This window comes from Rosa chinensis, chromosome 5, assembly GCF_002994745.2.
Source record: "Rosa chinensis cultivar Old Blush chromosome 5, RchiOBHm-V2, whole genome shotgun sequence".
NCBI lineage: Eukaryota > Viridiplantae > Streptophyta > Magnoliopsida > Rosales > Rosaceae > Rosa > Rosa chinensis.
The window spans coordinates 45,359,363-45,431,451 of NC_037092.1; the positions used below are offsets into that span (position 1 = coordinate 45,359,363).

Here is a 72,089-nt window from a genome sequence, read left to right on the forward strand (position 1 = left end):
AAAAACAAAAAAAACAAAAAACAAAAAACAAAAAAAAATTCGTTAGTTATTTTTCTTTCTTTTGGAGTCTTTAGTTCTTGTTTTCAGTTTTTGTTTTGTTTTTCGAGTCTTAGGTTGCTTTCAACTGTCTAGGATGAACTTAATCTCTGAAATTATAGATAAGAGAGGATCACAATATTGAGATGATGTTAAAATAATTCTTTGGTTAATTACGATATATATAAATCATATGAATGTGTAGTAGATGTGGTTTTTGTTGACCTTGGTACAGAATTATGAGCATGTTGATGATCAGTTTTGATTCATAATAACCCTTGTGAGAATTTGAGCCTATTTGCTATTCTTTGTGAGTGTTTATTGAAAAATATATTCTTACTTTCTTGGCGATGCTTAGTGATCTCATTATCTTTCTCTTTGATTGACTGCTTGCCACAGATTAAGTTTGACGGACCCTAGAGATTACTAGAACTTGCTCTTGTGCTGGTCGAAACTTTTATCAATACATGTCCCTGATTCTGGAAAGGATAAAGGCACCTAGGAAATTCCACCATAGCCAAAAATAGCCTGTGTCCATATTTGTGCCCGTCGTGGGACTCCTCTAGTTTAACCCCTTTGAGCCTACATTTAAACCTTTTTCTTTCATCACCCTCAAAATCCTAACCTTTGAACCTTAGTATAGTTATATCCCTACCCTTGTTCTAAGGATTTAGTGGAGCTAATTCATGAGACAGACATGATTTTGAAGGCACTACAAAAGAGATGATGAGAAAGAATAAGTGTGGGGGAAAGATTTGTCCATGAGAAAGAAGAAAAATATGTATGCCGAAAAAGAAAAACAAAAAGTATATGGCAATGAAAAAAAAAAAAAAAGTGTAAGTATTTATGGATTTTAGTCCCCCCAATGTGGATAAGGAGTTTGTTTTGAAGTGAAGACCTAAGTACGATGAATTTGGTCTTTGTCCTATTTCACATGTGTTCGAAGGAATGTTAAAATGAAGCAAGGGTCTAACACAATGACATCCGGCCCTTAATAAAGACACACATGAAGTTGAACGTTGCAAGATGCCTTAGTAGCTAAAAGAAGACGTCTCAATACTTCAATGAAAGCTCCACTAGGTTTTTAGAACACTTTGTGATTTTTCCTTACCCTTTCGTTTCTTTAAACCCCTAAACCTTGGCCTCATTACAACCTTAAAGTAAGACCTCTTTGATCCTTAAGATGGGCAGCCTTTGATCTGTGGAGATTGGTTACAAGAGTTGAGCATATAGTTCGGTTCGTCTGGCAAGTAGTTGGTATCCTTCATGAGATCGTAAAAAAAATATATATATATATATAAATTTCGACATAGCCTTTCTTTCTTTATATGTGAGCGTTTTGTTTGTCGAAAATATTATCATCTCTCACATATATTTGAGTGAAAAAGCTTTTAAGCATTAGCCTTGATTTGAGAGAAGAAAGAGTGGTAAATCCTGTGAGGTTTGAATCATACTTGTTGGATACATGCTGAGCTCCACCCACCACCATTGTCACATCCGTGTCTTACATGTTTATATGTGAAATATATATTTTAATTAACTCTCGAATTACTTATGATTGATTCTTGGTTGCGTGCTAATCTTGATGCTATGAAAGTAAGAGATTTTTGAGACAACAATTTTGAAGGCATAGTTTGTTTTGAGTCTTTTGAGTCTTTGTTTTATTTTCTTTGTTTTGATTTTGCTAAGGGACTAGCAAAAGCTAAGTGTGGGGAAATTTGATAGGAGCATAAATATGATAAATATAGTGTGAAATCCCTTACACTTTTCTTAGCTATTTCCTTTAAAAAGTCTGTTTTAACATTGTTTTTCTTTTAGGTAGTTTGTGGAGTGATTCAAGAGAAACAAGAGCTGAAAGGGAGCAACGAAGCCATGAAACATGAAGTATTGATGCAGAGGACTAAGTTTGATCAACCTTTTGGCCAGAAATTACAAGGGAAGATGACGGAAATCATTGTGCAAAACAGTTGCTGCAAAGCAGAAAACTGCAGTTTCAGAATCAGCTTTTTGGGAACGGTTTTGAGGAGTAATTCTTGCATCCTTCCAGATGCACCTTTGCATAAAGGGCCAGCTATCGTTGAAGAAATGATGTTATACTTCAACAAGAGCTAAATAACTGGTCAAAAGTGTCAACGAGACAGCAGGAAATCAAGCACAAACTAGGCTTCCCGATAAGGCAGAAACTGTCAGCTTTTCACGAAGCTTTTTGGGAGATCTTTTCCGGCGATTTTCTTGGAGTTCTTCCAGAAGCTTATTGATCATTCTAGATGATATGATGTGATAGAGTACGTGGGAGTCAAGAAACATCCAGAAACTCCGCAAAAAGAAGTCGTTCCTTGTCCAAGAAGGAAGCTTCAGAGACAGAAATTGAATCCTAGTCAAAACAGGGCATTTTGGCCGAGATTCTTCTTTGGACGGATTTCCAGGGCATTTTTGGGAGGTTATTGCTGCTGCAAATATGAAGGAGAGTCCTAGAATGATTCCTCAAGATTTTTAGAAGATTATTATGGCTTGGAAATCATTTAATTGTGCACCAATCAGAGTAATCCTCAAGCAACTAGGGGAGGTTTTCAAAGCAGAATTGGAAAAGGAATCTTGGGGGTGCTCCACATACACATAGGGCTTCTGCAAACGTTGAAAAAGACCACTCTACAGCGCCATCTTCTGCCAAAACCCTAGCACACAAAATCTTGAAATTCCGAAGTCCTCCAAGAGCAAAAACCGTGCACACCATCATCCATCTTCATCAAGCCTTGCCGTGTACCATCTTGAGGGGGGTTCTTGCGTTCAAGGCTTCCTAAAAGTGAATTCGTGGCTCTCATCTTCTGCCCTTTACGGTTTTTATTTTCTTGTAATTCAAACTTATATGTTTCTAATACTTAACCAACCACAGGAAATCTATATTTATGACTATCTGTTTTGTAAGTGGGTCTGCTAATTGATCTTGTGTACCTATCTTAATGATTTCAATCTCATCATCCCTTATGCTCTCCCTAACAGCAAAGTACTTCACGTCAATATTCTTGGAGGCTGTGGACCTTTTATTATTCTTGGCAAAGTATACTGCAGCTGCATTGTCGCAGTATAATTTTATAGGTCTCTCAATAGAATCTACTACTCCTATCTCTGTAATGAAGTTTCTGAGCCAAAGTGCTTGCCCTGTAGCTTCATGAATAGCAACATACTCGGCTTGCATAGTAGAAGTAGCAGTTAGAGATTGTTTCACACTTCTCCAAGATATTGCCCCTCCAGCCAACATAAAAATGTGTCCAGAGGTCGATTTAAGATCATCCACACAACCCTTATAATCTGAATCACTGTATCCAACTACTTCTAATTCTGTATCATCCATCTTTTTATAAACCAGCATGTGATCCTTTGTTTTCTGCAAATACCCCAAGACCTTTTTGCCTGCAGTCCAATGATCATTACTTGGATTGGACTGATATCTTGACAAAACTCCAACTGCAAAGGCTATATCAGGCCTAGTGCAGACCTGTGCATACATCAAACTGCCCACCAATCTAGCATAGGGTCTCTTATCCATCTCCTTTCTTTCAATTGCATTCCTAGGACACTGACCTGCATGTAATCTATCTCCTTTAGACATAGGTGAGTCTCCAGCTTTACATGTTTCCATAGAGAAACGTTTGAGGACCCTGTCTATATAATTTTTCTGAGACAATCCCAGTAATTTTCTGTTTCTATCCCTCTTTATTTCTATACCAAGGACAAACAATGCTTCTCCCATATCCTTCATATCAAAAATTTTCATCAGAAAATTCTTGGTATCTTTTAACAATCCTATATCGCTACTAGCCAACAAGATGTCATCCACATATAATATTAAGAAAATAAATTTACTCCCACTGACTTTCATATATATGCATTCATCTAGCCTGTTCTCAGTGAAGCCGTATGAAGTAATCACTGAATCGAATTTAATATACCATTGTCTGGAGGCTTGTTTTAAACCATAAATCGATTTTCTTAGCCTGCACACCTTTTCTTCATTGCCTTCTGACACAAACCCTTTAGGCTGTAACATATATATTTGCTCACTCAAGTCACCATTTAAAAACGCTGTTTTTACATCCATCTGATGTAACTCAAGGTCATAGTGAGCAACCCGAGCCATCATTATCCTAAATGCATCCTTAGTAGATACTGGAGAAAAGGTTTCAGTATAATCTATGCCTTCTTTTTGAGTGAATCCCTTAGCAACAAGCCTAGCTTTGAACCTCTCGACATTTCTCTGTGCATCCCTTTTAGTTTTAAATACCCACTTGCACCCAATAGGTTTGAAACCATTTGGTTTGTTAACTAGTTCCCAAACTCCATTGATATCCATTGATTGCAGTTCAGATTCCATTGCCTCTAACCATTTGTCTTTCTGCGGTGACTCTACAGCTTGAATATATGATTTAGGATCATCCTCCATTCCTAAATCAAACTCTGCTTCAGTGAGAAAAACAGTTGCGTAGTCATCAGGAATAGCAGACCTCCTAACTCTCTGTGACCTTCTTAACTCTATTACTGGTTCTTGCTGTAGCTCAGGTACTGGTCGTTCGGGCTGTACTACATCATTAACCTGTTGTGGTGCAAAATTCTGCGCCTCTATCGGTATCTGAGCATGATTATTACGCTCATTCAACTCTACAACCTCGTTACCTGGTGGTACAATAGCTTCTAGAACTGGTTCTTCATTTATTGCAGTAGACACATTATTTTCTGCTTCATCATACACAAACCACTCATTAATGTCACTTATAGTATTGCTGGCAGCTTCCAAATCCAACTCGTCCAAAACAACATCATCAGCATCATTCATCTCTCCCAAAAAGGTAGCTCTATTGGTCTCTAAAATCCTAGTATGATGATGTGGGCAATAAAATTTATATCCTTTAGACTTGGTCAAATATCCTACAAAGAAAACACTCGAGGTTCTAGGATCAAGCTTCCCTGCCTTAGGATTGTAAATTCTTGCCTCTGCCTTACATCCCCACACATGAAAGTGATTTAAACTAGGTTTTTTTCCGAACCACAATTCAAAAGGTGTTTTGTTATCCACTGATTTACTAGGAGTTCGATTGCAAATATAGTTAGCTGTACGCAGTGCTTCCCCACACAAAAATCTAGGAAGACCTGACTTACAAATCATACTTCTAACCATGTTAATTAACGTTCTATTCCTCCTCTCTGCAACTCCATTTTGTTCCGGTGTCCCTGGCGTGGTGTACTGAGCCTGAATACCACACTGTTGAAGATAAAGAGCAAAAGGTCCTAAATTCTATCCAGCCTCAGTGTGTCTACCATAAAACTCACCTCCCCTGTCTGATCTAACAACTTTAATTACTTTATTCAATTGCTTTTCTGCCTCAGCCTTAAATATTTTAAAGACTTCTAAAGCTTGAGATTTTTCAGAAATAAGAAATATGTGACAAAACCTTGAAAAATCATCGATAAAGGTAATAAAGTACTGATTTCCACAAAGAGTTTTATGAGGAAACGGACCACAAATGTCAGTGTGAATTAATTCCAGTAGTTCTTGGCTCCTAACTGACCCCTTTTTCCTAGATTTAGTTGTTTTACCCTTAAGGCACTCAATGCATATATCAAGATCAGTGAAATCTAATGAAGGGAGAATGTTTTCTTTCACAAGTGTTTTTAATCTTTCTTTAGAAATATGCCCCAGCCTTTTATGCCAAAGAAAAGCTGAGTTTTCATTATGTCTAGATCTTTTAACCCCTACAGTTTTCTCTGTTAAAAATACTTCAAGTGAATTTTTACAATTTAAATGCCAATAACCATCAACAAGAGATGCATTACCAATGAAATCAGAAAATTTGAAAAAATCCAATCCCTTATTATTTCCAACAAAAGAAAAACCATGTGTTTTGACAAAAAGAGATCCTGACACTAGATTTCTCTGCATAGAAGGTATGCAGTATACATTATTTAAATCTAAGGTAAAACCACTAGGAAAGACTAATCGAACTACTCCAATTGCTTTAACTGCTACCCTGTTGCCATTCCCCGAGCTAATCCTACCTTCATCCTTGTTTGGGATCCTCTTTCTTAGATATCCCTGCATAGATGTAATAACATGTATCGGTGAAGCGGTATCAAACCACCAAGAACTAGAGGACACACTGACAATATTATTTTCTAAATGAAAAACAGTTTTGGTTTTTAAATTATTACCTTTCTTTATAAGCCAGTCCTTAAAACCCTTGCAATCCTTTTTGACATGTCCAGGCTTTCGGCAGAAAAATATTTCACAGAACCATTCTTAAAGTTTTTAAAGTTGCTAGACCCCTGAGAAGTTCCCTGAGAAACTTTAGAAGATGAGGCACCTGATTGGTTTGATTTGCTGCTGAACTTTTTCTTAAAATGAGGCTTGCTGACAAAGTTGATTCCCATGCTCTTTCCCTTCTTAATTCTATCCTCTTCTTGAACACATATAGAAATTAATTCATTCATAGTCCACTTCTCCTTCTGTGTATTATAGTTAGACTGCATCTGACTATATTGTTGAGGCAGAGAATTCAAAAGCAAATGTACCAGGAAGGTTTCTTCTATGTTAAGATTAAGGGCCTTGAGTTTTGCTGCTACATCAATACCCTTCATTATATACTCTCTGACACTTCCAACTCCATCGAATTTCATGGTAATGAGGGTGTTCATCAGGTTTCCAATCTCAGCCTTATCTGACACCTTAAATTTCTCCTCTACATTTTTGAAATATTCCCCAGCATATTCAGACTCGGGTATACTGCCTCTCACAGCTTCTGTCATAAATTTCTTCAAGATTACTAGGGTTAATCTGTTGTGTTTGTGCCACTGATGGTACCTATCTTTCACATCCTTGCTGGTAGTAGGTGTTGGTTCAGCTGGTGGGTCTTCCTTAAGGACATGGTCATAATCTATCATGCCTAGATGCAGCTCTATGTCTTGCTTCCATCGCTTAAAATTTGATCCATTCAAGTTTTCAATTTGATGAAGTCCTAAAGGGAGGTTCATGGCTGTAGCAAAACATTAAAAGTTCCAGATTTAGTAATGAAAAATTATTAATTCGAATTATGGCATTAAACTGAAGTGCCCCCAAAATGCATAAGGTGTCTGCCTTACCTAGAGTGGCAAAGGACATATAGACACTAACTGAATCATATAACCAGAACATCAAAACAACTATAGGTTTATTAGATTATGTCAACACCTGGAGTGGCAAGAAGAACAACCTCTAACAACCACTGAATGCATTTCAATCTTCTGTTATATGCTAATATTGAACCTAAGAGATGTGAATGTTTAAACCTCCTAAAGGGAGCAAAGACACAGACAATTAGATTCAATATTACAAGGCGTTGATCCCATTACTTATGTTTAATTTAGGTTCTTTTCAAAAGATTGCTATTGACAATACAGTTGGTTAAAGAATTACGATCAAACTGGATCAAGAGAATATTTGAAGTTTTATGTGTCTTGAGTTTTGTTAGATCGTTTTCACAAGAAATTAAATATACTGAATATAGAGAAAAACATAAAACAGTGAGCATCTAATATTCATAGAAGAGGCAGAAGAACAATACTCAAAACACACTAACTTAATTAATAACAATAATCAATTATATGCGTCAACAATGCAAAGAAACATAAAGCATATTTGAATTGATAATTGTTTTCCTTTCAAATTTTGTTTTCAGCAGTACGAAAGCATACCCAGATACTATACATCCTTCTTGTCAATGAAGAGAGGCCAAGCCAAGACCTGTATTATAGCTTGTAGGATTCTTCAATCATGATCCCAATCTAGTTGTAAGAAGAATTTAGGCGGAAAAACTCATGATCGAGATCACCATCGAAGAACCCAGAATTTTGGGAATGAAATTTGGGGCTGACCGTTATGGGGATAACGGTTAGTTAGAACTGACGGCTGGTTTTACAAAAGCGGGTCTTAGGCTTGTCTCTGAATGGGTTTCAGGCTTCAGTAATGAAGCGAGGCCCAACCAAAATTCTAGACAAGAAATTTTTTTTTTTTTTAAACGATTTTGTTTTCAATTTTGGGTTCTTAATTGAGCACAATGGCTCTGATACTAATTGTAAGATGTAAAACAGATAGTCATAAATATACATTGTACTCAACTATAAGAACACACTCACATATGCAGCTCTATTGAATTAAGAATACAAACCTGGATAGGACATGTTTGATCTTCTCCTCTGAGCAATCTGATGAATGCAATCTCAGTAATGGGGCAGAGAACTTGAATGCTTGTGTGATTGCTAGAGCAGGGATCAAGGTCCATATATAGGCTTTAAGAATTAGGTGCCTCCCATAAAGGTTTCCTAATCCTATTACATCTAGGCCAACCTTTTCGTGTTCCATATGCAAATAGGTATACTTCATTAGCAAAGTAACCTTTAATTAGTACTGATATCAATAGGCAACAATCATGGAACCAATGAATACTAGGAATGTCTATTTGCTTATTCTGTAAGGTATGCAACTTAGTTGTTGTAGTTCCTAATGAATATTGATAAGTCCACATCAAGTGTAACGTCCCGAACCTAAATCCACGTGTTTACTAGTCATTTGGACGGTAAACGACCTTTACTTTCACTTTTACTTTCGGTTTAGTACTTTTAGTGGACCTAAAAGTTGACTTTTTGTTCGGGTCAAAATTTGAGAAAATGTTCTTCATGGAAGTTGTAGAGGACGTTAAACCGAGCGCGTGCATATGTGGTACGTAAAAATCGGACTTCGTATGCGAGAGTTATGGCCAAAATGTGAAGTTACTGTTCATGGTAAAATTTTGATAAAAATAGAAAGTTACCCCGGGTAGGTTTCCATTTCCGGAAACCCACCCTTCCTCTTTCTCTCTCCTCCCCCCCGAGCTCTCTCTTCTCCGGTTCGGCGATTTTTCTCCTCCCATCGATTTCCGGCGATTCCGGCCACCAACCGGCGTGCCACCGGTCACCAGAGGAGCGCCTCCTCCCTCCGAGCACCCTAGCAACCTTGGTTTTCCACGATTTGGCCGGAAAACCACGGATCGAAGCCAAAACCCCTCCGGCTGCAGTTTGGAACTTTTGCCGATTTCCGGCGATTCCGGCCACCTCCGGTCCCCATTTTTCCGTCGAAGGTTCGGTTTTCATCACTGATCATTTCCCCTATGGCCTTGTATCACGATTTGTTGTGTAGATGCCGAATCGACGAATTGAAATTCTAGGGTTCTTGAGGATTTCTGGGTTTATGTTCATCGATCGATTTCGGCCATTTTTAATTGTTATTTGGGAATGTTGTAGTTGAGAAGTTGAATCAGTGTGTTGAGAAGGTGCTACTGTCAAATTTTGGTGGCCATCGGAGATGGTGGCGGCGGCGCCGCCACTGTGGGCGGCGGTAGCGGCGGCTAGGGTAGTTTATAAATTTCAATTTTTAGCTAGTTAAATTCTATATTTATCTTAGAGCTTATATATGAAGTTTGGTGAATTTTGGAGGAGTTTGGAATTGTTTGTGAATTTTCGAAGTTTGGAGTTTTGTGGTGGAATTATGGGAAATCCGGCCGTTGGATTTCCCTCGTTTTCATTATGGAATATGTAAATTGAGGAATTGGAATTGTGGAAGAGATTTGGGTTGAATTTGAGAAGTATTGGAGATAGGGATTTTCGGATTTCGTTTAAGTTCGTAATTATTTTATCGGATTACCGTTTATGGAAATATAATTGTGTACAGGGCAATGTCGCGAGCTACGGATAGATGAAGGAACTCGTTTGCGTGGTTGCCCAATAGTACTGTGAGTGGACGTTTGTTTTAAATAAGTGATGCATGCATTTATTTATTAAAGCTTGTTCTATTTTATTAACATATTATTTTCCGAGCATATAAAGTGGATTGCAAATGATCTTATGGATTTGCTTTTAAATAATGATTCTCATGAATAATTATAATTTATACCGGTTGTGAGTTTCGGTTATCAAGTTGTTATGCTCGGATTCGAATTTATAATTGAGGTTGATTTTCGACGAATTATTTCCGAGGTGATTTCCGGAATTATGCTATTTATATTATATTCCTATTCGTGGATTTGAGATTTTTGGAAAGATTTTCGAAATGGGATTTCGATGGAATTATTTTCGTGTTTATTTATTTGATCATTGGTTTTGGCATTGGGAATGCCTCATTGACAACCTATTTATTTATTTAGCGTGTGGGACACGCTGTTAATTTATATGACTTTACGAGAATTTCCGGGTGCGGTTGGGAATCGTACCCGTGTTTTCCTTATTCGTGGGACATGGGGAAGCCTTAAGGATTTATGAGATTTTATTAGTTTTTACTCACCATACCTGGGTCGTTATATATATATATTATATTGCTAGCTAGCCTATTAGTACTCCTCCCTGCTTACTATGTGTTTGTGGGCGAGTAAGAGCAGAGCATGGGATGCTTCAGAGTGTGGGACACTCCGACCCGAGCCTAAGAGGCTCCCTTCTTTTGTATGGTGAAACTTTTTCCCCATATTTTATCGTTGCTTGACTAGCGGGGCTAGTCCGATTTTCACTGTAGCCAGCGGGGCTGGTCGTATTTTCTTGAGAAATGAGATTTCGGTTTTACGATATAGTTTTCGAATGTGGTGACTAGCGAGGCTAGTCAATTTATCGTTTTGGAATTCTTGGATTTAAAGCTAAATGTATTTTTTTTTTTTATTGTTGCATGCATCGGTTATTAAAGAGAATAAATGTGGGAAAGTATGAAATCCTTTTTCCTTTAAATTGGTTATTTTTGTCCACTCACGCTAACGTTTTTCGTCTACTTTCCCCTGGGCCTTTCGGTTTCTAATGCTCAGTTTGCAGGCGAATTAGTGGAGGTCGGGCGTACATGACATTTGAGGCATAGTTGACACTACTTCCGCAGTGTAGGATCGCTTGATCCTTTACCCTTCTTTTATATCCCTGTGTATAGTAGTTTTGCTCTGATTAACCTTTGGGATTAGTATTTTTGAGTTTAGTGTTTTGTGATAGTGGAGTTGTTGGTAATTGGGAGCAGGGTGGCTCCAGGAGTATAAGGTTGGTTTGCTTGAAGTGTTTTGTGTGTTTTACAGGTTTTTGGGTAGTCCATTTTAGAGATGACTCTGCCGAATTTTTGGTAGAGTTATCCCTAAGGTGGGCCCCACAGGACCACCTCGGATTTCAGGGTGTAATTCGGGGCGGGTCCTGTCAATTTGGTATCAGAGCATTAGGTTGTTAGGTTCTGTAGACTCGTTTCTATTCTGTTACCTTATATACTTGGTGTTGCCCAGTACCTCTCGAGTGATGGCCCGACTGCAGCGGTTCCCCATCGTGTGCTCTTCGGTGCTGTGGTATTCATCAAGTGTGTAAGGTACAAAGTTAGTTGGTTTTCTTCTGGTACTATGCCTCTTGTACGCCGACCTCCTAGGGTTTTCTTTGCGTATTTGATTGGTTAACTACCTTGCGCCTATCCCTGGTGATGGTAGAGTAAAACTACTCTACAGTTTCGAGTTGTGCTACGAAATGTGATTCGAGGAAAATGTTGTGGTTGTCGTTTCCTTGATGCCAACAAGGTTGTTGGGGCAGGGATTAAGGTGCGGAAACCAGAGTTCGAGTTGTATTTGAGTGTCTGAGACGAGCGACAATAGCTTTGGGCTGTCTCTGGATGATATGATTGCTTCGGAAATCAGAATTGTGGGTGGAAATGGACTTGGTAATAATGGTGGTTTTGACTTTGAACCAAGTTTCGGGAAAGATGTTTTGTGATGTGATTGGTTGTTAAGTAACATTTGAAATATTATTGGAAGTTTTTGGTGGTTCTTTGGGAACCTCAGTGTTGGAAACCATTTACAGAGAAAATTGAATAATTATTCTGGGTTGTTATGGCTAGAGTATTTGTTTTCAAGTGACTTTGGTCACTGATGATGGCAAGTGAGAAGTGATGACAGTAATTGAGAGATATAAGTAGGACGAGATTTTTAGGAATTGTCATTTTGGGTCGTTGACCTAACCAAGGGGTATGAGCATAGTTTTGCTCGAAATAAAAGAGATTGATTTTTGATATCATGACTTATAGTTTTGTCTATCTGAGTCTTGTATGGTAGCGAGTAGGGAGATTAACAAGAGTGGGTTTTTGCAGTTATGTGCTTGAAGTTCGAGAATCGGAAGAATGTTTAAGGTTTTATATTAGAGTTACGGTTTTGGTCGGTAAATAATTGGGAGAGTTGGAATCAACTCTTCGTATGTGGTATTATGCAAATGGATTCTTTTGTTTATCCATTTATGAGTGAAACGGTTGTACGTAAATCTGGGGAATAGTGATAGTGACATAGTTCGGTGTTGTTAGAAGTTCAAACAGAATTACTTTGTGATACGGAATCTGATTCGAGTTTTGAATCATGGAGCCTTGAAGGTTGAATTGTGATAGGCTCTTGGTGAAAGTTTTGCCTGACGGATGGGTTGTGATAAGATATTAGCGGTTGGTGGAATAACTTTAAGGAAATAAGTTTTCAGTTAGCTCCGGAAATATTTTAAGTCAAGGTTTGATCAGGACTCTTGTTATTTTGGGTGGAAGGTATTGTAGCATGTTTTTAAGTGACATACTTCAGTGATGATTATTTGAGCAAATTGGATCCTTATTGTGGTGGGACCGCGTTCGGATCCAGATATCGCTTGGTGTGCTACAAGATGTTGGACGGGTGTCCTATGAATTATATAAAGGAAAGATCTTGTGAATTGTGTTAGCTACCTTGGGGGATTGATTATTGCTTGAATCGATTATGTGTAAGGGATTTCTTTGGAGGAATTGAGCGAACTTTGCCACCCTGGTGACCTTTAATTGGAAATGTATAGGAAGTTGTTGGTATGAGTGAAATCCGGTCACCACTTATCTAAAGTTAAGACGACTTGAACAGGAAGTAGGAGTTGAATTGAAATAAATTGATTGGGCTTATGCTCTATCATGGGTTCAATATATATTTAAGTACTACTTGTTGAGCTACTATGATTGAGTTATGTTATTGGAATAATTCTTAGTGAGAAGATTTGGAAAGTTTTTGGTGCAATTTTGGTTAGCACAGGGAAGTCATATGAATTCTTGTTGTAGCTGAAATTTTATAAGTTAAGCGTCGATTGAGGAGTGGATTCGTGGTTATCTTATCCTCTTTTTGGTAAGGGCAATTGTTGTTTATCAGTTTTGGCCTTAAGTTAAATAAAAGGAGTTGGCTATATTCTAGTACTTGCAAGTTCAACGCGGTTTGACATAACTGATTTCCATTGATTCTTGTAACATCAGACAATGAACCTCTTCGATATCATATTTTCCTATCTTGGGAAGTAGACTCCGTTTCTGTGGTACACAAGTGCTATTTGTTTAATTAAGTGACTTTGTGAGTTTTTCTATTTGGGCACTTATTCGACTTTCTCTCCAGGTTGTTTTGAGCAAAAGAGTTTTTACGAATTTTTGCTTAGCAGTGGCTAAGAGTTATTGGTAATGCTTGAGGGCATATCTATACTTTAAAACTGTTGAGTCAACAAGGGATGCTATTTTATTTGAGTTTGATCGGAATTCCAATCAAGTATTGTTTTCGGTGGTGAGAATTATATTGGCATACAAAGTAGAATTATCATTTGTGGCGTAGAGGCCAGCGAGATTGACATGGATTCAACTAAATTTTTGACCTATGACTAAGAAGTGTAGCCTCAGCTAAGAACAACTTTGGTGTGATGTATCTCCTCTTAGATTTGAATATTTGGGCTGGAATTGAGCGAATATTTATGGATTTTGCTTTGCATCAGGTTTCGGAAGATGTAGTACATAATGTGAGCAGTTTCGATTTTAGACATTGGTAATTGGTAGACTCCTTGGAATGCATGTGATTTAGAAGAATTTTATCCCCACATTATAGTTATAAGAAGTTTTCGAGGGACAATGCTAATTTGCCCGTTTGAGAACTATAAGTGTGGCCAGCGGGATAACTATTAAATGAGTTTTCTTGTGACTGGGAATGTCATTTCAAGGCGTGATCAATGTTCCAGTCAGTTGTCTGAGTAGCAAAGAGGAAGTGTAGTAGTTCCATAACCTACCTGCTTAAGAACTTATGGGTTTGTCCGAGGCTACCCTTTGTTATGCTTGACAATTGTGGGACCTTTAAGTGAACGACATTCGATCATAAATTTTTTATATAAATAAATGGAATGAAGTGTTGTGATGTGTGGTAGTTAATAAATTACTTGTTTTGGACTTTTTGGGTTTCTGTAACCATGTTGTGATGTCTTAATCGTGTTGGCTCCCATTAACACCGGTGTAATTTGGAAAAGGTATTGTGTGTGGGGTCAATGACTTATAACAATGTTGTTGGTGAACGGTTTGGTTCTTCACCGTATGAGTTATATGCAAGATTATGAATACGTCTATTCCAGTCAAGTGGCTTGTGACGTCAATACCTCGTGCTATCTGAACTATAAGCATGTTTTGATTTGCTTGAGTAGTTGGAATTATAGGAAAATCTTTGGGGTTGTCAAAGTAGTTGACTTGTGCTTGTAAGAGAAAAATTTGACAAAGGATAAGTCGACAAGCTTCAAGGTTTTGGAAACATTGGATGAGATATTGTTTTGATTAGTCTTTTGGGAGACTATGAAAAGAAGTTCATTCTGGTTGTGGGTTATATCGTTATTTCCACATCTTGGCTTTCTTGACGGGCGAGACGATTATTCCTTATGCGGTATTCAAGATTACAGTGACTGGTCATATTTCTGCTTGAGGACTGTTCCTCTTTATATGTCGATTCCCTTATTTTATTTGGCCACCTCTTGGACTAGATCTAAAGTTAGTTTCTGCATGAGTTGAGCAGACTTGCATATCGATCGTGCGATATCATCCCCACTTTGTTAGGATCTGAGTACTACCTTCGTTGAGGATGTTGCATTGCAGATTAGTACATGTGTGCTACCTCTACTTTAACAGTATGAAATTTCGAGGACGAAATTGTTATAAGGAGGGGAGATTGTAACGTCCCGAACCTAAATCCACGTGTTTACTAGTCATTTGGACGGTAAACGACCTTTACTTTCACTTTTACTTTCGGTTTAGTACTTTTAGTGGCCCTAAAAGTTGACTTTTTGTTCGGGTCAAAATTTGAGAAAATGTTCTTCATGGAAGTTGTAGAGGACGTTAAACCGAGCGCGTGCATATGTGGTACGTAAAAATCGGACTTCGTATGCGAGAGTTATGGCCAAAAATGTGAAGTTACTGTTCATGGTAAAATTTTGATAAAAATAGAAAGTTACCCCGGGTAGGTTTCCATTTCCGGAAACCCACCCTTCCTCTTTCTCTCTCCTCCCCCCCCGAGCTCTCTCTTCTCCGGTTCGGCGATTTTTCTCCTCCCATCGATTTCCGGCGATTCCGGCCACCAACTGGCGTGCCACCGGTCACCAGAGGAGCGCCTCCTCCCTCCGAGCACCCTAGCAACCTTGGTTTTCCACGATTTGGCCGGAAAACCACGGATCGAAGCCAAAACCCCTCCGGCTGCAGTTTGGAACTTTTGCCGATTTCCGGCGATTCCGGCCACCTCCGGTCCCCATTTTTCCGTCGAAGGTTCGGTTTTCATCACTGATCATTTCCCCTATGGCCTTGTATCACGATTTGTTGTGTAGATGCCGAATCGACGAATTGAAATTCTAGGGTTCTTGAGGATTTCTGGGTTTATGTTCATCGATCGATTTCGGCCATTTTTAATTGTTATTTGGGAATGTTGTAGTTGAGAAGTTGAATCAGTGTGTTGAGAAGGTGCTACTGTCAAATTTTGGTGGCCATCGGAGATGGTGGCGGCGGCGCCGCCACTGTGGGCGGCGGTAGCGGCGGCTAGGGTAGTTTATAAATTTCAATTTTTAGCTAGTTAAATTCTATATTTATCTTAGAGCTTATATATGAAGTTTGGTGAATTTTGGAGGAGTTTGGAATTGTTTGTGAATTTTCGAAGTTTGGAGTTTTGTGGTGGAATTATGGGAAATCCGGCCGTTGGATTTCCCTCGTTTTCATTATGGAATATGTAAATTGAGGAATTGGAATTGTGGAAGAGATTTGGGTTGAATTTGAGAAGTATTGGAGATAGGGATTTTCGGATTTCGTTTAAGTTCGTAATTATTTTATCGGATTACCGTTTATGGAAATATAATTGTTTGCGTGGATAGTAGCTACGGATAGATGAAGGAACTCGTTTGCGTGGTTGCCCAATAGTACTGTGAGTGGACGTTTGTTTTAAATAAGTGATGCATGCATTTATTTATTAAAGCTTGTTCTATTTTATTAACATATTATTTTCCGAGCATATAAAGTGGATTGCAAATGATCTTATGGATTTGCTTTTAAATAATGATTCTCATGAATAATTATAATTTATACCGGTTGTGAGTTTCGGTTATCAAGTTGTTATGCTCGGATTCGAATTTATAATTGAGGTTGATTTTCGACGAATTATTTCCGAGGTGATTTCCGGAATTATGCTATTTATATTATATTCCTATTCGTGGATTTGAGATTTTTGGAAAGATTTTCGAAATGGGATTTCGATGGAATTATTTTCGTGTTTATTTATTTGATCATTGGTTTTGGCATTGGGAATGCCTCATTGACAACCTATTTATTTATTTAGCGTGTGGGACACGCTGTTAATTTATATGACTTTACGAGAATTTCCGGGTGCGGTTGGGAATCGTACCCGTGTTTTCCTTATTCGTGGGACATGGGGAAGCCTTAAGGATTTATGAGATTTTATTAGTTTTTACTCACCATACCTGGGTCGTTATATATATATATTATATTGCTAGCTAGCCTATTAGTACTCCTCCCTGCTTACTATGTGTTTGTGGGCGAGTAAGAGCAGAGCATGGGATGCTCCAGAGTGTGCGACACTCCGACCCGAGCCTAAGAGGCTCCCTTCTTTTGTATGGTGAAACTTCTTCCCCATATTTTATCGTTGCTTGACTAGCGGGGCTAGTCCGATTTTCACTGTAGCCAGCGGGGCTGGTCGTATTTTCTTGAGAAATGAGATTTCAGTTTTACGATATAGTTTTCGAATGTGGTGACTAGCGAGGCTAGTCAATTTATCGTTTTGGAATTCTTGGATTTAAAGCTAAATGTATTTTTTTTTTTTTATTGTTGCATGCATCGGTTATTAAAGAGAATAAATGTGGGAAAGTACACTACAAAAAAAAATTCAATTGGCTTCACCAATTTGCGACGGCGTAAAAATGCCGTCGCCAAAGCCTCCTCTTTCGCGACGGCAAAATAATTTCCGTCGCAATTGTGCGAAATATCTGCGACCGTAATAATTACCGTCGCCTCTGGTCTTTGGGAGCCACTGTTGGTCTACTTCAGCGAGAATAGCCGTAGCAAGATATTAAAAGTTTGCTACTGCAAAGTAGCTGCCGTCGTGTCTGGGTGGCTTTTATGTTATTCTCATACTTTGTATTCTTTTAACTTGTAAGGCTAACAACATCTGAATCTCTTGGAATCCCTCTTCTTTCTTTCACTGCTCTGCCCTCTTTCTTCTTTGAATTCATGACTCCGTCTCGATCCGATACCGATGAGTACTTCCAGATTTCCTTCTCTCTCTCCATCACCTCCTTCAGCTATTTTCCACTCTCGATCTGTCAAAATCGCGAAGAATGCAACGCGACCAAATGCGCCTATTTAGGTCAAATCCGGCGAGTTACCAGAAGATCTACCAACCAATCGTTCCTCGAAAGCGTCCTCTATAAAACCCAGCAAAAGTGTGAGAAAAAGGAAAAGGTTAGGGTTTTGATTTGATTGGGTTCGTTTAAGTTTCTGTTAATTTGATTGGGTTTTCATATTATGTGAACTTTCACATAATCTAATATCAAATTCTGGATAAGATAGGTTGGGTTTTTGTCTAAAGAGACCGAGAGAGAGTGGTGATTTCGAAACAGAGAGAGCGAGAAAGAGACCGAGAGAGAGAAAGAAACCGAGAGAGTGGTGATTTCATTTTGCTGCGAGGGGAAAGAAGATCTGTGTCGAATCTGTCTGCAAGATTTAGATCGGTGGAGAGAAAGCGTTTTGTATCGAAGGTATTGTTTCCCAGATTTGTATGTTTTTTTCGTTTTTGTTGGGGTTCATTCATGTTATTGACTCTGTGTTTCGGAAATTGGGTATTGAGTTTTATTGTGTTGGGTTTGATTAGCTTTTACGGTTAGGGTTACTGAATTGGGTTTTTTTTGGGTGATTGAATTTGATTATGTAATTTCAGAGTTTTGATTCTGAGTTTGTTCTGTTTATGCTTTGAAGAGTTGGCTAAGATTTAGTATCTGCCGAGGCCTTTAAGTATTGTAATAGCAATATAATTTTTTTTCCAAATGTGGTTCAGTGCTATGTTCAAATGGTAGAGGAAGAAGAGGAGTAATAGATATGAGTTTGGTTTGGAGAGTAGGGATTGCAGGTTCGGAAATTGTGTTTTTTGCTCTTGTGTTCTTCTTCTTTTAGTTTTGTTTGTGCTGGGGTTAGAGATATAGGTATTTGAGTGGAATGGTTTTATCAATTTTGGTAACTTAAGAACTTTTTATCAACTTTGGTGTTATATGACGATCATAATGAGAACGTATAGGGATGTGATGGTGGGATTATATATTTATATATATATATATATATTTGGTAATATGATATTATAAGCAGCGGCAGCATATTAATTGTTACTACTGTAAGAAGCAAAGATTTTCACTATCTGTAATCTACAGTGTCAAAACTTTTATTAGGAATGTGTTTCCAAAGAGGCAATCTTTGTCAAGTTTAGTCATGTTATTCATTCGAGTCACGTCTTCTAAGTTGAATTTGAGTTTAGGTTTTGGTTTCTCCAATTTTGGTTATAGTTTTGAGTTTAGGATCATGTTCTAGACTTTGCCTTTTGACTGATACAGATTGTGATCTTTTGAGTACTTTGTTTGTCCTGCACTTTGCAATTTTGATGGTTGATTGAAAAAATTAGAAGATAGAGATTTCTTAAGTTATGTTAGATTCTTATTTTTATTGGGTTATTTTTTTCTGAATTTCTCAGACATTAGATAGTGGCTTGCTTGATTTGACTAATTTTTATATGTCTTCTGTGATTTCATATGATTATACTACTTGATCTTATTGTATAAGAAGTGAATCCATTTTTCAGGTAACCTAAGGGACGTGAGAGTTTAAGCGAACAGCCCCTGAAAAACTAGAACAGGTTTGATTTGGAATGAAGCTGTTTTGCTTTTATTGTTTTCTGAATTTTTATGTGGTGCAGTTTTTACGTAATTATCTGCTGTTGTTAGTTTTCAAATGATGTGATTTGTTATGTTCTGCAAATTTTGTTTGCCGTTTAGTTTGATGTGTGTAGTTCATTGGAGTGGCTTGAAGGGATAGCTTTTGTTTTTAAGGATTTAAAATTTTTCATTAATTTGTATATGCTTTTCATAAATGTTTTCACTATGTAGACCTTTGCTGGATATTGATCAGTTTCCTACTATGCGCTAATGATGTTGTCTTCAATTTTGTTCGATTAGACTCGGGGATATGTGATGATAATTGTTTCTTTCTGTTAGGAACTATTTATAGCAATTCTGTTTGATTAGAGTCCAGTGAATCAAAATAGTATTTGATTGGTTCAGACTTGCAATTTATAATATCTAAATATTTGTTGTTACCATCATATCTTTGATGGTGGTAGTCTTAGGAATATGATTTGATCTTTTCATGATATTGTTAGACCCCAGAAAGGGAATTTAGTTTAGGCTTGGCAGATTTAGTGTTCTTTTTGCCTTTGACTTGATAATTACCTTTTTGATTAAAGATGTATATCCTGTGCAGTAAATTCATTGTAAATTCATGGAAAAATAGAGCCTTCGGTTTGTATTTCTTCAAACAGCATTTAAAAGATTCAGTTCTTTCTGTACAAGTATTTTCATTTGAATGGTTGGCCAATTTATCTTCTTTTAAGCATTTGATAAAGTTTGTGAGTAATTAAGATTCTTTTAACAGTATTTGAGTTTATTTAGTTCTGTTTAGTATGTTGCTGAGTTTAAAGTTTGCACAGTATGTGTTTTTTTTTTTTGGGTGTAATGAGACTGTTTTGATTAAGGTGATTAAATTTCCTTTTTTTTTTGTTTGATTTCAAGGGACTGTGTTTCAATTAAGTTGGCCAGTGTACTTATCAAGGAAAGGATCGATCAAGGTACGTAATACTAGAAACTCGAAGTTCTATATATGTTCTGATATCTTTTAGCAAGCATGTTAGTCCTTTAATAGAGTGTTTTTCTATCTTGGCAAACTTTGTCCTTAAAGTTACCTCCTTGAATATTGTATATAATATACTGAATTTGTAGTGATTCAAAATCTTCAATGATAGGTAAATTCCTTCTGTGAAGAATGAAGAATAGGTGTTCTTTTTTGTTGTTTCGTGTCTAAATTACATTGTGTTTTAAGTTGTTGATGAACATCACTGTATATACAAATTTCTCTTCTTTTCTTTAATTTCTTGCCAACCTCAAGTAGGAAAAGTGGGAAATATACCATGTCACAAGATGAATACCATAGAGTTGAACTCCAACAAATATCTGCTTGTAATTTAAAGGCAGTGATTTAGGTGTTCAAGTCTGCTCTAGTACTGCATTTAGACTTGAATTGTATGTATTTGTTAATCTTTTGCATGGTTCTGTATTATATTGAAATAAGTGACAGCCACATATTTCAGGTTTGTAATCTTTCTCCAGTCTTCGAACTAGAATGAAGTTGCTAATATCTGTTCAGTTTCTGTTTTGCTACATATTTACAAAAGTTGTTGTATGGTTGTAAATATGATCATATGCAAAAACTGATACAAATGAGCTTCGGATCTTTTGGATCTTTTGGCCTTCAAAATGTAAACTGCTTACACGATGGTTCACATCTTCTTTAGATTGGATCATGCAATAATATTGCCAGTAGAACAAAGTAGCTAGGCGCACATTATTTCATGTCCTTCTCGTATTTGATAGTATATTAGTTATGGATGAATCTCCAGCCCATTGGTTCTACAAAGTAAGATTGGTGATTTGTTACTCAAACATGATCGAGTTATTAATTTCTTTGTAGTTTTGGTTTGTAAATTACTAACTTATTTTCTTTTTGAAAACCAGTGAGGTAGACAATGGGGTTAAGAAACCAGAATTTTCAAGGAATCCAGCTGAGGGTGCTGTGATCATTTGCTTCACTTATGGTATGGACTATCTACTTTTTCTATCTGTTTGCGAGTGAAGGTTTGATCTTGCTTTATTTGGATTGTTGTTATTGTAGCTCAGCTGAGTTCTAATTTACAGTTAATATTTCCTTTCTGATGCTGGTTCAGAGGCTAAAGAGTTTTTGATAATATGGTTGAATTAGTTATCTGATTTACATTTTTCAACTTTCTCAGGGAAAGGATCGATATCCTGGAAATCAACCATCCCGAAAGTCCTGTTGGCACAAAGTCCAGAGTGATATGAAATTTTAGTAAATTTAGATTCTGTATAAAATTTAAGAAAATCAAACAGAAATTGGCAGCATCGCATGGGCGAGCAGCCTAGTTTTAGCTAAGGTTCAAATATTGGTGCATTTTTGTATATCTATAATCATACCTCAAATATTATCTATCCAGACTTTGTATTTCAAATTTAATTATCGTTTGAGACTTTGTTGGCTCCGTACTTATAGATTATCTTGTTTGCATAATCAAGTAATCAAACAGAATGTCAATTGTATGTGTTTTGTTAAAAAAGAAAAGATTTTTTTTTAATTAATAATTCACATTTTGCGACGGCATTGTTTCTGTTGCAAAAATTCCGTTGCGGTAGGTGGCGTCGCTATTGACCTTTGCGATGGCATAGTTGCCGTCGTTAAACTTCAAGCTACGGCGTAATTGCCGTCGCAAATAGCAATGGCGACGCCCTCAACGACAACGGCAAAATTGCCGTCGCCTAGCCGTCGCCATTGGTCTTTTGCGACGGCAATTTGACTTTCCGCGACGGCGTTGCGCCGTGGCAAATTGAATTCTTTTTTGTAGTGGTATGAAATCCTTTTTCCTTTAAATTGGTTATTTTTGTCCACTCACGCTAACGTTTTTCGTCTACTTTCCCCTGGGCCTTTCGGTTTCTAATGCCCAGTTTGCAGGCGAATTAGTGGAGGTCGGGCGTACATGACATTTGAGGCATAGTTGACACTACTTCCGCAGTGTAGGATCGCTTGATCCTTTACTCTTCTTTTATATCCCTGTGTATAGTAGTTTTGCTCTGATTAACCTTTGGGATTAGTATTTTTGAGTTTAGTGTTTTGTGATAGTGGAGTTGTTGGTAATTGGGAGCAGGGTGGCTCGAGGAGTATAAGGTTGGTTTGCTTGAAGTGTTTTGTGTGTTTTACAGGTTTTTGGGTAGTCCATTTTAGAGATGACTCTGCCGAATTTTTGGTAGAGTTATCCCTAAGGTGGGCCCCACAGGACCACCTCGGATTTCAGGGTGTAATTCGGGGCGGGTCCTGTCATCAAGTCTTACAATCTCCCACTTGGACTATCAATGTTCAAACAACAAGAAAAGCTGCTGCATCAGATGTAGCAAAAATGAAGTGTGCACAAAGACATTCTTAGTTTCACCAAATCCATTTTAGTACTCAGTCATTCTGCAACCTACTACAATGAACGACAGGAAATCTAATACTTAACCAAGTATTTATGGATTTTAGTCCCCCCAATGTGGATAAGGAGTTTGTTTTGAAGTGAAGACCTAAGTACGATGAATTTGGTCTTTGTCCTATTTCACATGTGTTCGAAGGAATGTTAAAATGAAGCAAGGGTCTAACACAATGACATCCGGCCCTTAATAAAGACACACATGAAGTTGAACGTTGCAAGATGCCTTGGTAGCTAAAAGAAGACGTCTCAATACTTCAATGAAAGCTCCACTAGGTTTTTAGAACACTTTGTGATTTTTCCTTACCCTTTCGTTTCTTTAAACCCCTAAACCTTGGCCTCATTACAACCTTAAAGTAAGACCTCTTTGATCCTTAAGATGGGCAGCCTTTGATCTGTGGAGATTGGTTACAAGAGTTGAGCATATAGTTCGGTTCGTCTGGCAAGTAGTTGGTATCCTTCATGAGATCGTAAAAAAAATATATATATATATATATAAATTTCGACATAGCCTTTCTTTCTTTATATGTGAGCTTTTTGTTTGTCGAAAATATTATCATCTCTCACATATATTTGAGTGAAAAAGCTTTTAAGCATTAGCCTTGATCTGAGAGAAGAAAGAGTGGTAAATCCTGTGAGGTTTGAATCATACTTGTTGGATACATGCTGAGCTCCACCCACCACCATTGTCACATCCGTGTCTTACATGTTTATATGTGAAATATATATTTTAATTAACTCTCGAATTACTTATGATTGATTCTTGGTTGCGTGCTAATCTTGATGCTATGAAAGTAAGAGATTTTTGAGACAACAATGTTGAAGGCATAGTTTGTTTTGAGTCTTTTGAGTCTTTGTTTTATTTTCTTTGTTTTGATTTTGCTAAGGGACTAGCAAAAGCTAAGTGTGGGGGAATTTGATAGGAGCATAAATATGATAAATATAGTGTGAATCCCTTACACTTTTCTTAGCTATTTCCTTTAAAAAGTCTGTTTTAACATTGTTTTTCTTTTAGGTAGTTTGTGGAGTGATTCAAGAGAAATAAGAGCTGAAAGGGAGCAACGAAGCCATGAAACATGAAGTATTGATTCAGAGGACTAAGTTTGATCAACCTTTTGGCCAGAAATTACAAGGGAAGATGACGGAAATCATTGTGCAAAACAGTTGCTGCAAAGCAGAAAACTGCAGTTTCAGAATCAGCTTTTTGGGAACGGTTTTGAGGAGCAATTCTTGCATCCTTCCATATGCACGTTTGCAGAAAGGGCCAGCGATCATTGAAGACATGATGTTATACTTCAACAAGAGCTAAAGAAATGGTCAAAAGTGTCAACGAGGAAGCAGGAAATCAAGCACAAACTAGGCTTCCCGATAAGGCAGAAACTGTCAGCTTTTCACGAAGCTTTTTGGGAGATCTTTTCCGGCGATTTTCTTGGAGTTCTTCCAGAAGCTTATTGATCATTCTAGATGATATGATGTGATAGAGTACGTGGGAGTCAAGAAACATCCAGAAACTCGGCAAAAAGAAGTCGTTCCTTGTCCAAGAAGGAAGCTTCAGAGACAGAAATTGAATCCTAGTCAAAACAGGGCATTTTGGCCGAGATTCTTCTTTGGACGGATTTCCAGGGCATTTTTGGGAGGTTATTGCTGCTGCAAATATGAAGGAGAGTCCTAGAATGATTCCTCAAGATTTTTAGAAGATTATTATGGCTTGGAAATTTAATTGTGCACCAATCAGAGTAATCCTCAAGCAATTAAGGGAGGTTTTCAAAGCAGAATTGGAAAAGGAATCTTGGGGGTGCTCCACATACACATAGGGCTTCTGCAAACGTTGAAAAAGACCACTCTACAGCGCCATCTTCTGCCAAAACCCTAGCACACAAAATCTTGAAATTCCGAAGTCCTCCAAGAGCAAAAACCGTGCACACCATCATCCATCTTCATCAAGCCTTGCCGTGTACCATCTTGAGGGGGGTTCTTGCGTTCAAGGCTGCCTAAAAGTGAATTCGTGGCTCTCATCTTATGCCCTATACGGTTTTTATTTTCTTGTAATTCAATCATAATCGTCACCTCTTTCAACTTCTTCTTCATCTTCATCATACTCACCTATAAGAGCAGCTTGTCTCCTCTCAAGACACACATTAGATCTATGCCCAGGCTTGTTGCATCTATAGCAGACTTTTGTTGTAGGCCTGGCCTAATGATTATTAAGCCTCTGGTTTGGGGCCCTATTTGGAGCACCACTAGAACTGCTAGAACTATCATTCCCTTTAGAAGGGGGATTGGAAGCCCTAGAAGCACTTCATGTATTCTGCTCTAAGGCTTTACCCTTGTCAATTAAGCCGTTTACCAAATCTGTGCTCCTTTGGTAGTTATATCTCTGGAAAGAAAAAGCTTGTGAAGGCTTCTCTAATAATTCTGCCTTCAATGCTAGATTTGAAGCTTCTGCCACAGTCCACACAGTTTGCAACCCAATTTTCTCCTGAATGAAAGGTTTCAGCCCACTGATATAGCTAGCCACCTTCTGGCCCTCAGTTTCTCCTAGCTCATTACGCTCTAAATAACGTAAGAACTCAGCGGTGTACTCAGCCACTGTCCTAGTTCCCTGGACACATTCAATATACAACCTGTACAGAATCTGCTCATAATCATCTGGCAAGAATCTTTCCATCATCCGCTGTTTCATTCTTCGCCATGTTTTAACGCTATACTTCCTCTGCTTCTTTCGAGTATTCTGCAACTTATCCCACCAAGCTGCAACAATACTCTTCAATCTCCAGGCAACATGCTTAACCTGCTTGTGTTCAGGCACCTCCATAATCTCAAAGAATCTGTCCACCTGAAGCTGCCAATCCAAGTGATCTTCCACACCCAAGCTGCCTAAAAAGAAAGGAATAATTTCAGCCTTGACTTTGTAATCCTGGTCAACTTGTCCTTGTTGTTCAGGTTGCACAATTTCTTTTTCAGACTCAGATTCTAAATCATTATCAACAACTTCACCACGTGGAGCCCGAACTCGTTGGCCTCCTTCCCCGCCTGTATTCCGATTGTTGTTAATGTTGTTGTTGTTTCGTTCTCCCACCAACCCACAAATTTCTCCAATCTGATTGTTCATGGTGTTGATGGCAGCGGTAAACACTGCGGTAAGAGAAGCGGTAAGAGCATCAAGATCTGTTTTCGTAACTTCACCCATTGCTACCAAGGTAAATAGGAGAGACAGGGAAGACCTGCTCTGATACCATCTGACGCAGTCGGAACAGTAACATAGGTTTACAAGCAATAAACCTAAACAAAGAGTTCTGGAGTCCACCAGAGATAAAAGAGAAAATTCTCTATTTGATTGATGATAATATGAAAAGATGGGTTCTGCAGCTGCTTAAGGCTGCTTATATATGAGAAAAGAAACCGTAGGGCGACTAACAATAAAACCCTAAATCCCACGAGTAAAAATAAAACAAATCCAAAACAAACTAAGAAACCGAAAATTCTGAAAAACAGTAAAATGCAATTTTGAGGCCCTAAACCACCCCGAAAGCCCGAAAAAGCCCACACGTCGTGGCACAGCAACGAGTTTTGTTCCTGTCGCGAATCCTTTCCGGAAAGCTATGGCACGATCAAATCGGACACCAAATGCGAAAGTTGCAATAGTAACTTTCGTTTTCCTTTTTCTCCTTTTACACAATCGAATTGTTCTTCAAATCGGGCTGCCATTCGTTCTACATCAAATTTGTCTTTTTCTGGTAATGGAAGTCCCCTCACCTAGAACGCAAGACCTATGTATTAACTAGAGTACCTTGTGCACCTAATATTTAAACTTCAATATTTTAAACATTATAATTAGTAGTGATGCCATTTGAACTTCCATTTTCTGGTAGCCCATCAGTTGAATTATGATCAATTGTAATAGCAACATGTGATTCTTCATAAAGCACTGGCTCCTGAAGTAGTTGTGGTTGTTCAGTCTTGAAGTCTGCAGCGGATGCTAGTTCATGAACTGCTTCCGAAATCTTCTCTACACAAGCTACAACATCAATAAGAAGCAACGCCACCGCAGCGGATGGTATTGTTTCTAGCACATTAGCATCTTCCCATATGCCAATTTTGAGTAACAAGTCGAGGCTCTCAGCTGCTGCTTTTGAGTATGCAATGTGTTGATCAGCTGATGATGACAGAGTCATTTTCTTGAGCGCTGCAGCTAATTCCTTCAAAGCCTTTCCGCATTCATTGCAAATATTTGTGCATGGTTCTTGAATTTTGCTTCGAATTTCAGCGGGGGCCTGCATTAAAAATGTTACTATCTAGTTAGATTTACAAATTCATAATCCGAGTGGTAGCAATGGTGTAAAGTAGGTTTTGGTAGTATACTTGAATTTCAGTGTTCAGGTAAGTGTTAAGAGCTTCAATTTTATAGGCACACTGCCGACTTTGGGTTCCAACATTCAAGTACTTCTCCCATGGGTGACAGAACTTGAACCCGCCATGACCTGGTTCCCATCGTGCCAAGTTAGCCTGAAAAATTGAAACAATTTATCATTATTTACTACTGAACTAGCATCCTAACCAAAAATTATTTGACAAGATCTTGAATTTATAACGTTTCTGCCTTCACCACGAACAAAACCGGACAAAACTCTTTCCGTAGTATATCATTGCTCAGTCTTCTCATTCTTAATGTGAAATATCCGATTGACTCATAACATAAATTTAAATCATTTTCTTGGATAGCCAAGATATTTGTATAAAATATAAGTAACAGTTTACATTCCTAATACAAAGCTAACTATTTGTTAGCTCATTACACGCACAACTTTATCTCACATAATCTGAACTGTTTATTACGTACGTACTATCAGATTTCTCTTCAAACCTTATAATTGCAAAAGGTCAAGCAAAACCATATAATCCTTTAAGTTTAATTCAACAAATGAAAACTAAATGGACGAAAATGATCGATAGTGGCAAAGGGATAAGTGTCTTCAGATTTTCTTAATCTTCTTCCTTTTTTTTTTTTTTTTTTTTTGTGGTTTTGCAAGAAGTTCTTTCATCCAGAATGAATTTAGAATAGACAGTTTGTATTATGCAATATCATTGGGAAATGGCCCCAAAAATGAATAGGTTCATATTGGAAAATAATATAAGTTTCTCCTTCAAGATATAAAAGATATTCCATTTCTCAGTTTCACTTACTCACCATAAATTCTTCAAGGCCTTTTGATGTAAGAACACTTTTATATCGCTGAAGCGAAGATTTAGTATCACTTAATGTCAACCCATTCTCTGTTATGCCAAAGTATTCAAATCCAAATCCTGCAAATTACGTCAAAGTAGTGCGTAGTTGTAATATTATATATTAGTTGAAGCATCAGGTAGAAAATAACAAAGTGTTGATAGCATATATACGTACCTTCCATAAAATCCCCAAGCTTTTCCATGTTACCAGCAATTAAATTATGGAGATCAACTCCAATCCACACAGGGCAAATGCAGATACAAACTATAATAGTAGTGCAGCCTCCTATAGCAACCGTTGAGAGCCTCCTGTGTGCCATGTCTAGTACCTGTTCGTCTTTGTAGCCGGATACCGAAACCAAGCAGAAGGTCAGTATGAATACCATCAGCCCATAGTCATGCCTTGCCTTTAACACGGGGAAGAATCTCAGGAAGGTCATAATTGCAGCTGCCAAACATGAAAACAGTTATTTTATGAACATATCATGCTACTTATGTGCTTCAACTCTCAATTAATTTGATAAAATAAATAAAATTAAATTAAAAAAACTCTGAATTAATTAGACGCATGGAACACACCTACAAAAAAGACGGAAAATGCCATCAATATGGGCTCCCCGACTTTTCCTCCCCAAAGAGTTGATATGTGATGAACTCCAACAGCTAGAGCACCAGCTAGTAACGTTGCCATCATCCTATTTATACCCCTTTCTAGGGTTCCTCCTGGAAAATGAAAGAAAGAATTAAAAAGGGGAAACAAGATGCATTATTAGTTACTGAAAGTGTTTTAAAAAAAATTCTAGGCGGTGGCCAAACTGCTCCGTATAGTTTGGGCGGTGCATAAGTTGGCCAAATTTAAAAACATGCTCAAAATATTTATCTTTTTTGGTCAATTACTCAAAAATAACTTCTTACATGTAAGTAGTCAATATATTTCAATCAATTATACTACCAACTATAGTTTTTTTTTTTTAATTGCACTTATTTCTATGTTTTATGATAAAATAAAATTAAAATAAACATCTGCATAAACCCCGCCTTAGCTCCTAGGCGCTAGGCCTCTCTCCACCGCACCTACCACTTAGCGATTTTTAGAACATTGGTTATAAATTTTTTTTGGCCATTTTATAGATGCCCTTCCACTAGGAGCATCAACAGTGGGGACCCAAATTTGGGTCCAAAACCAAATTTTGAGTCCAAAAGTAATGGATTAAGGCTACAATGGATCGAAATGTATTGGACCTATATATGCCTGAGACTCAAATGTTAGACCAAATCTGATCCAGTGGAGGACTTAAAAAAATTTGGACCCAAATGTGATGGGTCTCACCCACATGGGATTTTTGATACATGCTGTCGGTATACAAGTGCACATGGGATGAGAAAAGAGTGGGGCCCCTCAATTTTAAAAACAACGGCTACTTTTGTTTGCAACCAATGGTTAGGATTGAATTATATATTCAATCTAATGGCCGGAATTTAACTCATTCAATTATATAAAAATTTGGGTCTAAAAATTTGGGTCCAAAATATGGGTCAAAAAATAAGTCATGTACCACTACAGCACCCAATAAAAGTAAATCCTTTTGTACACTATTCAGATTGACTCAAATCACTATTCTAGCTTATTTGGACCCAAATTTGAGTCTAAAAAATAAGTCCTCACTGCTGATGCTCTAAGGGATCCCTTTTTTGGCCATTGTGGGACCCACTTTTCAATCATATTTTAGTATCTCAACAGTTCAGTTTTTAGGTCCTAATGTATAGATCATTTCTGCAAATTTTCAGCCAAATTGATGATCATAAAGGTAACAAGCTAGATTAAATCAATGGACAAACTGAATCTGTCCAATTTAAACCATTCGTTTTTATAATTATAAAATGCAGTTATGAATGCCTTAATGATTATCAATTTAATTGAAAATTTGCAGAGATGATCTGCTCATTTATACCTAAAAACTGAACGGTTACGATGTGAATATGTGATCGAAAAGTGAGTCTAATTAGTAATCCCTTAAAATGGCCAAAAAAAAGAATCCTTCACTAGAAGGATCATTTGTGAGTGTGTGTGTGTGTGTGTGTTGGTGTTAGGTAAACATTTACTTTTTTCTTCAATGACAAAAATTGATAAAAAAATTTAGAAGATTGAGTATCGGTAAGTTAATGAGAGTCGAAAGTGTACTGATCCAATTCCTTTTAAGATCAATTATATTGGGGCAATACACAATATTTTGCTCTTTTTTGATTCATTCACATTTTGATTACAAAATTTAATATATAATCATCCTAGCTAGGCCTTGGTAGTTTATCAATTAAGATATCAATGATTATCATTACATTTCTAACCACTTAAGCACAACCACCTTATTTTATTGTGACCTCTTAAGGGAGAGGGTTAATACATGGGCTATTAATTTCTATGAACAAATGCGTTTTAATCGTGAAAGCGAGCTCTAAAAGTACAGAATGCTTACCAACCGAGTACTCAAAGACAAGGGCCACGGTCAAGACCGCCCACATTGCATCGACACCAAAGCCATCATAAAGCGGTCGATAGTAATAAAACAGACAAACCAACGTCAGAGCCAACCCTACTTTAAACGAATGCACAATCCTTCTCGGATCATCCTCTGCGAGCTTCTTCCCCTCCCTCGCTGCCTCCACTACCTTACCCCACGACTTCGCCGACACCGCCTTCAGCCACCGAATTACACGGCCGCAAGGCCCTTTGCCGCCGCTTCCGTTCTCCAAATCATCAAAATCTGCAGAAGTCATTTCTGACAAGAAAGCAAAGCACTGCAAAGAAGAAGAAGAAGAAGAAGAGCAGATCTAGCTAACTCAAGTAGAGTGGTGCTGTGTGAAAATGCTCGATGTCGGATTCATAAATATATAGAGCTGAAAGGAAAAGATGCTTATTAAAAAAAAAGAAAACAAAGGAAGAAATGCATGACCTAGAAGATGAATGAGAGACAGATCTTGGTGAATGGAATCTGCCGCACATGCAATCAACACTTTGATTAATGAGGTGGGGGCTGATTCGTACGGAACGTACCAACCTAGGATAGTCAAACTCAGAAAGAGGCTGAGTTATCAAGTTATAACCGCGTTTGGGGGAAACGATGTACTTTGCATAAGGAGCACTCCTTATAGATAAGTACCTACTCGTTTATTAATTATTGCAAGTAAACCTTGATTATCGCTATTGATTCTGTCATGTGGTTCTACCAATCTGACAGAGAGAAGTTATAAGTTGACTATCGAAGTCGGGCAATTAAGACTTGCGGAGAAAGAGGAACCAATGGATCTCTCGAATTAAGGGTATGGGACTGCGAGGTGGTAAACTAATGAAGAAGACTCCTCTTGTGTTGTACAGAAATAAAAGAGTTTCTCATGGTCATTGATCCTTGTGCCACCATTGAAGACGATATATATCTGTTGGAAAAGGTCTCAAGGGAAGAAGTTGAGAATTCTTTAGAAGAGGTGCAACGAAAAAACGACGTACTTGATGGCCTATATATGCATTCTTCTTCATAACATGGTCGTCGGGAACAACTAAAAATTTAAGGTGTTTGATTTTGTTACTGAATTCTTCGAAACCCTCTAATCTTAATTAATAGGATCAACATAGCTCCGAAAGTGGAAAATCATGTATAACGTTAGTGGTATAAGTTTCTGCAATGTTATAATTACAAACCCCGCTTGCCTTGAAAATCCTTTGGCAGGAAATGCATGCCGGCGACTTTGTTTTTTTTTTTCTCCCTGAGAGTTTCTATTCATACCTCCCATTTTTTAACTATCTCATGGCATCAATCGTCTCTCTCTACAAATATATTGAGTTTTCAAAGGATTTTCTATCTGCATAATTCCATATTTCATGTTCATTAGCACCGGTATCAAACATCCAATTTCAGAAACAAGCCAAAGCTCATAACTGATCTCATGAAATTGACATAAACATGTTTAAAAAGATTTGTTTTGTTTCATTTGGAATTCTTTACGTCGATCTCAAAACTATGCTCTGTTTCATACTTTCAGATTGCCCTTTGATAAAATAGGATGATGTTAATGTTCTCTAGGTCACTTCTATAGAAGTAGAGGAGTCAATAACTTGGTACGGGGAGACAAATCACTTGGGATGAAGATCCAGACGGTGTGGAATAGTGGAGCTAGGAACTAAAAAGAAGGGAGGTGTAGAGAGAAAACAGTAAGGGTAAAATTGAAAGTATATGGGTAAAATATGATGTGAGATCCTGGTCCAAAATCCAAATACAGATATGGGAGGTACGAGTAGAAGCTTTTTATCGTTCATTCACATTTTGCCACATGCATCTGATCTAAACTATTCATTCCCACCAGAAGTAAACTAAAGAATTCATGCGATTTACTAAATAATACAATATGGACTCCAATTACAAAATCATAGTTTGAAATGTAAGTAAACAACTAACCAGCAATTTTCCAATTAACTAAACCTAATAAAAACCGGATCTCCAAGCATAGAACATCACAGGTTAGAATTGTTTAGTGCAAAAGATATATAGAGTGATAACTAACTACATGATTGGCTTGATGATAAATTTTGATATGATGCCAGATGCCAAACATATTCGGATATTCCTTCAAAATAGAAAGAAAAAAAAATATTAGTCTATATTTATAGATGCAGGGTCTAATATTTTTGAGTTAATTACATATAAGTGCATCTTTAAATATTTTTTGAGCCATAAGACCACCAACTAATTTTTTCCCTCATAAGGCCACTAGATTAAAAATAGTATTATATTTTGGATATAAAAACTAACATATTTACATAAATGTCACTAGAGTAAAAAGTCAACAACCATTCTCTCTCTCCTCTCCGGTGAAGACTCCGGTCAACTCTGGCCGACCTCCGACCAACTCCGGCGGGTCTTCGGTCGACCTCCGGCCAACTTACGACGAGTGTCCGGCAAACTCTGGCGACCACCAAAAGCTACTGTGGCTAGTAACAAAAGCTACTCTGATGAAATTTCCGGCAACCTCCGGCGATATCACAAAAGCTACTATCACTAGCAATAAAAGTTACTATCACTAGCAATAAAAGCTACTGTCACTAGCAACAAAAGCTACGCTGGTGAGATTTCCTACGAGGTCACAAAAGCTACCATCACCATTAACCAGAGCTACTGTCACCAATAAAAGATACACTCCCAAAAATCAAAAGCTACTAACACCATTAATAAAAACTACTGTCACCAACACAAAAAGATACTCTCAGCAGCAACAAATAGATACTGTCAACATCACCAGTAACAAAAGCTACTCTCACCATCACTAAAAGCTACTATCAAGCAAAACAAAAACTACACTAACCAACACCAAGACCTACTCTTACAAAAACCAAAAGCTACTACCAAGTAGAAAAAAAGCTACTCTCATAGACTAAGAAAGCTATTCTCAAAGTCTAACGAAGCTATGAAAATAAAAAGCTACTTCCATAGTTTTAAAAATCTACTACCATAGTTGTGAAAATCTATTGCAATAAATGTCGAAAGCTACAGTCAATGTGCTAAAAAGCCATTATAACAAAAGATATTAACATCAGCTTGAAAAGATATTAACAGAGACATAGAAAGCTACTATAACTGGTTTTGCTGTAATAGTTATAAAGAGCTACTAACGTGAAATCTATCAAAATGAAACGGACTTGATAAAAACACCTCAAACACTCCAATCAAAACATCAAAACAACTATAAATTTAAAATATCAAATACTCTAATCAAAACACTCCGATTTCAACCAAACACAACAAGGACATTCTTAACAGAAAGTTAAGCAATTCTCATTCTCTGCTGCAATTATAATCTATCCCAATTAGAAAACTACAATCAATCTACAACAATATACGGCCACCAAGCGATCATCATTTGATCTAATAGAGATCAAGAACGAATTGGGAGAAAGGAGGCAAAATAGTAGCATATTTAAAATCAAATAGGTTGAAATTGTGTGGTGTTGCCAAAAGAAATTTCAAACTACTAAATGAATCCACACAAGCAAGATCACGTTGTCAACTCTAATATAAAACTAAAACTTGTAAAATGGTACGATAAACTAGACGAAAGCTATACAATACCTCCCAGTTAACAATTGCCTACAAGAATCATGCTACCATACATATTCAGGGTGAGAATAAAAACAAAAAATTACATTGGATCATAATATGTTCAATTTACAATCGACCTAAGTAAATTGACAACACACATTAGCACATCAAAAAAAAAAGGATCACTGTTCTTCCACCTCAATTGTTCCTTATGCAGCATTATCTCAACCTGAAATTCAGCTAAAGAAAATATGCAATCAAAAAGCTTTCTAAAAGTGATCGACATGCAGCTCGGGTGGTCAATGAGTCAGGGGAGAAGTCGTTGTCGCCGGTGAAGGTCTGAGTTTTTGTCTTGGATGGCTTTGACAGCACACCGGATCGACCGAGTCTCGTCAAGCTCTACGTTCCATATCGGAGTTCTAGTTCGGCGACGCTGGAGAGAGGCAAGATTTCGCCAGGATCGTCGTCGGGTTGGAGTTTCCTTCGAAGGCTAAGACGATTTCGTCGCTATCGATCTGTGGGAGAAGCAAGGGAATCCGTCGGCGGCGACAGTGATATGTGGGAGACAAGAGTCGGCGAAGGGAGACAACGGCGAAGTTGAACGGATATGGGAGATCCAGTTGATTCTGTGGGATCTAGAGTTGTTGATTCGCTAGTCTCAGATTTGGGCTAGGGCTCCGGTATTAGGTACTTGAGGAATAACTCAGACTGATTCAGTGAGGACTGGTGGGTGGTTTGTGCACTACGGTTCATGGCTGAGAGAGTGAGGGAGGGAGAAAACTGCAGTTGGATTTTACAGAGAGGGAGAGAGATACAGTTTTGATTTAAGAGAGAGAGACTGTTTGTTTTGTTTGTAGAGGGGCAAAATAGTCAAGACCAAAATAAATTGAAGATGAAAGTGACCTTATATGTACAAGAAATACTAGGTGGCCTTATGCCTAATTAAAGTTTCAAAATGACACTTATGTATAATTTTCTAAATATTTTTCTCTTAGATCAATTAGCATATCAAAAGGAAGGGCTGAAGATTTTTTTTTATTATTTTTTTTTTTTTTATCAAATAAGTCATTCATTATTTAATTCAGCAAGCAGAATAATAATTACCCACTCTTATGGGTCGTCAGAAAGAGCCATTACTCATAATGCATTCAATATAAGCCAACACCCACCTTTTTGTATGAAGCACAAACCAAACCAAAAAACTAGAGAATCCTGATCGAAGAGAAATAAATGGTATATCAAAACTTATGTTTTCTTTAAAACCTCCTCACCAAAAAAAAAAAAAAACAGCAGTTACACCTTTCAGAAACAAAGGATGAAGGCCCAAAAACAAACTATATGTTAAAACCCTAGAGATCACTTGGGCATAAAACAACCAAACCTAAGAATCTAGTTTGGACCGAACAATTGTAAAAGCTCATCTGGCCCAAACTAGGAAAAACCAAGTCTACCTCCCAAGAGTGATCGCCCCTGGTGGTGCTGGCTCTGGCTTCACTCACCGCTAGGGCAAGCCTTAGGTCAGTTGAGGAAGCATCAGCCTCAAGCTCCACAAGACCATAAATCAAAGCCACAATAAAGAAATTCCCATAGGCACCAACGATAAACACCAATACCACCACTAAGCCACAACCCATCTAAGTATTGGGCACCGACATTCCAATCCGACTCAAAGCGAGCTAGATCCTCTTTTCTGACATCCCAACCAATGAAATTCATATTAGGCGCCATCCCACACCAATCACCACCAATGAACAACGACCCAAGAGCACAATTTTCGTCCTCACGCTGCTAGAGACTGACATCCTTCCCCCGGAACACATCTGCAGACCTCCATCGAGAACCAACCACCACAAAACCACCACCTACCACTGAATCGGAACCCTAGAACCCGACAATAGGTTACCATCAAACCCAATAATGCCGACACCACCATGCGGGGATTTCCCACCACCAATCACAGAAAGTAAGACAAATCCATTACCACCCAGGCAAGCAAGGAAGAGAAGGAGTAGACCAAGGTCTTGTTGAGAATCAGTCAATATGTGAAGTCGAAAACCATAAATAAGCACAGCATGCCAAGAGAAACAACCACAAAGATATGAGCACAAGAACACAAATTTAAGGTGGTTCAGCAAAACTTTTGCCTACGTCCACCGGGCAGAAAAACGATCTTCCACTATATTTATAATGGGTACAACCAGAAAGAATAAGAAAACAAGGACTCTCTCTTCTCTTCCTATCTCTCCCTTCTTTACCCTCTCTCACTCTCTAACTCCGAGAATGGAATACACTTTGCTCTCTGTCTTTGTGATGAAAAACCTAGAGCAGAACCCCTCCTTATATAGCCATAAGGATATCAACTTTCTTCACCGATTAGGAAACCTATTCCTATTGGTGGTAGGCAATTATGCCTTCTCCTTCTCTGTAATCAATAAGGATTACAGGTAATCCTACATCAATAAGGATTTTCATTCCTCATTGGAACTCCATTCATCAGTAGGAATCCAAAACCTACTGGGTAAACAATTCTCATACTCTAAGACAATTGTCTTAGGAAAGACTCATGGGCTGGAAACCCAACAGTTCTACCATGGTATCTGTTGACAAATAGCAAAGAAGGTATGAGAGACAGCAAGCGACAAGGGAGACATTCTTAAACCCCAGCAAAACGTTAGGTCAGTTTTCATCATCAAGGTGAGTAAAAGTTAGAATAATGTACCTTAAAAGATCGCTTATTTCACTTTAATGTATTTGTTAGGCAATGCAATTATACACTTTCTTAGATGCATTATAAAAAAAAAACTCTGTGCACCAAAATTTTCAAACTATCATGGCCTAAAGGGGCATAATGTACCTCAACCACCAATTGCAACAACAACTTCTTCTCTTTAGCAAATCAACTTAACAAGTAAACTTTTTTTTTCCCTGCATCTATCATTTGAGTCTTTTTTGGTGTATCGTTTCTCAAATATTGCTCATTTTCATTACTATTTGTTAGATCATGTGCTACATATTTATATGTCTTAATCATTTTTCATTTTGTTTATTGTGACATTAGTTTTAGGGGAGTTGGTCTATTCTAGCTCAATTTCTATGTTTAGGAGAAACGACACTGAAAACTTGGAGCTCTGTATTTATGGTTTTAATTTTCAGTTCCAAGATCAACATTTTTTGAACTAGTTTCATTACAAAATATGTGAATTTACTTACATGATGTCTCTTATTGTCGTGACCCAAACAAAGTGTAACCACCATGTGTAATCTTGATTTTTAATATATTCTTGTCTTTCCAAAAAAAAAAAACAAATTGTAATTGAAAATTGTATTCTATGTTAATCAATCGAACCATGGACGACGAAATTCAAAATATTATTGATATTCGCGCGCAAAAGTGAGGGCCAAAAGATTTATATATAATCTAAGAAAATATTAGTAGATAATAGACTTAAAAATTCGAGTTTTCATATGTGAACCCAAAGACAACCCACTTATCTGATAGGTCAATTTTGAGTAATCATAGGTTGACACTGACTTGATACTAACATGAACATGATTTGGCTAAATGCAAGCGAACGTGGCGAAGATAAGGAAAATATTATGCCCGGAATTTATCGTACCTTAGGGATCAATGGCTAACCCACAATCCTTCAGGAGTCGGAATTGAACTAAAGTCAATAAGACCATCTCCAATAGTAGTGATGCAGGACAAGTAGCAAAAGAACTGCAAAACTAGGGTTTATTTGTAGCAGTCTCGATTGTTAGAAAGAAAAAGGGATTTAGAATAAGAAACATAAGAAGAAAAGGGATAGAACTACTAGCATCACACTACTAGGGTTTCTAGGCATCACACCCAGAGAACTTAGGCATCACACCTAAGGTTAGGTTGCATCACACAAACCTTGAGAGAAGCAGAAAGCTTTCAATTTTATTAATCTCAATCTGAAAATAAAAGACTACAAAGGCCTCTATATATAGGGAGGCTAAGATAACTCTAGAATAACTAGGAATATCCTAGAAGAATCCTAAAGAAATAATCCTAATAATTATAAGAATCCTAATAATAAAAGCCTAGATTTATTTGAACTACTTTCCAAATCTTGACTTAAAATATTCCGTTTGTATTCTTCATCAAGTAGAAGTTACTTCTAGTTAAATTTAGCTAAACTTGTGAAATGTAGCTATTGATTGAACTATGTTGCTCCAACACTAGTAGTTATTTGTAAGTGATACTATGTTTTATCAAATCATAAACTAACATGTGGACAAAAGAGGAGAGAGAAATATAATTTTTACTTTAGCTATGTATAATTGATCACTAGCTAAATATAGCCAGCCATTTTAGGTAAAGTTAAATTTAACTTAGCTATAGGTAGCCAGTTGGAGTTGACTTTTACTTCAAAAATAATTATACGCTAAAACTCAAATTTAGCTATTCTGTTGGAGATGCTCTAATATAAGTAAATAAAACAAAAATAAAGTAAAAAGATACTGATCCAAGGTACAACCTTTAGCAATGCTTGTCTTTGGTTTGCACCGAAGCCTAATCAAAACTAAGAACCTAGTGATGACTATTTATAATGAGTTAGAAATTGTCACCGATAATTGTTCGAATTTCTAGAAATAAATTGCAAGAATTTAAATGAAAACTTTAACTAACAATTAAATTAAATAAAGGAAAGCAAAGTAAGAAATGGAGATATACAGGGGATTTGTGGATAGAGATGAATCCTAACCCTAATTCAATGTTCTAGATGCTAATTTAATTAACGTGCAATTAACTAAAAATAGTAGTCGCTGTACCCAAGATTTACCAAGACTCAAGGGCCAAAATTTCATTTCTTGGTATTCCTACTATGAGTCAAAGGCCATAGCAACTCACTTCTTATGAAATAAAGCCAGTTCAAGGGCCACTAACTCACATCAAAATGCCTAGTGGTCAAGGAATTAGGCAACTAATCTCACTATAACCACAATCAAGCTAGTTATGCAATGAACCATGCTTGTATCTACCACAAATCTAAAATCGACGGTTCTAACTCTAAAATCTAAGAATGTCATCCCCTAAATTTTACTTTAGAAATGTTAAAACACATATCCAAGAGTTGACAATTCCTAAACATGCATTATAATCAATTCATACAATATATAAGCATCTAATTATTAACAAAATCCATAAATAAATTAAGGGGAGTAAAATTTGCATTCCCCAAATTGTTATATGCACTCCCACTTTCTAAATTTAATAGATGTTATGCTTCTTACAAACTCACTTCCACATACACGCCATGCAATCTCCACTCCGGTGAAACAGGTTTTTCCTCCTCTGACTTTCAAGTTCATGGTGGGGTTCTATCGAGTTTGTGGGTTCTTGGAGCACCAGCTTGCTGGCTGCTCCGGTCCTCCAATGCGAGTGGGTTGCACCCAAACCCTAGACCTAGGGTTAGGGTTTCTGATCCATCTTCCCCTGGGTCAAGTTTTGGGTTTCCGGTTCCATACCTATTTGCGACACAGCATTGATCTTTCTCTTTCTCTCTCTCTTCCCGGCAAGGTAGCAGAGAATCTTACTGCCCAATTTGCTCATATTCAACTACAGGTCCCTCTTTCGGAGCCGAAACTTGTTTCTCCATTACCTGTCACGGAGCCCAAGATCATTATAAGGAAGAAGAGGGCTGGGCCTCCTTTGACCTTGGTTTAATATAGTAAGCGGGTGCGACCTGAGGTAAAGGTAGTGGCGGTAAGCTCAGAGGTGGTCCAACTTTGTTTTGAGCCTGAATTAGCTCTTAAGACTGTTAATGAGGCGCTTCTGGTTTTACCAGCTAAGAAGGCAAAGGTGGGTAGGCCTCTAGGGCAGAAGAACAACCCCAAGCCTGCTAGGCGACTGTAGATGAATGGGGAAGCCAAGTTCAGAAGGAGACGTGCTTTCAGGGCTGCTTTGGAAAGTAAGGAGTTGCGTATAGCTAGCCTGAGCAAGGAGATGGTGGTGCAGCCTGTGGTGGTCATGGTGGAGGTCAAGGAGGCCAGCATTAACCCAGATGGTGATGGTAGCACTCCTTGGAGTGCCCTCATGTAGGGCAGTTTCTAGGTCATTGAATAAATTAGGGTTAGCGCATGGTTTTGTTCTGGTTCTTTCCCTAGTATTGTTAGGAAAACTACCTCATAGTTTTCTTCAGTTTTTCATTTTCTTCTAGGACTTTGTTAGATGTTAGGTTGCCTCATTCATTGTTTCGTTTTAGTTGTTGCTCAGCTAGGCTCCTTAAGAATGGCTCAATCTTGTCGTAGCCCTCTTTGTGTGAGCTATTCACTATGTAACATTTTCTATCTCTAACGGATTAACACTCAATTCCCTTAAAAAAAAAAAAACTCACTTCCCATTTTTCCTTTTTTATTTATTTATTTATTTTTATTTTTATTTTATTTTTTGCAAACGAGGAGTCTATACTTCATTTCTCAGACACCATTTTCTTCAAGGCTGAGCACATGAAAAGTAACATAGAGTGAACACACAAACCATCACCGGTTCACCACCATAACCAAAGAGATCCAACCTCCAAAACCCTATGCCCAAAGAGCTTGTTCTAAGTTAAATTGTTCAATTCCAGGACTAAAATTCAGCTCATAGCTCATGGAGAGCTACAGACAATAAAAGATACAAAAAACTAGAGGAGTTCTTCGATGCCAGCCTCAAACCTGACCTTGTTCAAACCATCGCTCAACGAGATAAAGTGTCGGAAAAGCAACAAGTTTTCTCAGATTTGTGAAAGAACATTTAGAACTCGGAGAAAAATAGTACAGTCTTAGGATGGTATATATGCAAGCTGAAGTGGCAGATACGTTACTCATATTTGTAGATGCTGGAATTGGATTCCATTTGAATTTTCCTAGTCTAAAGCTTTGAATTAAATATTTCAAAGCTTTGAATTACTTGGATTCCACTGCCTTCACCTTCATGACGGCCACCACCGCTACAACCTCCATCATCACTTCCATAGCCACCAACTCTGTCTTCACGACGGGCGACGCCACTACCGCCGCCTCTGCCACTACTTTGATAGGACTGAGCCTCATTGACGGTAATGTTGCGGTCGTTAAGGTCCTAGCCTTTGATGCCTTCGATTGCATCCCTCATGGCCTTCTTGTTGTTGTATATGACAAATGTGAATTTCCTGGACCTTTGAGGATCTTCGATTCGATGATCTCTCCAAAAGAGCAAATGCCCTTTTGAATGTATCATTGTCGGTGGCGCAGGTGAGCCTTCCAATGAAGCAACAAAACTCAATCTTGGGCTATAGCGAGAAATGAAAACTTAGAAAAGATAAAAAGAAAGTTTTGATAAACTAAGAAAGAAAATTGGGATTTGAGTTTATGGATTGGTTGATAGGATTGATGTTGAAGTTCTTTCTTTTTCTTTCTGGGTATATAATATTGGAGCTGGGGTTGAAGATGAAGAGGATAGGTGGGTATATGGGTGAGAGAGCAATTTGGTGTTTTCATTTTGGATGGAGTACAAGGGCAAAAGAGGAAGTGCAACACATAAAATCATAAAATATATTAAATTTAGAAAAGTGGGAGTGCAGATTACAATATGGGGAGTGTAGGTTTCACTCCCCTAAATCAAATCAAGCATCCATTATATTGTAAGGATAGAGCTTTTGAATCCTCCGAGCTTTTCAGAGAGACCTTGGCAAAAACCCTAGGTTTCGTATGTTGGCCGCGGTTAACTCGCATTCCCCAGACCAAGCACTAGCAGGGCTCCAGTAAGAGGGTGGCGAGGTGACAGGCACGGTGACAGCGTAGGCATGGTGAGAGCTGCATTTGGTGACGGAGGTGTCGCCTAATCATAATGAAGATTGGTCCAAGGTAGTCACATTGGTCGGCGGGGCTTTCAGAGGCAGCTTAAAGTTGTCTTGATCGGTGCTTCTCGAAAGCGGTCAACAGTGGTTCTGAGGCGGAGGCTCTGATTCATAATCAAAGGTTCTGAGGCAGAGGCCCCAGTCAGGTTGTGGAGAAGCAAAGGTGACAGGACCCACCTCGGATTTCATCCTGAAATTCGAAGTGGCCCTGCAGGGCCCACCTTAGAAGAAATTATATCAAAAATTTGGTGGAACTTCCTCTAAAAGTGGACTACCCAAAACCTGTAGAAAGACATATATACTTCTAAACTAATCCACCCTTATTCTTCTGGAGCCACCCTGCTCCCTAAATCACAACATCTCCCATTTCACATAACAATTCTGAACTTAAGAATATTAATCTCATGGGTTATCAGAGCAATCTAATGCATAGGGCATACAAGAGGATAGAATACAAGATAAATGACCAATACTTTTTATAATGCGGAAGCTATGACAACTATGCCTCAATCTCAAGTACGCTCGACCTTAAGCTAATCTGGCCTGCAAATTGAGCGTTTGAAACCGAAGGGCCCAGGGAAAAAATATTTGAAAACTATTACAGTATGTGAGTGGACAAAAAAATAAAGTAATTTAGAAAATAACTAACTGAATGCTTTTCCCAAGTTATTCTCTAAAACCTCGTCGCATGCAGTAAAAATCTTGAAAACACTCTTAATCATCATCTTTACTGAAATCTCAATCATGTAAAATACAACATCTGGAAATCCCTTAAAAAAATCTCCATTCCCTCATGTACATAATCATATTTCAAACATCTTGTTAAATCACTCATATCTCAAAATGGACAATGACTAAAGGGGACTACCGATTAGTCATCTCATGCCACCTGGAGGGGACTGCCGACCAGTGACGCATTAGACGGGACTACCGACCGGACGAGGAGGAGGTGGTTAGAGGGGATTGCCGATTAACTACCTCATATTAGTGGTGGGCGCGGTGCGGTTCAATTCGGTTTGAGGCCCAAACCGCAACCAAACCGCTTTTTTCAGTTGGCCTATATATCAAATCGTAACCGCATTACAAAAGGGCTTAACCGATTATTTCGGTTACACCATTTTAAGTGCGATGCAGGTCGGTTTCGGTTTGGAGCGATTTATTAATTTCAACTAGAAAGAGAGGCCCAAAATCAGGCTTATTTTTACCTAACAATTTCAATAAGGCATAAATAAATTTTGAATGCATTTAGAGTCCACACAAATCGGAAAATGTCACCCAAATATTAAGCAACTTGCAGAAAGACCATAGCAACTTATTACACACACACACACGGATATATATATATATATATATTTATCAATGATCAAGCAAACATAGCAACTTATTAAAAACTGAAAACCTAATCAAAAATGGATTTCTTATATATTGAAAACCAACATTTCCATCAATAGAGAAATAATAAATAAATGTAATTAAAATAAATTTGGTGTGGGTCGGTTTAAATCGGGCGGTTTATGACCCGAAACCGCAACTGAACCGCTTTTATACGGTTCAGTGCGGTGTGATCATAAAAAAAAACCGTTTTAGTTCGGTGCGGTTACCGAACTATTTTTTCGGTACTGTTCGGGTTGGTAACCTCATTTTCGGTACAAAATGCCCACCCCTACCTCATATCATCTAGAGGGGACTGCCGACTAGATGACGCATCAGAGGGGACTGCCGACAGAATATTCTGGAGGGAACTGCCGACCATAATATTGTCTAGAGGGGACTGCCGACCAGACTATTACCTGGAGGGGATAGCCGACCAGGTAATGTATGCATGCGCTGACTTATTTACCTCCTCAATGAACTAGAATCAATCTCTTTAAAATAATTGCTTCCAGAAAGAAACCCAATATTAATTCAATAAATCATCAATAATTCACCGAAAGCATAACTTAAGAATATCTCGATAACTCAAGGCCAATATCTCGATAAATCCTCGAAATCATAAATCAAATACTTAGTAAATCAATAAATGTTTTCGGAAAGAAATCTCAATCTAACTTCAAAGCTGATAAGTGCAGAGCTCAAACTCAAGAAATCTCGATAATTCGATCATGCTCAAATATATGATAAAACATTCGTACTCGTGTACCCTCATACAAATCGATATTCGAAATCAATAATTCTCATAATATTTTCTTAATCAATCACTTCCCGAAATCATTTCCCAACTCAATATAATAACTCGTAAATAACTATATCGAAAATTTACTAAAAGCCCACGGGAAGGAATTTCAATACTAATCTCGTAATTCATAAATAAATCTCAATAAACCAAAGCTCATAAAACCATAAAACTCAATAATTCAAATCATAAATTAAATCTCAGCCAAAAATAATAATAATATACTGCATGCACAATTAATTTAAAATAAATGTCCACTCATAGTTTGTGGCTACAACGGCCGTCCAACTATCACTTCATCAGTTCACACATCCGTCGTCCTAAACAATCAATATAGTAAATAATTGTTTTTCAAAAACCGAGACTTAATTTACGGTAATAAATTCAATACCCTAAAACCAGTAAATCATTGGATGCTCGAAATCAATACGGAACGAGCCCAAACTTCATACGTTATCTCCAATCAATAATTATAACAACATATCGAAAATAGGATCAATCCAATGGTCGGTTCTTCCTAAATCAAAATCCGAACTTTCCAAAATTTCAAAAATTCCGATTAATATCCAAACCTCCTCCAATTTCCACCAAACACCTATCTATATATTCGTAACAACATATACTACCCAACAGACCAACACCAGCACCACAAACGACTGGACGCGCCCCCACGCGCTGCCATAGGCGGCTACGCCTGGGCCCCACGCTCTGCCGGTCAACCACCATATCTGGCTACCAAATTTCATCCACAGCATCATCTCATCATCCTAAACATCTTTCATAACTGTAGCCAAGCTCAATTTCAAGTCTAGATACTTGAATTTACCTCAAATCCATGCAGAGGTTCTCATCGTCGATTCACCATAATCCGGCAAAATTGAGGATACCCACTGACATAGGTCGAACCACAAAGACGAGGACTCCATGCTATGGGTGGTGGAACGGCCGAAAATTGCTGGAAAAGGCGAAATCACCAGAGACCCAAAATGCCACCATGGTCACCGCCTTCCTACACCCCCCACGACCCAAATCGCGCCACCAAAATACCACAGACGTGAAGAGGAGGAAGAGAGGGTTCCATAGCCGCCGGCCTTGTCCAAATCCGTTGTCGGACGAGGAAGAAACAGTCGGCCTAAGCTGACGGGGTCGGGGAGAGAGAAATGGGAGGAGAGAGAGAGAGTTACCCATCTGACTTACTACAGTAACTTCTCATATATATAGGAAATTATTATGAACAGTAAGTTTACCTTTTCGCTTATAACTTTCACATACAAACTCCGATTTTTATGTACAACATATGCACACATTCGGTTTAACGTCCTCTACAACTTTCATGAAGAAAATTTTCTCAAATTTTGACCCGAACAAAAAGTTAACTTTCAAGGCCCCCCAAAAAATCGAAACGGAGCCAAAAAGTAAATGTAAATATCGTTTACCGATCGAAAGACTTGTAAACTGGTAAATTTAGGTTCGAGACGTTACAAAAGGGGACATTTTTTGGGTTGGGTTGGGAGCTTCTCTCCAGATCACGAAGATGGTGGAGAGCAGAGGTCAGCCGGTGGAGGACTGACAAAGCGCCACCCCCTGGTGGCTCCGATCTGATCGATCTGAAGGAAGAGGGGATGGAGATGGGTTATGGGCTGTGGCCCTCTGTCTAGCCGAGTTGTAGCTGTGTAGCCTAGTTGTTCTAACCCTTTTCTTTTCTTTTTTTCTTTTGGGCCTGATTTGGTTTGGGCTAGTGGAGAATGGCAAGGCTTTCTTTTTTTGCTTTGAATAATTGAGCTATGCTCGGCTTACTGCCCTTAATCATTGTTGTTTGCTGTCTTGATGAGTGGCGATGTACACCATTGAAGGTCCTAGGCGTCAACGCTTGTCAAGGTGGTTGCTCTGATTTAGTTGGATAGGTGTTTTATTTTTTGCATTTTTTGTTTTTTAGTTTGGTTTTGTTTTCTATTTTTTTGTAGTCTGCTCTGCATGCAGTTGCAGTCTGATCTGTGCATCGAGTTTGTAATATGAGGAATTTTGAATTCCTCTAACTTGACTGAGAGAGGTCGTTATATTAATAAAACTTGATTCCATTCCTCTAAAAGAATAAAAATAAAAAATCTACTATATTAAATTTAAGTTAAGGCACACAACCCTATCCCCTAAATAATCACTAATTATAATCATGAACATCAAAATTATAAAATTGAAAGAGAAAAAAGTAGAGAGGTGTAGATGAAAACAACAATAGCCACAATTAGCTAGAAAGCTAGCATGACTAGCCTTAAATTACAGCTCTCACAATTACTTAGATCTTAAATCTTATAGAGGTTAAAGATCCTTGCAGTTTTATGTGAATATTCCTTGAAATCGTAATAATTGTTTTAGGGAAACGAGAATTGAGAGGAAATCGCTGTGTATTCTCATTAATAATAGGGGTCTCTTTATATAGAGGATTACAATGTATAGCATCTCAATCATACAAGGAAAGTAATCGTACATTGAATAGGAATCTAGATCCTTCTAATTTAACCCTATTACCACTAGGTCAAGTAACCTAGAGTTTGGGCCAAACACAAATTAGGGTTTACTTGAACACTCCCCCTTGTGTTGCCCAAACGCGATGCTTCTCTCGTTGCTTCGTAAAAAAAACCTTTCCGAGTAACAAAAACCCAGTGGGACAAAAATAACCTTAGTCGAAGGGGAAAAAGAGCACAACACACCCTTCACGTTTCGAGATAAACATGTAGACATCTCCTCCTGATGTCTGCATCTCCCCCTGATGACTACGATCATGGGAGTTCAGATAATTTCCGCAAGCCAATTCTTGCCACATGTTTCTCGACCATGGATTTGGGTAATGACTTAGTAAATAAGTCTGCCACATTATCCTCAGATCGAACCTAGTTCACTTTGGTATTTGAGGAGAGTCTGTTGTTGTTGATTATGCTTGGTGTTGTCGCTTTTAATGTAGCCTTGCTTCATTTGTTCAAAACAAACAACATTATCCTAAATACTCGTAGGCTCATCTTGTGGTAGACTTCAAACCACAATCGTTCGAACATGCATGATTATGGATCCAATCCATAAACATTCACGAACCACTTCGTGAAGAGCAATAATCTCTGCATGGTTCGAAGATATAGCGATGGTCTGTTCTGTAGACCTCCAAGATATCACGGTCTTTTCCCATGGTGAACACTTAACCAGTTTGGGAGCGACCTTTATGTGCGTCAGAGAGGTACCCAGCATCAGCAAAACCTTCCAAAACACTTATATCGTTTTGGGATGGGGATAGAGAATGTAGGCCAGCGTTGGGATGGGTCCGAATCCATCTTCTCTCTGTAGGGATAGAACAAGCCCGTATCAATCGTACATCTCAAGTACTGAAAGATGTCTTTTACACCAATCAAAATGGTGTCGTGTTAGCGCAGAGCTATACCTTAGCTAACAAGTTCACTGCAAATGAGATGTTCGGTCCTGTGCATTGAGCTAAGTACAATAATGCGCCTATTGTACTCAAATAAGGCACTTCTGCCTCTAGCACATCTTCATCATCATCCTTCAGAAGAAGAGGATCCTTTTCAGGATCAAGACTACGGACGATCATGAGGATGCTTGAAGGTTTGACCTTGTCAAAATGCCTAAGCATCTATCGACACAATGTTCAAGTTCCAAATTGAGACATAATAAGCATCTATCGACACGATGTTCAAGTTCCAAATTGAGACATAATCGTGTTCTCCCATAATCCTTCATCTCAAAATTGGATTTCAAGTGTTCAGCGGTTTCCCTTAACTCTTTAAGGGCTTCTAATGAAGATCATGTCCAACATGAACCGCGATGGAATCCTAAACTTGTTATGGAAACACTTGGGCATATCCCTTCCCAATCAAGTAGTCACTTTAGTGAGCATTTCAACCTCTTTGTAAACGCGCTCCGTGGTCTAGATCCACTTGATTTGGATAAATGAAGTTCACCATGAACCTTCATGTATATTCATTATCTAGATCCCTATAGAGATATGTAGTAACCACATTTGTAAGCTGCATATTCAATTATTCGGAAACTACCAAACTGACAGGGTAGTGGAGTGCAATGACATCCATTACGAGAGAATATGTCTCATCGTAGTCGATTTCAGGGCGTTTTATGAGAAGCCTTGCACCATAAGGCGAGATTATCATATCTTTTTCTCACTACGCTTTCGAACGAAGACCCATTAGCCAACAGGTTTTATGTTAGGAGGTGTTGGCATCACTAGCTTGAAAACCTTCCTCTTCGTTAGAAAATCCATCTTAACCTGGATCGCATCTTTCCATTTAGGCCAAATTTCTCTACGTTAGCATTCATTCATCAACGGAGCGTGGTTCGATATCATCTGACTCAACAAACTCATGTGCAACGAAATGCGCAACTACATCATCAATTATGATGGAGTTTCTATCCCACGTCTCATGTACACTAGTGTAATTTTCATAGACCTTTATATTATCAGGAATAGGTTTTGACGTTGAGACATCCCCTAATGATAACCATAACCAGGAAGATTCTCATGAGATGGATTTTGAGTGTCGATGATCAAAGGATTGGAGTGTGCCAAAGCATCCTTTGAACCTACGGGCCTCCCTCGCATCCTAGCTAGGGCCATGGCCTGTAACGCCAGAATGCCACTCTCTTTGGCATTGGCGCCATGCCTACCTCAGTGTAGGGTGGCGCTACGTCCTCTCGTAGGGACGTCCTTCGTTGCAGGCTTGTTTGCAGCATATTTGTGTGATCTCGTCACTTTAACATGGATCGAGATGAGACATAGTGGGGCAGGCCATGACAATTCATGTCGTTCCTGCTGAACATCCGTGTTCTTATCTCCCCCTAACGACGGGAAGACTGTCTCATCAAAGTGACAACCGTAAATCTAGCGGTAATGAGATCGCCTTGCAAGGGCATTAAGTGGCGGACTATTGTTGGAGTCTCAATTCCAACGTAGTTGCCCATTCGTCTGTAAGGACCCATCATAGAGCGCTGTGGCGGCGCAATTGGCACATAAATGGCTCACTCAAATATGCTTAAGTACGATACTTGTACCCAGTCACTAGTTGTAACGCAGAGGTACATTGAGTGGCGGTGGGTCGTAGACGAATTAGCATAGCTGCATGCGATATTGAATCACCCCAAGCGAATATAAGGAGATTGGTGTGCATTACCAATGTCTGGACTACCATCGTAGTCGTTTCAGCAAGACCATTTGGGTGTGTACATGGGAATGTGATGTCCAACATCAGTCCCATTGCAATATCCATCGAAAGTCTTTCGATGTAAACTCTCTAGCATAGTCAAATCCAATTGACTGAATAGGATGATCCAGGGAGTGAGCCCGTTGTCATATGATATGTGCTAGGAGTGTAGCATAAGTAGCATTTATAGGTGGACAATGGCATAACACGTGACCAGAGTGTTTGCGTGTCAACCAACATCATGAAATATTTAAGCGTCCACAAGTTGGTTAAATCAATCCACAGAATCCCATGGATTCTATGTAAGAACATAATGAGTATGTTCATTTCCTTTGCATAGGACGGTCTTAGTCCTAATTTCCCTAAGGAACGGGCTTAGTAAAACGAGCGAGAGGCTTTAGAAGCAACCAATGAGAATTTTGGTTAGGCCTGAGCGTCTGAAACGTTATTTGAAGCAAGTTGGTGATTGCAGCATCACCTGGGGCTCCATCACCATAATGGACGCTATCCATGGTGTCATAGATAGGGACTGTGCCAGCCCCAGGCTGGTGGTGGACGGAGGCGGTGCCCTACGCAGCAGCGTCGGTCACACTTAGTCCAGAAATCAACTTTTGATTCATGCTTCGTTTTGCTTGAAAGGAATGATGTCCATGTGAAGTCTTTAGTAGACAGATCATCATATCATGACTAGGTTGATCTATCCTGTCGTGACAAAGCCAATATGTGTCTAAATCCAAGAGATCTTCTCTCATAACTTTATTGGATTAATAGCTCGAATAGTGACATAGAATCCACTAGAGAGACACATAAACTTCTCTAAGATGCACCATTGTTTGCAATCATTAGAGGTATTGCAAAGGAACTCATTTCCGTTCTCTACATGCGTTTTCGCATGGAATCCGTCAGCTATTCATAGGTGTGATTCGCCTTAGAAGCGTAGAGAGTTTCTGTGATAGTAATTAAGGTGTCATTTGGCAAGTGGAACTTGGGCTATTCCATGTCCTTGAATTAATATGAATGGCCTAGCCATCGTAGTCACAAAATTCATATGCTCATAATCAAAATGGAGTCATAAAGAACTCGAAATTTTATTCATAAGCCAACGGAGTTACATCATTGTCTCTTTGACTAAACAAAATCTAATCCAAAATGACAGCTAATGCAAAACAATGGTAGTCGTCTAACTTCTTTCGGTAATTCCAAAATAAATGTGACCAGGTGAGTAGAGAGATGTCGGTGGAGCAAGGCTCGTTTAAGGACCACTAATCTCATAACCTTCCTAGACATCACACTTACTTTGAGTGAGCCTACTTTGAAGAAAAGCTAAACCATTGGCATTTACTACAAAAATATATGGCAATTGCCTATTACATCTCTTGGAAAAATAAAAACTTAAACAGAATTGGTGATCTATTGATCCCAGCCAGATTTTTAGTCTTCAACCCTTCACTCTAGATCATCTTCTTGATCTTCTTGTTTCATATAGTGAGCTTCTCTTGCTTCACAATATGCTTTGTAGGCGGTGATAATTTCTTCACGAGCTCTACAAATGTGTGCCCAATGATCAGACATCCACATCGAAAACATACATCTCTTTGCTCAAACTCCATTGATTGAGGCGCTTTGAAAGTGTCATTTAGATGGCTCTTAGTGTTGGTGGCGCCACCAACATGGCTAGAGGTGTTGCCTCCCTCTCTCTTTCCACGTTTACCTCTTCGGTTCCGTGTTCGCCTATTTTGGCGATTACCTTCCCAAGTAGAGCGATTATATGGACCAGAACGTCCAAATCTATTCCTAAGATTACGGTTTCGCTCTTGGCGCCCTCTCTTTGGGGCGCGACTATAATTGGATTCCAGAATATGCTCTGTTCCTACGGATCTCGAATTATAGTTCTTCACAAGGATGTTGTCATGCTTTTCAGCGACATTCATAGCTCCAATGAGCTCATGAAACCTTGTGATTCTCGTCTTGCAGTAATATCGATTCGATAGTTCTTAGCAACCATTAATGCAGAGACGAGGAAAGTAGAGATAGTCTTCTCAATCAACATCGCATTTGTGATCTCTTTACCATAGAATTCCATTAAGGATTTAATGCGAAGTGCTTCCGAGTTGTAGTCAAGAACTGACTTGAAATCACAGAAGCAGAGGCTATGCCATCTCACTTCTAGGTCAGGAAGCAGGAAGTCACGGAAGTTGCCAAATCTATCTTCGAGTGAGACCCACAGCCTTCTAGGGTCTTCTTCATTCATACACCCGTACTGGAGCGAATCATCCATATGACGAGTCATTAGGATGATGGCTTTCGCCTTATTTGCCTCTAAGGCCGCTCTATTTGCTTCCAAAGCTTGAGCTTGCTGAACAGTTAGCACGTCCTGGCTAGGCTCGAGAATCGTATCCAAGATTCCATCGGCCTTGAGATGCTGGCGGATATCACGAACCCACCTGTGATATTCAGAGCCAGCTGTTCCTAATGGAGCAGTCCAATTTGTTCAGGTTACTCATCCTGAAAAAGAACAAGAAATTAGGGTTAGTTTCGGAGCGGAAAAATGATACCACGAAAACAAATAAAATTTCTGAGCGTAGTCGCTTCCAAGAAATTCGATTCCAAGAGGGGTTGGATTAGATCGAAACAATAATATTTGCGGTCGATCGTTTTATCTCAACAAACTCTAAGTTTGGAGAACTCTACAAGCTCCAAGGTTGGAGTGAGCATGAACCCCCACAGTTCGGCTTAATTTGGTCTTCCCTATGATAAAGAAAGGGGGGTAGAAGAAGGGAGGTTGCAAGTCCCTAAAAAAAAAGAGAAATTAAATTTAAAAACTCTAAAAAACGGGAACGTTTAGTAAAAAATACCTCGAAATAGGTCACCGGAAAATTTGACAGGAAAAAGTGGTCGGAAAATGGTCGGAAAAGTCGCCGGAAAGTGGCCGGAAAAGTTGTCGGAAAATGGTTGACCGGAGGGCTGACTGGATGCTGACGTGGCAGTGGGGTCCGATGATGACGTGGCAGTGGGCTAGGCTTTGACTTCTTCCTTTTGGGCTGGGCTGCTTCTTTCTTCTCCTTTTCTTTTTCTCTTCTTTTCTGCCCGTTTTTCTGCCGGGCGATCAGGCGGCCGGTTTAGCAAGTTTTAGGCCAGTTTTTGGACTTTTTATTCCGGTTCCTGAAACTTCAGATCAAGGGGCTTCTGCTACCAAAATTTGGTGGAAATTGGAGGTCCGGAAGATGGTGAACCGGTGGAATATTTGGTGCGAGACGTATGGAGCTTCCAGTGGCCGGTTCGGTAGGTTTCCGGTCGGTTCTTTGGGTGGGGCAGCCAGTTCTGGACTCCTGGGATCAAGTTCTTCAAGGTGTGAGGTGGATGCAGAAAAACTTCAATGTTTTGTATTCGGATTCAAGTTTTTTAGCTTCTTGAATCAGAGTTTGGCTATTTGTTTCAGGGTTAGGGCTTCGTGCTGATAACGTGTTTTAGGGAAACGAGAATTGAGAGGAAATCGCTGTGTATTCTCATTGATAATAGGGACCTCTTTATATAGAGGATTACAATGTATACAATCTCAATCATACAAGGAAAGTAATCGTACATTGAATAGGAATCTAAATCATTCTAATTTAACCATATTATCACTATGTCAAGTAACCTAGAGTTTGAGTCAAACACAAATTAAGTTTCCTTTAACAATAACAATATTGTTACTGTTGCAGCGTTATTAAAAAAAAAAAAAAGATAATTGTGGTCTCCTCCGTACAGTTTTTAAAGAGAGATAAATCAAAGGGGTGAGGTCAAAAAGATAAGGTGGGCTGCACCTTCAGCCGAAATTTTGTCGCATGCTATGGTTTGTGATCAGAGAGGAAAAGAATGAAAAATAAATGCTAATTAAGATTGCACATGCATGACTTTCAAAAAAGAAAAAAAAGGTTGCACACTTGCACGTGCCTGGCTGCACGATAGCTCGATTAATCAAGTAATTAATCACTTAATTAATAAAGTTGCATTGTACGGTTTTTTTTTTTTTTTAAGCTATGATTTTTAGGAGCTTCGTAGACCCACTGTATGGGAGATAGGTATATGCTCATTCGGTGATATTGGCCATGATGATTATCGACTATCTCGTCTTTTTGTCAGAAACTCCAATTTGCTTAGATTTCACACGATTTTCTTTAAATTTCTATAACTCCGTTTATTTTCTATAAATGAAAAAAAAGGTGGATCAATCACATATTATCTTCTAAGGATTAGTTTACTTCTAGTGTTCAAGATACAAATTCACACATAGAAACGTGTGTAATCAGACAAAAAACTCTATTTCACTAACTATCTATTCCAATAACGTTGTTCGATAGGAAGTATAATCAAATTTCACCCTCAAAGTGGGGGTTATAACGATAATGGAAAAATGATATTTTACAAATCACATTGTGTACGTTGTAGCTACCATTTTACAGCATATAAATGCGCCCTGTAAATGAACATGTCCTAAAAGACTAATATCTCTTCTGGGGTGCTTAATATGAGCAGTAATTGAGTCATACATTTGTCATAAATGAGTGAAATATGCGTTGTAAATGAACAAGGTTGCATGTTGTAAAAAGGTGATGCATTTACGGCACCCACTCTATGCATTTTGTAAATGGGGTTTTTATAAAACTAAAACAAAAATACAAAATTTTACAATTTATATTAGTTTATGTATTGCATATTTTTTGAATTAGCCCGAGGGGCGATAATATCATTCATCTCAAGCTAAAATAAGTTGTTACATACCTTTTCGCTGCCATCTATAGACAGATAAGAAGATAGTGGTATTACTAGTACCCATAGTGGTACATCACTATGCCAAAAAAGCTATCAGACGACAGAATGGTCATTTTCTGTCGTCTGAGTGTTTCAGACTAAACTCAGACGACACATAAATTAAATGTGTTGTCTGAATACAATGAGAAACCATGCTTGTTTCATTTTGAAGATATGGTCAGACTCAGACGACACTTAAATGTCGTCTGAAAAGATGAAAATTTTCTATATTGAACCCTAGCAGAAATTTCAGACTTCCCTCCAACAAGTTTTAGGCTTTTCCCTCTCACATGCCCAAACCCTATAGCTGAATAGTCAATAGAGTGATATTCAAACAACACAGTTAAGAAATTGTGTTGTCTGAATAATGTAAGTTATATTTTTTTTCCTTTTCTTTTTGTCTTAGTTGCGAAAGACTTCGCGTTTTTTCCACGGCTCTTCTCTTTCTCTTTTCCCTTCACTGCTCGTTCGCTCTCCCATTCTCTTTCTCTCCTTCACCAACAAAATCCCCTTTCTCTTTGTCTCCATCTCTCCCATAAATTTCTTTCTCAAAACCCTGCAGCCTCCCCATATTCTCTCCGAATCCCTACCCTTCATCCAGAAGTTCAGGGCCAAGACCAGTGTAGTCAAGTACCACGGTGACGCCATGAAAGAAAACACCGTCCAGGCCATGGACGACCTTACCTCTACATTGTGACGTCCCGAACCCGAATTCACCGGGTTACTAGTCATTTGGAAGGTAAACAACTTTTACTGTCGTTTCAATGCTTTTAGGGGGCCCTAAAAGTTGACTTTTTGTTCGGGTCAAAATTTGAGAAAATTTCCTTCATGAAAGTTGTAGAGGACGTTAAACCGAACGCGTGCATATGTGGTGCGTAAAAATTGGACTTAGTATGTGAGAGTTATGGCCAAAAATGTAGAATTTACTGTTCATGGTAAGTTGTATATATATATGGAAATTACTGTTGGTAGATTTCCATTTTTGGAAAATCTACCTAGCCCCCGGTAACTTTCTCTTCTCTCTCCCCGACCCTTCCTCCCTTTCGGCCCGATCTCTTCCCCCTCCGATTTCTTCCTCCTCCGGCCGACCCAGAACGTAATCCGGCCACCCCCAAGCTCGGTTTCTTCCCCTTATCACGTCTGTGGAGGTATATTACGGTGATTTGGCCGGAGAAGCTCGATTTGGAGCGGAGGAAGCTACGGTGGCAGTTAGCCATTTTTGCCGATTTCCGGCGATTCCGGCCACCTCTGGTCACCATTTTGCCGTCGAAGGTTTGGTTTTCCACGGAGATCATTTCGCCCCTAGCCTCGAATCAAGATTTGAAGTGTAGAGGCAAAATTGAAAATCTAGGGTTCTTGATTTTCTGGGTTTTCTTCACCGGTTGATTTCGACTGTTTAAAGGTAAAATTGGGATGTGTTGTAGTTGAGAAAATTGATCAGTGTGTTGTGTAGGTGCTACTGTCAAAATATGGTGGCCATCGGAGGTGGTTGCCGCCTGCGCGTGGGTCCCACGCGCCGCCACTGTGGGTGGCGCGTGGAGGCGTGTTGGGCTGTGTTTTAATTCCAGTTTTTAGCCCATTAAATCCTATAAATATTGTAGAGCTTATATATGAAATTTGGTGAATTTTGGAGAAGCTTGGAATTAATTATGAATTTTTGAAGTTTAGGGTTTCGATTATCGAATTACGAGAATCCGGCCGTCGGATATCTCTCGGTTCTGCCTTGGAACCTTTAAATTAACGAAATGGTATTAGTGGTATAATTTGGGTTGCATCCGAGGAGAAGTGGAGATGTAATTATGAGGATTTGATTTTGAGAATCGTATTTAATTGTTGAATAGTTATTCACGGAATATAATTGTGTACAGGGCGATGTACCGAGCTATTGCTCGACGAAGGAACTCGTATGCATGGTCGCCTAAATAGTACTGTGAGTGGACATTTGTTTTTAAATTAATTCTGCATGCAGTATTATTATTATTTTCTTCCAATTGAGATTTAATTATGTTTTGAATATTTGAGATTTAGTTTATCGAGATTTATTTATGGATTACGAGATTAGTATTGAAATTCCTTTCCGAGGGCTTTTAGTAGATTTTTGAGATAGTCATTCATGAGTTATTGAGTTGGGAAATGATTTTCGGGAAGTGACTGATTCGGAAAAATATTATGAGAATTATTGTTTTCGAATATCAGTTTTTATGAAGATATACGAGTGCGATGGATTTAGCAAATATTTGAGTGTGATTGATTTATCGAGATTTATTGGGTTTTGAATTCCGCACTTATCAGACTTGGGTTAGATGGAGCTTTCTTTCCGAAAGCAATTATTGAATTATAGAGTATGTGATTATGCTTTCGAGGATTTATTGAGATATCGAGGATTGAGTTAGCAAGTTATTACGGAGTTATGCTTTCGGTGAATTATTATTGATTTATTGAGATAATATCGAGTTTCTTTCCGAAAGCAAGTGATTGAAATAGGTTATTTTCAGTTCTTGAGGAGGCTATTCAGTTTATTAAGGAGGCCAGTTTTGGCGCATGCGTATCTTACCTAGTTGGCAGTCCCTTCTAGGTAATGGTCTGGTTGGCAGTCCCTTCCAGACTACAGCTCGGTTGACAGTCCCATCCGATGTGTCACCTGGTTGGCAGTCCCTTCCACATGACATGAGGTAGTTGGTCGGCAGTCCCGTCTACTACCTGTGGTTAGTCGGCAGTCCCGTCTACCACATGTGGCTAGTTGGCAGTCCCATCTATCCACCGCCTCCTATTCCGGTTGGCAGTTCCTTCCGATGCGTCATCTGGGTGGCAGTCCCTCCTAGATGGCATGAGATGACTAGACAGCAATCCTTTCTAGTCATCAAACGAGCCTCATGAAAATGATGTTTTTATAAGGATTGAGGATGAGATTTTAAGAGACTTCAAGATGTTCTTGTTACGTGATTGAGATTTCAGTAAAGAGGATGATTAAGAGTGTGTTCAAGATTGTTACTGCATGCGAGGTTTTAGAGAATAACTTGGGAAAGCATTAAGTTTTACTTATTCATTTGAAATTACTTATTTTTCGTCCACTCACTCTAACGGATTTTAAATGTTTTCCCCTGGGCCCTTCGGTTTTAAATGCCCAGTTTGCAGGCCAGTTTAGCTTGAGGTCGAGCGTACTTGGGGTTGAGGCATAGCTGTCATAGCTTCCGCATTATAAAAGTATTGGTCGTTTATTTTGTATTCTACCTTCTTGTACGCCTGAGAAATAGATTGCTCTGATATCTCTTGAGATTAATATTCTTAAGTTTCAGAATTGTTTTGTGATATGAGAGATGTTGTGATATAGGGAGCAGGGTGGCTCCAGGAGAATAAGGATGGATGATTTAGAAGTGTAATTGTTTGTCTACAGGTTTTGGGTTGTCCATTTTTAGGGGAAGTTCTGTCAAATATTTGGTAGAATTTCTTCTAAGGTGGGCCCCGCAGGGCCTTTTCGGATTTCAGGGTGAAATCCGGGGCGGGTCCTGTCATCTACATCGCCTCCGCCTCTTCCTCTTCCTGCTTAACCCTCCGTTCAGATCTAGTCCTCGGAAGGCTTTTCTCTCAAAGACAATGTTTTTTTAATTTGGGCTTTTAGGGTTCTTCTGGTTTTGGGGTTTTTCTGGAAGATCTCAATCAATGAAAGCTGTAAAGTTAAATTTTGTGGAAAATTTCTTCATCTGCAGATTACAAAGCTTATATTGAAGAATCTTGGATGGATTCCGATTCCTTCAATATTTCGTTGGATTTTCTCTATCACTGGAGAACCTATCTGGTATTGAGAGTTTGGTTTCCCAAGCTGTTGTTCATAGTTCATTCGCCACTAAAATATGGAGACCCTTTTCAGGGTTGTGTGCTCCTCATTCCCAGCAAGTCCTCCAATCCCTCATCGCTCACTTTCCACTAGAAACCCATCTGTCTCGACCCTCAAAATAGGCCCATCTCCTGGTAAGACCCCTTGATTCCATAGATAAAACCTCTTCAAACGCTTCTTGTGTTTATTTTTTTTAACATTTTGCATTTCTTGGTTCTACTCCACTATTCCAGTGAGTGAGCTTGCAGAAGAGGACGTGCTGCAGACGTTCTTCAAGGAAAGACAGTTGAATGGAGACTTCATATCAAGACTTTCTGATGTGTTTTGGCAGAGGGAGTTTACGAATTTTGTTGATGGTCATGGTGTTAGTGACATTGATGACACGACTACTCTACAACAAGCAGAAGAGCAAGTACATGACCTCTAGCTCTTTTTAACTTTTTCGCAAACCTGAATTTTATTGATCGAGTTTTGATCAGTTTGGTTAGAGATGTGAATGTACATGATTTTTAGGACTAACGAGTCAATCTATGAACTTTTATAAGGTATCAAAATTTCTTGGAATGTGTATCTAATGTGTGGTTCTTGCTTGGTGAAATGTCTATAAGCTGAATTTGAATGTTGTCATTGTTTATATGCCTTGTATCAAGTTTATTCATATTGGATGCAAGCTTTTGCCTTGCATTGATCTTCAACTGCTCGGTTTGCGATTCAATTTTTTTTTAGGTATCTTTTGTGCCAATTGTTCATAATCTCAGAAGTTTCTAAATTGTAAGAATCTAAGTTGTTTTTTGTTTAATGGATTCAAGCTTATAGGAGGGAGTATGGTTTTGAATGTGGTCTCTTGTAAGGATTATGTCTTGGTTGGAGTGGATTGTATGCCTTTTAACTTTAGTTTTCTGATTCTGTCTTTTGTAAGGGTCATTGGTCTTCTATTGACTACTCTCCTCTGCAGAAGTAATTAGGTGAGACAGATCTTCTATACAAATGACAAACATATAAGGTGAGATCTGGTCACGTGGTCTGTCCCTGTACCAGCTCTGAAAGATTTAGTTAACTCCCCATTTCTGTAATTTTGAAAACTAGTTAAAGTGACACAATGCATGATTAGCTTCACTACTATTTTAACAAAAGAACAGCAAAGCATATCTTAGGATTTAGAGAGATCAGTTCTCATGCAAAGAAACCTTTGAAGCCACTGGAATTCCTGCACTTGTGCCACAACTCTTGAGCAACCATGATATTGTCAGCGATATTTTTTCCAGGGACAAAGCTCCCTTGATTGGGCTGATGAATTTCCTGACGTAGTCTTACATCTAGCCACCAACAATTCCAAATCACCTTGTATTAAGTCTCACATAAGCTGATGGGTCTAGAAAGGACATTCTCCAGGATAGCAATTTTGGGTACCAAGTTTTTGATGGTGTAGTGCATTCTTCCAAATTGTTATCAACTCTAGAGTAAGCAGGTTTCAGTGCTTATGCTATAAATAGGTGGAAAACTGTCTGCGCCTGGGGCTTTTGGACCTTTAATAAAGAACACTGCCTTTTTTACTTCACCATGACAATCTTCTCTTTGCATTTGCTGAAGCTCATTTGCGTCAATCAGAGGGAAACATAAAGGAATTTATAATGTTTAAGAGGAAAGATTTGAAAAGAACTCAACAGAAATTCTTTACATTACTGTTGTAGGAAACCCCTTTTTATGATAGTATGAGTTATTTGTTTTGTTAAAATACATATGCATGCATTGTAATTCTTAATCTTTAAGAAGGTACAAGGGAGGCATATTTTGGAGATCATTGTGTATATTGAAACTTTGAGAACATTCAGTCATTGCCTTTGCTTTCAAGCTTCTGGACATGCCTTTTGTCATTTGTTTTTTTAACAGAAATGTTTCTGGAAACTTTCATATAGGTAGTATGGTTTTGAATTAAGTTTTTCTTTAGAGACCATGTGTTTACTTCGGTACATATATGTAGTATCTCTTCCACCATTTTGCCTTTCACTTTTTTTTTTCTTTCCTATCGAGAAACTTACTTGGGAATGGTACATAGCTTTATTTCTTTTCTTTGATACCAGGGATTGAAGAGAGAACAAGGAGAAGAATTTAGACATATGGGTTGTGAAAGAGGGTGCAAACTAAGTTTGATTCTAGATTGGGTATTAAGAAGCTCAGGTACTGAGTCAAGGCAGTGATCTTGACCAATAAAGATTCTCTACTTGGTAAATATTGTTATTGCCTTGTGATCTATACAAGTACCAAATAGTGGTTTTTGTTATATTGTCCTTTATGAAGCTGATTGACTTTTTTTTTCGTTTCTTGTGATGCATATTTGATTTTTATTAATTTGGTTGGTTACTTGATCATCTACATCCAACAATCCACTTTCATGTCTAAACTCGGAACCTAAGTCCCCATCTACTTTTGGTAAGGCTCTCTTCCTTTAAGCCAATACAGATAGATGAAATGGTTGATTAGAGCACAGTTATGTAATGCATGTATACCTGGCTGGTTTGTGTTATGTGCGTGCAGATTAGTAGTTTATTGTCAACTTAGTTCTTTGCTTGCCCAAATGATAGCTTTCACTATATGTTAATGTCAAGTTGATGTGTTAGTGATATGAAAAACAAAAAGTTCTGGTTTTAGTCACTATGTTAGTGTTCTGGATTTAATGATGTTCTCTTATTGTTTTATATCTCTATGTAAGTAGTTGGTGGTTGGTCACTTGATACAAAAATAACGGAATTACCAGTCTTTGCTTTTGCTTGTTGCTATTGTGAATATGCTTGTTGGAAGAAACATTGCTGGAGGTAACATTCATGAGCATTCTCTCTGTCTCTCTCTCTCGTACGCTGATTTTCATTGCTGATGAGTATTGGAGATGTCCAATAGGATGTTCATACTTCTCTAATGGACTATAGGTAGTTCCTCAGTGCATGATATTGTGGATGGTAGATGTAGAGAGGTTTCGCTTTATTACGTACCTCCTGACTAATGGCTTATATGCTAACCTACTGCAATGAACTTAAACATGTACTTGAAGGTTTGAAGCACGACCTGGACACAAACATTTCTTCTAATCCAGTTCTCATGCTCTGGGCCTAGGGACAAAAATCTGAGAAGTGAGAGGTAGAGGGATAAGTAGGGATAAAACTTGACTTATTATTGGTTGAGTAGCTTTGTAATCTTATCTATCTCTCTTTTTTCTTTTTTTTTTGCTGCTGTTTTATTATCTTTTAAATTATTCTGAGTTGTTTTTGTGGTGCAATTTAACTCTTAATGTAAATTCAGTTTGAATTTAAGGTGTGGTTGATTAAATTGGGTATATCTCTGTTTAACATCTATTTGGATTATGCTTTGTGTTTGATGCTTATATGTGGGTCTTGCTTTTACGTTACTTGTTTTTGAAGTTGCATTTTGTATAAACCCATTGTGCTTCCTCTTCCTTTGTTCTTTCTATATATCCTTACTCTTGTGTAGGGTCGCCCTCTGGGTCTTCTTTTTGTATTAAAACTATGTATGGAAGTTATGGTACTTGAAGTCTAGTTTAATTTTCCAACTTTCATTGCCGGAGTAAGTAATTGTCTTTTAAAGAATGCCAGGCGTAAGGAAAGTGTCTTGCTTCTTGAATTAAGAGCAGGGAAAAGGAAAAAGGAAACTGGTCGATTGTGTCTGTACTAAGTTTCGCTCTTGAAATATATCATCTTTGCTAAATGTCTGTGTTTGTGTTGTCTGCAGATTGCAAGAATCATATGGAACAATGGCATTCTTCTCTTCAAAACTTTGATGCCTCAATTAGCTGATATCTCTAGAGGATTATCTGCTTGAAGAATTAGAGCTGTTACATAATTGGCTAAATTAAAGCTTCTGCAACTTGGTCACTCTAAATTAGTATAGTTGCTCTAGATGGTGGTTTTTTGCCATATGAGTTTATTGAGTTGATGCTCATTAGGTCTATGTATGAAACAATTGTGGATGTATCTGTTGGCTGTAATGACAGATTGAATAATTCAATAATATATGTCATTTGTGTAGTTTTCAGCTTACATCATTATAGGAATACAAATGTGACATCTGAAATACCATGCAAACACTAAATTAAAGCCAAAATATGTTGTTGGAGCTACTTAAGAACAACAAATTCAGAAAAAAAAAATCTGTTGTTATTTTCTCACTCAAACAATAGAAAATTGTGGCCTTAAAATAAAAACAAAGACAAAAATATATAAACTTTTGTTGACTCGAAACGAAAACAACGACATATAATTATATCTTAAATGAATGTACAACAACAAATAATTGTCTTGTGTTAGCAGTTTAACTAACAGTTAACTATCAGTTATTTTCCCCTCAAACAACAGGAAATTGTGGCCTTACAATAAAAACAAAGACAAAAATATATAAACTTTTGTTGACTCAAAACAAAAACAACAACATATAATTGTATCTTAAATGAATGTACAACGACAAATAATTGCCTTGTGTTGATAGTTTAAATAACAGTTAACTGTTATTATAATACAAAACAAACAGCAGAAAACTGTTATTGTAAGTCATTACAAACAACAGATAACTGTCGTCTGAACTCATTGAACACATGTCTTGGGTTTAATCAGACAACAGAGAACTTGAAAACCTTCTGTCGTCTGATGATAAATTAGACGACAGAGGAAATCTGTCGTCTGATACCCCAAGAGACGGCACCGTACTAGACAACAGAATTTTTTTTTATCAGACGACAGATCTCCTTTGTCGTCTGATGACATTTTTGGCATAGTGCATAGACAATAGATTTACTCATTACACATTTAAATATGTAGATAACGGGAATCCTCATTTGATACTACTCCAAAGACGCTATAGGTACATAGAGTGTACCCAAAAAGTATTGCATATTGGTAGAATATGAATGGTTTATCTAATTAGTATCATGTGATTGCCACTATGCATACTTGCCTTCCCTCAGATTGTTTGAAAAATAAATCTGTTGAGAAATGATATTTTTATAGGCTTGTTAGAAAAAAAATTCCTTAAACTCTGAAAACTTGTCTGGTTGATTTTCTAAAATAAGAATAAGCCCGTATATATTTAGGATAAATATCTGGATTAAATCCTAAACCTTATTGACTATGCGAGCATTCCCATTAACATAGCAGCATATGTGACTCATTAATTTCTGGAAAAAAATAGCCAGGCTGATAGAGCAAGAGGAGAAAACTCTTACAAATATATCCATTCGTCAAAATCTTAGTCTTACAATGAAACAGAAGGGTTTAAATAACTGATATCCTGATATGAGCATAATTACGTGACGTTTATAACATTAATCTCGATACTTTCTTTGTTCGTTTGTGTATTTTCTAGTTATTTACTTTGTTGTTTGTTTTTTAAGTATTTTAAAGCAAAGAAGGAGAAAAGAAGCAAAAGAGGGATTGAAAGGCAAAATCGGCAAATCTTTCAGTGCAAATCAGTCAACTTCGACAGAGCACTGAGACTATCTCAAGATGAAAGCATCGAAGATCTAGTTTCCAGAATTTTTACGGTTCGTCAATATCATTTTTCTAGAAGAAGTTATGGCTGATTTAGTATAAGAAAGTCAAGATGCGTGTGAATCTAAGGTTGGACGAGAATTTATATTTCGAGGCCCAAATCACACCGAGAAACCTGAAGCCAAGTTTATGCTTCATATTCTAACTTACTAACATACTTGGAATGAGTCATCAAGTTCAAGAGCCAATAGGAAAATTCTACCTAAGCACGCTACCCTAATGCTTTTAGGTTTTGGATTTACTACACAACAAGAAAGATGAAGGCAACCTCTAAGTATAAAAGGAGATCCATATGCAGTAGCTTTGGACCACTCTCTTCCTCCCCTTCTTTATTTTTTGTTTTGTTTCTTCTATGTTTAACTAGGTTTCTATTAGTTAGGAGGCTGCTTGAAGCCCCTAGACATGAATTACAAAATGATTTGACCTTTGATTTTATATATTTTCCTTTAATTCAAGATGAGACTTAGTTTACTAGCTACTTTTCCACTGATGAATGCTTTCTTGTATGATTTGAGAGCATGCTTAATATGCATGTTAGGATTCTACTGCTTTAATTGTTTGATGCCTGTGTCAATAGTTGGACTCCTCAAACCTTCTAGAGAAGCAATTGTTGGTTTTCACTATCAAGTAAACTAAGTCTTAAATATAGCAAGGCGCTAAGTTTATTGCGATGGCTCATGATGTCTCAAACCCTTTTAGACCTTAATGATCTCTTCTTGTTAAATCTAATAAGCAAACCTTTAAGTTGCATGTTAGAGAATAGTCTAGTTGTAAAGCGCTTCTTGCCTAGTGTACGAAGCAATAAAGGATAATAGGTTGTGTTCAAGCGTACCGAGCCAACCTGAGCATCTTCATCTAGATTAATTGAATTAGGATTGAACAAATTTTCTTGTAAGTGATTTTCAAGGGTGGATGCGTTTTCCCTGGCTGGCTTCATTCTCATTGTTTTATAAAACCAAATCAAAAATCTGTTTTCGTCACTCTCTGTCCTATATATTTTTGTATTTATTTTAAATAGTAAACGACATCCAAAAATTCTGAAATTTTGTGTGCTGAACGCCCTTTGTGTGTAGTACTTCTCTGTAAATCTTTCTAATTTTCTGAATAGTTTAGATTACGTTTTCAATTAGTTTTTGACTGTTGTTTGCTAGGAACAATGGTCACTTTTGTGATATTCTTTTGAGTAGTTAGAATCAGTCTTCTACTGGAAAGACCTTTGTTTACCATTGTTACAATTGAAATATCTAAGTGTGAATAAGAAAAATCAAGTTTTCAATTTAGCTATCACATCCATAAAAATAATGAAGTACAAGAAAGTCCCAAAATTAACTAAGAGATACAATAAAATAACAAAAAGTTGTGAAAACGTCAGAAACCAGTAGTCATGAAAAGGCACGACCAATCTTGTTAGTTTTTAGGAATTCCATGCATCCCTCGCGACCTGTAGCAAGACCACTCATGACCGGTACTCCTCCTTGTTGAGAATATATACATCCCACATGGGAAAAATGGGACCTTGCCTATGGGTTTATAAGGGTTTGGGCTACTCCATCCATTGCCAATTGGTTTTGGATATGAACCCCATATTACTTTAACATGGTATCAGAGCACATGGAGCCTTGGCTATCGTTCACTGCCATTGATTTCCACTGCTATCTGTATCAGTTCGTCAATCTTTTTCTTTAGATCTCCTCTGTTTGTCTTCAATTCAAGGAAATGTGTTCGTGAATCGAGATTTTGGGGCTATTTCTTAGTTGTTTATGATGCTCATAATCTTCTTGGGCAATATTGGTGCTACAATTAGTGGTTCATTGTGATACTTGAAGGAAAAAAAAATAAAAAAAGAATTTCATCAAGATTCAATCTTTTAGATCAAGTTATGAAGAAATGGCGTCTCCTAGTCAAATCTGCAATACGATCTCAGTCCGATTGGATGAGACCAACTACCCGACTTGGGTCTTTCAGATGCAACATCACCTCAGAGGTCATGGTCTCTTAAAGTTTGTGGATGGATCTTATCCCTGTCCAGCTCAATTTCTTGTTGCTGATGATGGCTCTCTCAAGAATAACTCTGTTGCTCGAGAAAAATGGATGGAGCAGGATAGTTTTGTTATTTCTATGATTATCATTACACTTTCTCCGGACGCTCTTACTTTAGTCATTGGTTGTCTAACATCAATGGAGGTATGGCTCACTCTTAAACAAAGATATGCTAGTACTTCAGAGTTGCATATTATGAAATTAAAGTCTACATTGCAAAGTATTCAGAAGGGTTCTGACTGTATAGAAAAATATTTGTTGAAATTTAAGAGTGCTAGAGATCAATTAGCTTCTGTTGGTGTTAGAATATCAGATCAAGATGTTAAAGGTTTGATTCTTGCTGGTCTTCCTATTGAATATGGTCCCACTAGACAGATTATCAGAGGTAAAAATGATACTGGAATGGAGGAAGTTAGGTCTTTGTTATTATCTGCTGAGTATGAGATTGAATTAAAGCATAAAGCTTTGTCATTATCCTCTCTTGCTGCTATGATTGCACAAAATAGTCTTGCCAATTCATCTCAAAGTATGCAATATGGGATACTTGTTAAGAGTATAAGGTCAAAGTCAACAGAAATGGTCAATATATATCAAGTTAGTATAAATAGGGATTTATGTTTTACTGTATGCAAGAAAGTCATCTTTATAAAACTACCTTAAAAAAATATCAATATCAGTTTTCCCGCCCTCTCTCTCTCTCTCTCTCTCTCTCTCTCTCTCTCTCTCTCTCTCTCTCTCTCTCTCTCGTTCTTCAACTCCGTCTTTATTCTCAATTGCTTCCATAGCTTTTCTTCTAGATTTCTTCAGCTTTCATCAACCTTACCATGAATTTTATCATGGTATTAGAGCGGGTTACTCACGTGTGCATGTCTAACAGCCACACGGGCTCCATATCACCCAAAAGTTGTCCACGTGTATGACTTGAAAATTCGTCACACGTGCGGGGGCGTGTTGAGAATATACATCCCACATGGGAAAAATGGGACCTTGCCTATGGGTTTATAAGAGTTTGGGTTACTCCATCAATTACCAATTGGTTTTGGATGTGAATCCAAATTACTTTATCACTCCTCTCGATCATTAGCAATTGCACCTAATCGCTGATTTCAAACTAATGGACCCTGCTCTGAAGTAACTATTTTAGCTACCATGCGTCTGGGTTGCTCTCGACTATCTTCTCAAGTAGATGCATCGCATCAACTGTGCACACAAACGCAATATATCATATAAAACGGAAATGGATATGATAATCAAATGGTCAAATGAATTCTAATTGATGAAACCTACCAATTATTAAATTTAGGATTAGAAAAACAAATTAACGCCAAAAAACAAAATTCTTAAATATAAAAATCAAAAAATGGATTACCTCCGCGAGTACCTACCAAAGAAATAAGGGTACACATGCACATGCAAGTGCAACCACCCAAAAAAATGACGCCCAAGTTTTTAACGACATTGTATTTCCTAACATTATAAAAAATAGCTTTACCAGTCACCATCGATCATTAATAGGCAATTGCTGTCTCTCTTTCTCTGTAGCCTTTTTCTCTTTTGGCAAAGGTCTCTCTCTCATGTCTGCATCGTACCAGATAAAACGACAATGTGAAACAAAGTTGTATGACTTGTATCTAATTGCATTGACCCAAGGTGGGTTTTGGTGCTGTGAATCACCAGCAAAAAGGGACAAGACACTCATTAATGTACAGTTGTAAAAGGACCTGACATCTGGTTAGGTTGGTACTCGTCCCTATACCAATGAACCGACCCATGAAGACGTGTTTCCTTGAGAATGCTTCATTATTTGCAAAACCCACCACAAATATCCCCCACTCATATATTTTGATTTTACAGAAAGACGTATACGCGTTGTATTGTCCTTAACCTGGCTCTCGGTCTCTTTCGAAGCAGCTTCTCCATCTCTTCTGTCCTCTATAAAAAATCTATAAAAGAGTGCAGCTACTTTCATCAACTTTTTATCAGTCTCTCTCAACATTGTAATGGCATCTCAAGTAGCAGGTGTTAAGAATACCAATGAGGATGAAAATGCTCACAAAGATCTTGGTTTTTGTGGGAGGGTGAAGAACAAGGTTGTCGAGTTTCCGATGAAGTTAAAGAAGCTAGGGCGAGATGATCCGAGAAGGATTGTTCATTCTCTCAAAGTAGGACTAGCAGTTCTCTTGGTGTCATTACTCTATTACTTTGATCCTCTCTATGATGGCCTCGGTGCCACTGCTATGTGGGCTGTTTTAACTGTTGTGGTTGTTTTCGAATTTTCCGTAGGTACGTATGTTTCTATTTTCTACTACACAATAGGAATTAACTTCTAATTACTGAAGCATTTTGTCTTAATGATTTTGTTTTACGATACAGGAGCAACACTTGGAAGAGGTTTGAACAGGATTTTGGCAACATTCCTCGCAGGTTCTCTAGGATTTGGTGTTCATCATTTGGCAAATCTTTCAGGAGAAAAAGGTCATCCAATACTCATTGGTCTTTTCGTCTTTATACTAGGTAAATAAACTTGAACAAAGCACAATATTGTGATCATCATCTCCAACTTTCTAAATTCTACGTGTATCTTCAACTAATTGAATTTATCATGTTGCAGCTGCATCAGTGACATTTTTCCGCTTCTTTCCCCGGATTAAGGCAAGATATGATTATGGACTCCTGATTTTTATATTGACATTTTGCATGATATCCGTATCCGGATACAGAGATGAAGAGATACTAGAGATGGCACACAAGAGGGCGTCCACAATCCTTATAGGTGCCTTTACAGCTGTGTCTGTGTGTGTTTTCATTTGCCCGGTGTGGGCTGGTGATGACCTGCACAACTCGGTTGCTACCAACATCGAAAAGCTTGGGAGCTTCTTGGAAGGTAAATTTATTAATATATCTACGCTGCAATATCAAGATGACTACAGAAAGCTTACAAGCTTTGTTATATAAGAAAATTACAGGGTTTGGGAGTGAATGCTTCAAAATATCTTGCAAGGGAGGAGAGTCTAACAAGGCACTTCTAAAAGGATATTGCAGTGTTCTCAACTCGAAACAGAGTGAAGAAAGTCAGGTGTGTCTTGATTACTACATTTATGTTGCCAAAAAATTCAGAAATACTGGCACAGTGGTTCCATCTAATCGAAGAACCTAACTCCTAGTAGCAAAATCGCAGACAAATAAAACAAAAGTTACTCACAAATTAATCATACTAAACCTTATGTTTTGCAGGTTAATTTTGCTAGGTGGGAGCCTAGACATGGTCGGTTTAGGTTCCGTCATCCTTGGAAACACTATCTGAAGATCGGAAGCCTTACCCGACAATGTGCCTACCGGATTGATACTCTTAATGGCTACATTAACTCCGAAATCCAGGTATACTAATACAACAGAAAGTATTTTATTTATAAGAAATTCCAATATTCTTTGTTTCAAACACATGATACTATTAGGACATTGAATAATAACTAATTTGGTTCGACCATAACATAACTACACTTTTGATTTTCTTACAGACGCCGTTAAATATCCACAGCACCAAAGTTCAAGAGCTGTGCATGAAGATTAGCTCAGAGTCGAGCAAGGCATTAAAAGAACTAGCATTGGCCATGAAAACAATGACTCGACCAACCACTGCCACTGCTCACATAACAAAATCAAGAATTGCGGCTAATAGCCTGAAATCCTTTCTCAAGTCTCCAGGCTTGGGTGGAGACATCCACCTACTAGACATCATACCAGCTGTGACCGTAGCTTCACTGCTAACTGATGTGGTTGCCTACGCTGAACAAATTGAGAAATCCATACAAGAACTAGCCTCCCTTTCACATGTGCAATTCAAGAGTGCAGAACCAAAAACAGAGCAAGAGCAGACGAGGTTACACAAGCATGGCATAGTGCACCCTTGTGCTGCAACCGATGGACCACATCATGTTATCACAATTGTTCAACCATCTCTAAAGGAAATCGAAAACAAAGGCTAGCATAGACTGGAATGGGTAGATAATTGAGTTCATATGCGTACAGATAGGTCATAGTTTATCCAGTATACAGACAAAACAAAACATGTGCTCATGTCCCTGTTACAATCCCAAAAGTTGAGAAGACTTGAGTGGAATGGAATCACCATGATTGAGAAGATTCAAGGGTGTTTAAAGGCTCTCTGTTTCTGTCTTTTTGCCATTAATGCATCTAGTTATATGTTCTCATGTTTAAATTATCAGAAAACGTAAACGTTCTGAAGTTTCAAAAGAAGAATAAAAGTTTGTAATTTTGGCTTCACTATAAGTTGAAGCTGAATTGGGAGATTGATCATTTCACTACTGTATTTTAGTTGAAAATCTTTTTTGCGTTAGAATTGGGAGCACTGGGTTATAATTATAATTTGGGAAATCCTTTATTGTTCCCCATTCACTAATACCACACAACGTTTTTCATCAAAGATCAAGATTGCCAAGCACATTAAAAAAAAATAAAAAAAATCATATATGCTGAAGCATGTGCTAATTTCACATAGACCTGTAAATGGACCGGATTTGGAGCAGGTCGGATTTTGATCCGGACCCGCTCCAAATCCGTGGCTATTGGACGGGTTTGGATCAAAAATTTTGATCCGTTAATGATCCGAATCCGTTAATCGGTTTATTTAACGGATCAAATACGGATTTAGGTCGATCCGATCCGTTAATGATCCGGCCCGTTAATAATAATAAAATATTATTTTTTATTAATATATTATTATTTTTAAAATATATAAAATATAAAATATGAAGAATTTCTAATACAATTTTTTTGCAGAAATCTAAGGGACAGTCCATCACCCAAGATTACAAGAAGCATTAAGAATTTTGATAATGTAATTCTACTTTTGATGATACTTTTCATGTTGTTTTAATATTTTATTAACATCTTATGAGGCATCATGATATAAATTTAATATTACTATTTAAAATTTTAAAATATTTGAAATTATAAACGGGTCGGATTAGAGGATCGGGTATCTGTTAATCCGGCGGATACGGATTTGGATCGAGCTATCAATGATCCGCCGGGTTAATGGAGCGGGTTTGGATCGAATTTTTTTTAAGTAAATGGGTTTGGATTTAGGTCGATCCGATCCATTTACAGGTCTAATTTCACATGGAGGTCAAAAACAAAGTTACAGAAAATTTATATTAATTTATCAATTGAAAAAATTCAGTACATCACCTCCACTCTTTGTTGCGAACCATGGAAATTGATGAACATATACAAAGGTAGAGTAGTTTGGCATTTGAAGGAAACACAGTTAAGCCCAGTTTGGGATTGATTTTGAAACCTGCTTTCGGTCCCAAAAGCGCTTCTGATGGGATTGAGGGTGTTTGGTAAACTCCAAACTTTGTGCTTCTGGGAGAAGCGCTGCTGCCAACAGCAGGAAATCAAAAGCAGCTCTGAGGAGCTTCTTGTTTCAGCTTTTGCGGAAACCAAATGGAGGATGCGGAGGATTTAATGAAACTTTACAGACTACCAAAACTACCCTTGATGCTCTCTCAAATTTACATCAAATGTCCTAATTTTCTTTGCTTCAGTTCTAGCGTCTTCCCTCTTCTCTCACTGGGTCTGACCCAAATATCTTCCCTCTTCTTTCACTGGATCTGATCCAAATCTCTTCTCCTAAACAATGTTTGAGTCTTAGATCTATGGTACTTTATTTATCTGTTCGAGATATCGTTTATCTCCTTCTCTTTCTCCAATTTTAGTGTTCATATATTTTCCTTCAGTTTCATCGTCTTCAAAAAATTCAGAGACGAATCTCTCCTCTCTAAGAGGTAATTTTTACATGTTTGGGTTGGGTTTTGATTATTTGTTTGCCTCATGGTTAATATAATATTTGTATTTGATGGACATTCATTATTTCATGTTGGATGTCCGTGGTTAATTAGTTGCTAGGTTCTGAAGAATCGATGGTAAAGAAATTGATTTCCATAGTGGACATCATCTTCTTGGACTCAGCCGGCTGGTTTGAACCGTTGGATGGATTGACCCACAACTCGGCCACGTTGAACTCGAAGACTCCGTCGGAGTTGCGAATCGGGTTGTGGGTCAGGAACATGTAGTTGGGTTTGGACTGGAAGCTGGTCATCCTTGACGCCATTGATGGATTGAAGAGAGGAAATGGGTTGGTTTGGCTTGAACTGATTTATAGCTAAGAAGCTAATTTGTGACTTTAATGGCTGAGATTTTGGCTATTAAAGAAGGTTTGCTTTTGGCTCATCGATTCTCCTCTTCTTTGATTTTTGAATCAGATAATCTTCAAATTGGACAGTTGCAACTTTGTTAGAGAGCATTAGAGAAGTTACAGTTGCTTTTCCGGCATTGGATCAATAGAGATGTTAATTAAGCACAGATCATTTTGCTTGTTTAACTCGCAAGGGGATGTGTTCTCTGGATTGGATTCACAATCCACTATCCTCCTTCCTATTAGTTCAGTTGTTTTGCTGTTTGTGTGACCCTTTTTGTAATTACGCCAATCAAAAATATTTTATTTATAACTTATCAAATACTCAGAATTTGTTTTTCATTCTCACAGCACTTCCAAAAATAGTTTA

At 38.0% G+C, this 72,089-nt stretch overlaps 4 protein-coding genes and 1 long non-coding RNA gene across 5 annotated transcripts; 3 read left to right on the forward strand and 2 right to left on the reverse strand.

Moving 5' to 3' along the window:
• Positions 1-5,824: 5,824 nt before the first annotated feature.
• Positions 5,825-7,897, reverse strand: LOC121049036. The gene is made up of 3 exons (XM_040505451.1): positions 7,759-7,897; positions 6,241-7,061; positions 5,825-6,124 (listed from the first exon to the last, which is right to left on the reverse strand). The coding sequence occupies exon 2, from the start codon at positions 7,057-7,059 to the stop codon at positions 6,247-6,249; it is 813 nt and encodes a 270-aa protein (XP_040361385.1). The 5' UTR covers positions 7,060-7,061; positions 7,759-7,897; the 3' UTR covers positions 5,825-6,124; positions 6,241-6,246.
• A 12,316-nt stretch (positions 7,898-20,213) lies between these two features.
• On the forward strand, positions 20,214-21,540 carry LOC121049089. Its single transcript, XR_005799296.1, has 3 exons — positions 20,214-20,261; positions 21,205-21,284; positions 21,480-21,540. It is a non-coding gene; the product is annotated as an uncharacterized LOC121049089 (long non-coding RNA).
• A 5,005-nt stretch (positions 21,541-26,545) lies between these two features.
• LOC112202439 (aluminum-activated malate transporter 2) lies at positions 26,546-35,670 on the reverse strand. Its single transcript, XM_024343454.2, has 7 exons — positions 35,488-35,670; positions 30,425-30,746; positions 28,530-28,673; positions 28,126-28,398; positions 27,913-28,028; positions 27,087-27,230; positions 26,546-26,998 (listed from the first exon to the last, which is right to left on the reverse strand). Exons 1-7 carry the CDS (start codon positions 35,668-35,670, stop codon positions 26,546-26,548), a joined length of 1,635 nt encoding a protein of 544 aa, XP_024199222.2.
• A 21,925-nt stretch (positions 35,671-57,595) lies between these two features.
• LOC121049632 lies at positions 57,596-58,374 on the forward strand. The gene is made up of 2 exons (XM_040507471.1): positions 57,596-58,041; positions 58,141-58,374. The coding sequence occupies exons 1-2, from the start codon at positions 57,924-57,926 to the stop codon at positions 58,332-58,334; spliced, it is 312 nt and encodes a 103-aa protein (XP_040363405.1). The 5' UTR covers positions 57,596-57,923; the 3' UTR covers positions 58,335-58,374.
• Positions 58,375-67,440: 9,066 nt separating this feature from the next.
• Positions 67,441-69,816, forward strand: LOC112201468 (aluminum-activated malate transporter 2). The gene is made up of 6 exons (XM_024342344.2): positions 67,441-67,782; positions 67,873-68,013; positions 68,111-68,383; positions 68,466-68,575; positions 68,734-68,877; positions 69,018-69,816. The coding sequence occupies exons 1-6, from the start codon at positions 67,500-67,502 to the stop codon at positions 69,483-69,485; spliced, it is 1,419 nt and encodes a 472-aa protein (XP_024198112.1). The 5' UTR covers positions 67,441-67,499; the 3' UTR covers positions 69,486-69,816.
• The last annotated feature ends 2,273 nt before the right edge of the window (positions 69,817-72,089 follow it).

Bases quoted from the DNA above. Each gene is read 5' to 3' on its own strand.
- LOC121049036 (XM_040505451.1), bottom strand. From the start codon at position 7,059: ATGAACCTCCCTTTAGGACTTCATCAAATTGAAAACTTGAATGGATCA.
- LOC112202439 (XM_024343454.2), bottom strand. From the start codon at position 35,670: ATGGGTTGTGGCTTAGTGGTGGTATTGGTGTTTATCGTTGGTGCCTAT. The intron at 28,399-28,529 runs GTGTGTTCCATG...CATGTTTGGCAG, and splicing joins ATTTTCCGTCTTTTTTGTAG to CTGCAATTATGACCTTCCTG. The intron at 27,231-27,912 runs GTGAGTAAGTGA...TCAATTTTTCAG, and splicing joins AAGGCCTTGAAGAATTTATG to GCTAACTTGGCACGATGGGA.
- LOC121049632 (XM_040507471.1), top strand. From the start codon at position 57,924: ATGGAGACCCTTTTCAGGGTTGTGTGCTCCTCATTCCCAGCAAGTCCT. The intron at 58,042-58,140 runs GTAAGACCCCTT...CCACTATTCCAG, and splicing joins CAAAATAGGCCCATCTCCTG to TGAGTGAGCTTGCAGAAGAG.
- LOC112201468 (XM_024342344.2), top strand. From the start codon at position 67,500: ATGGCATCTCAAGTAGCAGGTGTTAAGAATACCAATGAGGATGAAAAT. The intron at 67,783-67,872 runs GTACGTATGTTT...TTTACGATACAG, and splicing joins TGTTTTCGAATTTTCCGTAG to GAGCAACACTTGGAAGAGGT. The intron at 68,878-69,017 runs GTATACTAATAC...ATTTTCTTACAG, and splicing joins ACATTAACTCCGAAATCCAG to ACGCCGTTAAATATCCACAG.